We start from the raw sequence: 72,089 nt of genomic DNA on the forward strand, positions 1-72,089 counted from the left end.
GCTTGGAGTCCTAAGCGTGGGGCCCTCTGCCTGCCCTGCTGGCCACCAGGACCATCAGCCAGGGGAGAGAAAGGTCGCACCCTCAGAGGAACTTGGAGGTAGAGGTAGAGGCATCAGGCCGTCTGGAGCATGTCTAGATGAGGAGAGAGGGTTGAAAAACTAGATGGGAGAAGAAAGAAGGGTTAACAGTAAGTTGGACTTTATCCTGTAGGCTTTGAAAGCTTCTAACTGAAAAAAGAGTTGAAAGCAATGTTTGGTGACTATTGATCTAGCTTTGGAATGTTGAATAGACAGGGATGCCAGGGGAGGGCAGGAGGCTGTTGGAATAGTTACAGGGGGAAAGATAAAGACCCAGGTTAATGGGAGTAATGGGAGGGCTGTGGATACAGCTCAGTTGGTAGAGTGCTTGCCTCACATGCATTAAGGCCCTGGGTTCAATCCCTAGCACTACCAAAAAAAAGGAATAGAAGGGAAAGGTCATATTCTAAGGAAAGAAATCCATATTCTAAGGAAAGAAACAAGTGTTAGGGGCATCCTAGTGTTTAATACCTTCTGCTCAGTAGATCTTCTTGCTTTGACACTTTCTTTCTACACTTTGTAGCCCTCAGACTACCCAGTAAATACCTTTTGACTTTGGGCAGGTTATACTTCATCTTCCTGGGCCTCAAATTCCTCCACTGTAAACTGAGATTAAAGTGGTGATTATAAGGTTCTACCAAGCTCACATTGACTCAGTGAATCTTGTATTTCTGAGCTAGCCACCAGCACTGGCACTCATTAACTGGTTCATTGTATTTTTCCAGTGCCTCCTGTGTGCCAGGTAGCATATTAGACTGGGAACGTAAATAATTTAGTCTGATAGGTGTTTACTTCTAAAATTTTTGTCACTGACTCCTTCCCATTAGGACTTTAACAACCTTAAAATAACTTCTGTGGCAGGTAACTTACCTATAACTTGGATATCCTCAGGATCCTTCCTATTCTAACACATCATAATTCGTTAGCTATTAGGAAGAGAGAAATCACAGATGACACTGAATTTTGAAGCCCGGGTGAATGTTAGTAAATCCGTTTGACAAAAAAAAATGAAGTAGGAGAACCTGTTTAAGATCAAAGTTATGAGTTTTGTTGGGCATATGTGAATTTCAGAACTCTTTCTTTTCCACTTCACAAATAAAGACATTTTTGGTCCTCTTCCATTTGATGCTACAAGTGTAATATACATTGACATCTTCTCAGGATGTCCTTTTGTCCATTATTATGTTGGGTCCCTTCTCCTTGAAAACTGTTTCCTTAAGTTATCCTCTCCCATGTATCTTGAGTTCTCCCTCCTTACTGGATTTTCCCCTTCAGTACTTAAACATGCTCATGTCTATTTCAACATTAAAATTTTAAAGAAAGAAGCTTATAAGCCCTAGTTTTTACTTATTTCCTATGTTTCTGTTGCTGCAGCAAAGATTTTTGGAAGAGTATCTCCTCATCAGTCATTGCCACATCCCTGCCTATTTTTCAGCCCTCAACTGGTTATGATCAAGAGTCCCACTACTTCACTAATTACTGCCATTTCAAAGGTTACCAAATGATGTGACTGAACTCAAAGACATTTTCCAGTCCTTAAATTATTTGATCTTTCTACAGAATTTGAAATGGCTATCAGTTTTTCTCTGGTCTTTTATTATGTCTCCCAGTATATCAGTCCCTAGTGGTATTTTTTCCATCTCTTTTCCCTTTTTGAATTTTTCCTAAACCCATCTCCACAATCTATCTTCTGTCCTTGTTTCTTTTCTCCCTCTTTCTCACATTCCCTTGCTAGCCCACTCCACTCCTGAGTGAACTCCAGTGTTGTGCAATGAAAAGAGCTCAGGCCTTGAAAGACTTTGGTTCAAATCCCAACTTTAACATTTATTAGCTTTGTGAACTTTGAACTGGTTGTTTAACTTTTCTGGGCTTACTTCTTCATTTATGAAACATAATAGCTACCTCAGAAAGTTGTAGATACATGCACAAATACCTAGCCCTGTGTCCATTAAAAAGTAAACACTGGCAAATATTTACCCCTTTTCCCTTTCCTGACTTCATCTACTCCAACAACTTTAGCCAGTATTTTCTCTTGGGCTTCAAATCCTCTTTCTTAGCTTCCTATCAGATAATATCTCTTTTGAGTTTTATATATACAACACCTACCAGTAGAAATCTCTTGGTAAGTGCTAAAGAATCCTTCCCTTTGAGTATCCTAAAATCTATGTAATAAGAGAGTTTACCCACATAGTGCTTTAGGAATTTGGAAGAATACGTGTTAATTCAGCCTAAGAAGAATTAGAGAAAGCATTCTGGAAATACCAGGAGCTAAGTACTAAAGAATGAGTGAAGCATTGGTATCAAGAGTGAGAAAGGAATTTTGCAAAAATAAATAGTAAAAGCAGAAGCATACAAGTAATGAAATAGCATTTCTTAATTCCTAGAGAATTTAGAGAGGGATAAGCAACACTGGGATTTAAGCTAAAGATGGAGGAAAGAGCTGGAAAGTGTTATATTCATACGTAGGAATTTGGCTTTTATCGTGTATATGTTAGGAAACAACAAAAAGAGAAAATGACAATTTTTAGCTTTGCAAAAATTATGAAGAGTAATTTCTTAGGAGGAACACAGCAGTGAATAAATACCTGGAAAGATATTTAATGGAAAATACAAATTAAGGTCACGAGGAAATAGTATTTTATATCCACTTGATTGGTAGAAATTAAGAAATCTTAGTAATACTCTGGTTGTTAGAAAACTATATCATCAAATCCATAGAAGTTAAACATTCACCAGTCATTTCAATAATTCCTCCAATGCCAAAGTTAGTAAATAGCATAGAAATTTTAAATATATTCATGTTAACTCCAACTCTGAAGTCAAAAATTAACTAATACTATAATTATAATCTGACTATTGGGGTTGGGGGGAGATTTCTGACATTCATTCATGGATCTAATATCAGTTTCACATACGCTCAAATAACTAAAAAAATTACTGGGTACAGTAGCAAATGTCTATAATCCCAGTCACTCAGGACTCTGAGGCAGGAGGAGGGCAAGTTCAAAGCCAGCCTTAGTAAGTTAGCAAGCGCCTACCAACTTAATATCTCAAAATAAAAAATAAAAAGGGCTACCAGTATAGCTCAGTGGTTGAGTGCCCCTGAGTTCAATCCCTGGTACAGAAAACCATTGTAATATTATTGAGTTTCAAATTTGAACCCATCTATGATGAAGCTGGTGAGTTTTTCTAGTGAATGAGAGTTTCAAACTTGAACTTCATCAATGGTAAGATTGGTATATTTTTCTGGTAAATGAGCCTAGCCAGCCAAGTGATAACCACATTTTAAGCAAGTTTAATTTTTCTCAAACTTTTTTTTTTGCGGGGGGGAAGTATTATATATCATTGTGATATTCATAATTTAAAGATTTACAGAGATCATAAGATGTATCTTTCCCAATTCCTAGAAACCATCCATCTCACTTCATATATAGCTGACTCTACAAAAGACAGCCTTCAATTTTCATAATCAAGGAAGACTAGTAGAGGAAAGGGTCCAGGGAAAGGGAGGAGGAGAGAGAGGGGGAAATACTGGGGAATGTATTGAACCAAATTATATTGTGATATCATGTGCATGTACAAATATGTAACAACAGATCCCACTACTATGTATAATTATAATGCACAATAAAAATATGGAGAAAGGATGAAGATATATACCTCTCTTTTATGACATTTACATTCTTTGAGACTTTTATAGGATGTTTTCCCCTGGGGACTAAGTACTCTTGCTTCCATAGTAACAAATGTAAAATAAAAATTGTTTCAAGAAAAAACATTTTAACAGCCCATATTAAGCTTCAAGATTGGGGTAAAATCCTATTAAAAGATAAGATTTCAATTATCTTAATATAAGATTTATACATAGATAACTAATATATTTTATTCTAGTTAAGTAAATTTTAATATAAACAACCTCTGTGAAAATCCAAAATGTAGGCTTTGAAGTCACATAGCTAAGTAACTTATGAAAGTGAATACCATTGTACAATTGATCTCTTCGCATTAAAGAGGGTCAAAGAACATAGAAAGCCAAAAGAAGATGGCTAGATGAAACATAAGACAAGGAAAAGCTATAAATTTTTTATTTCTGTCATTGAAATGGGTTGAGAAGATCATGAGCTAAACATCATTCCTGCTGTTCCTCTATATTCATTGTCCAGACACCTTCACATCTTCTCTATGCCTTCCTGATATTCTAATCCTAGTTTGGTTCTCTTGCACTGGTATTTCTACATAGAGCACAAATTAGATGGTCTTTTTTTTTCCTTTGATATATGCAGAGAAATCCAAAGAAAATGATAGAATTAATTAAACTTATATTGAAATGTTTGGGGTATTTATAAAATATTGCTTCATATCCACATTAGCATAGGGACAAAAATGATCACATCAGGAAGATGAAGATTTCTGTTCTGTACTTCACTTTAACAGTTATACTGTAATCACAATATCCCCACATAGCTAAGATCTTATAAGAAAAGAGGACCAATACTTCAATACCTTCTTCAAATGTCTAACTGTTTATGTTTTGTTTCTAGTGAGACTCCACTGAGTGTATGCTACATCAGAATCACTCTTCTGGAGTGGGGAGGGGAGGCAGGGTAGAGGTCTAGAGAAAGTCTAAATACCTGTTTTCAATTATTTATATCCTTCTCTTCAAAGATTTATTTTCTTCTCTCTACCTTTCCTTTCTTCCTTTCCATATTAACTTTCATTTTCTGAGCCACTGTTTTTAAGTAAAGGATTTTATGCACTAAGAATGGAAGAATGAACTGACCTCTCTGAGTAGCAATACTGTTATAGTTACTTAGTCCTTGGTAAAGCACAAAACTTTAAATAATTAACATATTAACCAAATCATAGTCTTTAAAGTAGTTAATTCCACTTTTATATGCTAATCTTTCAGGCACTGGCTAAGGTTAAATTTAATATTGATTAGATAGATTATATATACAGAGAGAGATTGCTTTTATTACTATAAAAGGTAATAAAGTAATGCAACTTTCCTTCTCACATGAATATTTCTAAATGAACATTGGTCTTCAATGTAGAACTTTGTGAAGTTATAACCTTATTCCAATTATATTGTCATCATTCAAAACATTTTCAGAAATCATTTTGTAATTGTGAATCTTTGTCCTCTAATAGTGGAATTGTTTAGGGATCCTCATCAAAAGTAATTTTAAAGCCCTAGGGTAATCAAACTGTACTGAAAATGAAATATGGCTTAAGTACTAATTTTCTTGTATGGTGCATAAACTATCTCTGAAACAAATCCCAAAGAAAAGCACCAAGATTCTGTTGCACAATTGTTTGAATTTCTGTAGTCTACCATAATAATGGAATTTAGGAGAAAGACTCATTTGACTACATGTGGTACATTCATTTTAAAAATGTCTTAATACGTCACACCGACTGGAATATTAATGACAATTTAATTACGTAAATAAAGCAAAGAACAAGTTAAAATTTTTTGGCTTTTTGTATACTTGCTTTTTTGATATATAGATAACTTATTATAGTTTGTTCATTCATTCAACAACTATCATGTGCTGACCATGAGACAAGCATATACAAGATGCAATGGTTACAAGTTGGAGAACAGAAACTTTCTGCAAAGGAATTCATGCTTGAATGTAGAAGCTCATACTGTTAGGGAATCCAAATGCCAAGTGAAAATATACGTTTCCCAAAAGATAAACATGATTTAATGAAATGTTTTGCAATTATAATATTTTTTAAAGAAATGAGACTGGAAATTTAGTAAAATATTTGTTTTATGGCCAGACAATGTATGTCTGAAAAAATAAATATTTTAGTTATTTATCGAATCTAACAATTTACAACTTTAAGTATGATATCCATCAATGTGATGAATAGTCCAAAGTAGCTATCCAATCCTATTCTAAATTAACTTTCTCAAAGACAATAAATTTTGAACTTCTGAAGTCCATTTATTTCTTAAGTTCTGTCATTTTCTCCACAATAATCAAAATATAAAATGTAAAACATAAGAGACAATTTGTAATTGCAGTAAATTATATTTCTTAAACTTTTCTGTAAAAACTCTTCAAGGAATGAATAGGATCTTCTTATTTAAGATGGTTTGGTATTTTCAGGAGGATGACCAATTGTTTTATAGATGTTGTCATATTTATGGTAGGTAGTACTCATGAACAGGCAACCGACTGTCTGTTGGTCCACCTAGAAGGATCTGTGATATAAATTTGAAATATTTTATTATACAATGTTATATTTAGACCAGATTTATTATTGAATGCAACTAAACATGAATATGCTCACTGATAAGGAAATTTTAAAAATACAGATTTGTTTTATGAGTAACATTTAGAAATGTTGCTAATAATCTCAAATATGATATTTTCAGATCATTAAAACATTCCTTAATTCATGGGCAACAAAGTCCAAAAAATTAGGTTTTCTATAACTTTCATAACATTTTAGCATTTGTTTGCAGTGCCTTCTGGAAAAGATAGTGAAAAGGGGGAAATAATGGCAAAAGAAGGGAAGTTCATCTGATTGACATTTGCTTCACATTATTTCCACTGTTTTGCATTAAGTTAGTTACAAGCCACCCTTTCCTGAGATAGAATATAAATATCAAAATAGGTCTCATTGTTTGACAGAGAATTTTGCCACGAATACCTATTTCAAATTGACATTTTTTTAATAAAAGACCATCCCATTTATTCATTCATATATTTCAGACAATATTAAACATTTGTTTTATAGATTTGTTAAAAGTAGCAAAAAATTCATATCATTTAGTTCTCTGGCTCATTGAGTCAAAAAGACTATGATCCTGATTGCATGTTTTATGTATTTTTCTTTGTATTTATGTTTAAAGTTAGGCAAAGAAAGTTTTTTTTTTTATCCAGTTCTACATGCATTCTTTGAGAAAATGTTGTTATGTATTATTAGACAACTTTAAGATTCAAAAATTATTAAAAGTTTTAAAATGCTTATTACTGCAATATCTTTATAATTATATTACTCATTCCCCCATAAAAGAGAATTCAGGGTTAAGTGAAACTATGACTGAAAATTCTTGGATAACTTATTGGAATGAAATGTTATGCGTTATACATGCATATAACAAAGTCAAGCTTACTGTTCTTTGGCAATGTGTCTTCCAAAATTGATGAATTTTGCTTTTAAATACACACCTCAGGACAAGCACTGAAACAAAACCTAAACATCTATTTACTGCTGCCTGCACTTTGACCTTAGTTTATTGGTGGATCCTGGCACAATAGAAGAAATAGAAGGGGTTTTTTGTCCTAGGCAAAGGAAGACTTGAAGATTGATCATGTGCAACCTAGTTATCTTTACAAGTAGCCAATTTTCAAAAGGAAAATAAACAGGATTTTCAGGGTTTGAGGCCAGATTTACCTCATGGCCCCGTTATGTGTATTTATAATTTCCCCTATGATAGTTGATAAGAGAATGAGAACAAATGAAGAGAAATATGAATAAGTGGTTAGTTTCCAGGTAGCAACATAAATACTTAAAAATTGAAAATATTGTGGTTGCTGTTGCCTCCTCCTCCTCCCACCCCCTCCTCCTTCTCCTCCTCCTCCTCCTTCTTCTCCTTCTCCTTTTTCTTTTGTTTTTGTTTTCTGGTACTGGGGATTGAACCCAGAGGTGCTTTACAACTGAGCTACATTCTCAGCCCTTTTTTATTTTTTATTTTGAAACAAGGTCTCTATAAGTTGGTTACGACCTTGCTAAGTTGCTGAGGCTGGCCTTGAACTTGAAATACTACTGCTTCAACCTCCTGAACCACTGGGATTACAGGCATGGGCCACCATACCCAATGAAAATATAGTTTTGGTATAATGTGTAAGCAAGTGACACGCATGAGTCACAGAGAGGCTGACTTGGTAAAATCCTAATGAAGACAACATACAGAGGACAGGAATTTTCCAACCCATTCCTAGAATCCAAATAGCCAGGGCTCTAACAAAAACCCACTTTAACAGATCAGTTTGTTTTTCTTTTTTAAGTCTATTTACTATCTAGGGTTTGTACTTAATATTTCCTTTTCAAACTCTTTCTTTTAAACCTCTTTTTTTAATCAAAATGTAAGTTATTTACCTGATCCACTTTTAGTAACTTGGGTGAAATCATCCTCATCCTCATCACAGCTTTCACAGCTTAACTGTTGAAGGACTGTTTCTGACTGACTTTCAGATTGATTGACATCTTTCTGAAGCTTATCAAAGCTTCGAAGTGCAACAAGACGATGATGTATGGCTGCATACAGAAATCCTGTATCTTTGACACTAGCCTGCATTAGGAACATTAATAATACAAATCACATACTAATGTTAGCTACATTTGATAGATTTTTAATTTTCCCTACTAATACGGAGGAAATTGTATGGCATAAATAGAGAATATAAATAAATGCAAACAATTCTACAAATTAAGGAATAAAAAGCCAATTAGTTTTGAACCAAATTGCATCCTAAAGTAAATAATTTTATAATAGGTTCCAATTTGTACATTTTTTCTTTTTTATGTAATTTTTTAATTTATATATGACAGCAGAATGCATTATAATTCTTGTTACACATATAGAGCACAATTTTTCATATCTCTGGTTGTATACATAGTATATTCACACCAATTCATGTCTTCATACCTGTACTTTGGATAATAATGATCATCACATTCCACCATCATTAATTACCCCATGCCCACTCCCTCTCCAACCCTTCTGCCCTATCTAGAGTTTGTCTATTCCTCCCATGCTCCCTCTCTCTATCCCACTATGAATCAGCCTCCTTATATCCAAGAAAACATTTGGCATTTGATTTTTTGGGATTGGCTAACTTCACTTAACATTATATTCTCTAACTCCATCCATTTACCTGCAAATGCCGTGATTTTATTTCTGACTAATATGTCATTGTGTATATATGCCACATTTTTTTATCCATTCATCTACCAATTTATACATTTTAAAATGAGAAAGTAGGGGCCTGGCATATGGCTCAGTTGTAGAGCTCTTGCTTAGCATGCATAAGGCCCCAGGTTCAATTCCCAGCACTGCCCCCCCAAAATAGAAAAGTAAATTGAGAAAGTAAAATACTGTCATTTAAGATTTCTGTTTGAATTGAAGTCTGCTAAGGTCATTCTTCTTCCACTGTTTTAAGGGGGGGAAAAAAAGACTTTCATGTTTCTTTCCATCACTTTGCTTAGACATTTCTCCACACCACATAGCTTGACGAAAAAGCAAAGTTCATGAAAACAATCTATGATATTTACAGTAAACACATCAGCAGTTCTTGCTTTCCAGTACTTTTCTATGCTTCTTTTAATTTTTTAATCAATATTAAAATAATGCAACAATAACATTGTACAATATTAACTACTATTCTTTTTTATTTAATTTTTACAATAATATCAGAAGGTTCATTGTTTATTCCATTATATTAGCAAAAGCAGGTATTACAGATATTCAGTATCTACTTATTTCCTTTTTCTCCTTACAAATGAGGAATCTGTGGCTCAGAAAGGTAAAAGGACTTGTCTGAGTTACAGCTACTCAGCAGAATGCTGAAACTTGAATTCCAGGTTTTTATCATTCAAGTCACTGGGATTAATGGAATCATTTATGATACATAATAGAATCAAACTATTACATATACTAAATAATTTTTGGACAACATACAACTATTTAATAGTATAAAAACGCTCATTTACATTGATGAGTGAAAAATCACAAATGTGCTTTTCATAATCATTTTAGCTATTAATTTTTTTCAAGTGGTTTTATAAAGTCCTTAATCATTTCCTTTATTTTGCACATGAGTAAGTAAGGGTAAAGAAGTCTACATAACTTGCCTGGAAGTCTTACAATATACAGTATGGCACATATGTATATACACATAGTTGGATTTTTTTCAAATTTTGGAATACTTGCGTATACATAATAAAAGATATCTTTGGAATGGAATCCAAGTCTAAACATGAAATTTATGTTTCACCTACACCTTCACACATAGTAGGAGGCAGTTTTATTACAATATTTTTAATGTGTCTGTTTTGACTGGAACCCATCTCATGAGATCAGGTATGGAATTTTCTATATATGGCAATCTATGTGGCTCAATGTTTGGGGTATCAGGAACATTTGGATTTCAAATTTTCAAATCAGGTATACTCAACCAATGTAAATATAAACCAAAGTGTTACTAATAATCACCATCTCTGAAAACAAAAAATAAATTAAAAATAATCATCATCATCTCTGAGGTTGGAATTTTGAGTGATTTTTATTACATGTGGTTTGCTTATCTCTAATAAACATCCTACAATTTAAAAAGTCAGCGTGGGTTAGGTATTGAGCAGCAGAGTCTTATCAGTCTCAGTTTGGGGCACACTGCTTTTCTCAATCAAAACAAGGGAATCTGGCCTGGCAGAGTATAAAGTAGTATCTTCCTGAATGGCAAACAGGGTTCCAACATCATCTCATTCTAACATTTTAATACACAACATTACTTGCACCTGACAATACTCTTATTTATAGTTAAATTCAAAACCTTTGGGGTTTTTTGGCTTTGTTTTTAATCACTGGGCACAAACTTTTTGCTCTATTATTCTATGAAAGCCCATTTTCTTGTGTTGTTACCATCTGCCTAAATCCTTTGAGTATTCAGTATTCTCCAGTATTCTGGGTCTCAGCCCACCAGGGAAACCCAGCTTTTTTTCCCAAGAGGAGAGGGGCTTTCTTCTTGGCAACTTTCTTGTGTCTGGATCTTGTATTTGAGGTCAAGCATTCTTCCTGCCAGGAACAGCTAAACTGTGCTCCGATCCTGTTACCTTGGAGATTGACTCATGTTCAGAATTGGAATTTGCTGTTGGATTGGTTATTATAACTTGCTAACCCTGTATTTTTCCATTTCTTACTGGCTCCTTTCCAGTGATCCCAAAGCCTTTGTTATCTCAGCTTCCAGTATTAACATCAGGCTTCAGATTCTGCCAACCTCTTCCTGGGAGCCATTGCTGACAATATAGTCACTTTGGTAACTTATTAAAATACTTGGCACAATTTCAATAGTGGAAGAAAAGGTAGATTAGATGGCACATATGATACAAATGTCTTTTTTAAAAAAATATTTATTTTTTAGTTTTAGGTGGACACAATATCTTTATTTTACATTTATGTGGTGCTGAGGTTCAAACCCGGTGCCTCTTGCATGCTAGGCAAGCGCTCTACCACTGAGCCACAACCCCAGCCCCAATACAAATGTCTTTGACAGGTACTAAATGATTACTATAGACTTCAATGTTAATTTCTGAGCTCCACATAAAATTATATTAAACTATAAATAACTATCAAATGGCTGATTTCTTTGCCAATAGTACAGATTGTTATACCAGTGAAAAGCAAAAGAGGAATTGCAGAGATCTACTAATGTATTAGTAGGATAATCTTCCATCACTGAAATTAGTCACTTACCTGAATTAAAAATACTTTGATGCTATTGTCTTCTAAATTAGTAGCCGTTATTCGCAAATTTTTCCGATTGGCTCTTTGAACTTTCATCTGAGCCCAGAGTTTGCTGTTGAGGATCAGCCTCAGACTGCCTTGATTGCGCATAACTATAATAGGAAGTTGAATATATCAGATTACAGTTCTTGATTCCTTGGCCTTCCAGGAAACTCACCATTTTTTAAATATTGTAGTTTTTTGTCAGACTGTATTTTCACTAATAAGTTATAATTTGACTAGATTATAACTTGGTTTTCAAACCATTTTTGAGCTTTATTATGTTGAAGAGCTTTTTTTTAGCTTAAATGCTATAACTATATTTTAAAATAGTTAAAATTTTAAAGAATATTTGTCCAATAATTGTTTATAATGGAGAAAACTGAAACAAAAACTTTAAGCATACAAAAAGTGGAATTGGAAAAATTACAGTACAGCATTTCAAGAGCATATTATGAATCCATTAAGAATACTGCAGAAATATATAGTGATATGGAAAGATAATCATGGAGACCACTGAAAAAATGTCAGGTTCCAAAGTAGCATGAATCACAAATTTCACAAACTGTGTATATGTATATGTATCCAAAGAACAAGGTCCACAAGAATGGACTGTTCAGAGGTTTTCTCAGGAAGATAGGCCTTTAAGTGATTTCTTTTTCTTTTCGTGGATCCACATTTTTTGTTTTGTACAGTGAACATATATTACCTGCACAATAAAAAGAAAAATTGTTTGGGGGGTTTTGTTTCTTTCTTTGTTTTGTTTTGTTTTGTTTTGTTTTGTTTTTTGGTGGGCAATTGAATTAAACCAGAGTAGAGAACAACTAATACTGCCTTGGGAATATTATTTGGTTGAGTTACTTAGAAACCTGCTTGCCATGACAGGCACAATGGCACATACCTGTAACCCCAGTGGCTCAGGAGGCTGAGGCAGGAGGATCACAAATTCAAAGCCAGCCTCAGCAAAAGCGAGGTACTAAGCAACTCATTGAGACCCTTTCTCTAAATCAAATACAAAATAGGATTGGGGGTGTGCCTCAGTGGTCGAGTGTCCCTGAGTTCAATCCCTGTACGCCCCCCACCAAAAAAGAAAAAGAGAAATCCACTTGCCAGTCACTGAAAACACTGTTCCTATTCTTTTAATCTGAATTCTATTCCTTATCCATTTCTTGAACCCAATATTTGAAACTCAACAAATATACATGTCCCTGAACCTATCTCCTATCTGTATTCTCCTGCAAAGCTTTGGCCTCTCAAAACTGACTGGCAAACCTACTCACTATGCCTCTCTTCCTGTGCTCACTTTTAGTTTTGGCCTTCAAACAAAGCTCAGTGTGTCTTTTGGATGCCAAATATTATGAGTTGGCTCCGGAATGTCCCCCAAAGGCTCATAGGTTGAGGGCTTGGTCCCCAGTGCAACAGTGTTCAGAGGTGGGGCTCTTGGGAAGTGACTGGATCACAAGTGCTCTGGCCTTGTCGGTGGATTAATCTATTGATGGAGTAATAATTTAATGTCATTACTGGTAGATGATAGAAACCCTTGAAGGTGAGACCTAGTTGGAGGAAGTAAATCACTGAGGGCATGGGTATTTCTTATATCTGACCCCTTCCACTCTCTCTTCCTCCATCATGCCTTTCTGCCATGATGATACTGTCTCACCTCAGGCCCAAAGCAATGAAGTTGGTTGACCATGGACTAAAACCATGAGCCAAAAAAAACTCTTTCTTCCTTTGAGTTGTTTATCTCAGGTGTTTTGTCAGAACAATGAAAAGCTGACTAACACACCAAATCTCTTGGATCTTTCAGTTTGATGTTAGCTTCTGATCATTGCTCTGTTTGCAGGAGTCAATAACCACACACCTGTTTCCTTAGAAACTGACCCTCCAGCCCAACTCCCATGCCATGTTTGGGATTCCAAGAACAGATTATGCAACAGGTATTTTTTTTTTTTTGAAAACTTTTCACTTCACAAACTTATTTGCATCATATTCCTTCTAATAATAATATTACTATTTAGGTGTGTCCAGGCTCTGACATAGGTGCTTTATATGGAGTGTCTTGCTGTATTTTCACAATATCTCAAAAAGTCATGAAATATAGTTATCCCCATTTTAAATTGACTCAGCTAGGGCAAAGAGGTTAAGTAACTTGCCCAAGGTCACCAGCTAGTCGGTGGTGGAGCCAGAGCTGGAACCCAGGCAGTCTGACAGGAAGTCTGATTGATTGGTGTGTTTTATAACACATCTCTAGGAAGTCATGTGTACTTATGTCAGAAATTTTACCCTGAGAAATCATGGCTGGCTTTACAAAGTGATTCCTTACTTAGTCTTGACTGTAATGTTCCACAGTCACTGCTTGCTGTGTCATTCAGTCTCAAAGTTCCTCTGCCCCTTTCAATCCAGGATTGAGTTGTTTTGTTGAATATAAAAAGCTTGCAGTTGATCTAAATGACAATTTTTAAAAAATCAAATATATAATTTTTTTCAAAGTAAGTTATTTCCTATGCTTATAACACTTTTATATCTATTTGATCTTTTACCATAATAACCTTTGTTGATTACTTATACACCACCTTTTGAAATTTATCTGACTTTTAAAAACATGTAATTTTTAAATATAACTCCATAACAAAACCCCTTACAAAGTAAAAAAGAACCCCAACCCTTGTTCCCCATCTGACAATTTCCACCCCTGTAACTGGTAACCACTATGACATTTTGTTTATCCTTCCAGAAATATCTGTACATATATATGTGCCAATTCATATATCTGTTCTTCTCTTTCTTCTCTATAAATTGTAGACTACTATCCATACTTGCTGCTTTTCACTTCACATGTTTCTATATTTACTAATTTTTACATTAATCTTAATATTATTTGAGTTACAGAATGACATTTGAAAGGATTCATGGAGCTACTAGCATGCTTAAAAAATTTCAAAGTCAGCATGAGAACTTGGAGAAATATGATGTGATACCATAAAATGCTTACTATAATTTAGTGATTATCAGTGGGTCTTAAATACTCCTATGTATAAAAATCAGCTAGACAACCCTATTCAAAATATAGCATGTCAGGGCCTCACCCCTAGCAATTACTTCAATAAGAATGGAGTTAGTCTAATCCGAGGATTATGCTTTGAGACACACTTATTAGAATGAAAGTATCTGTAGGTCATGGAGGAAAGGAGAGACCTTGAGAGAAAAGCAGAAGGGGAAAGGCAAAGGGAAATTGCTGCCTCCTTAAAAAATGATGAAATTGTGGTACCCTGAATACCACTCAACACTCAAATATGACACTTTCATACATCTATAAAACTCTTGTACACAGTCTAACCTTCCTAAAAGGAAAAAAAAAAAAAAGTTTTTACCTTAAACTGAAATTGTCTTCTTATGACCATTTAAAAACCTTCAGTATAGGGGCTGGGGTTGTGGCTCAGGGGTATAGCACTCGCCTAGTATACGTGAGACACTGGGTTCAATCCTCAGCACCACATAAAAATAAAACAAAGGTATTGTGTCCACCTACAACTAAAAAATAAACGTTTTTTTTTTAAAAAAAAACCTTTCAGTGTAAGTAAGTAGAATTAATCAATCGTGTGATAATAGTGCTGATCATAAAAACAGGCATGAAAAGTATGGAGGGAAAGTCTGATGTTATTTTGAGACTGGATCCCTGGCTGTCTTCTTTCTAAGGATCTACCCATTTGGGTAACAACCCATTTTTTTCTGAAAATTATAATACAGATGTGGGAAGATAACAATATATTGGCTTGAGCTTTGGAAGCTTCTGACATTTATATTTGAACAATGTAGTCTTAATTAAAACTATATTTCTTTCAGCATTTTTTAAATTGCCCTGCTGAGAGTAACTTTATTCCATATATATAAGTGCCACCAGAAAGAGCAATACATGATATACAGACCTTTAACACATTATATTCTGCTTCCTCCCCTGTTATTATGTCGATTTTCTCCAGCAAGTATTTTCGAGATGGTTGGGAAGAGAAAGCAGCAGCAGATTCAATTAGGGATGCATTGTTAATAGAGTCTGTTCCTAAGGGAAAACATGAGGGGAAAACCACATAAAGGTCCCATTTCCTCTGTAGTGAAGGTTATTTGTTGGTCCTATTAATGCACATATCTCCTTATATTAAAAATAAAAAATCAAACTGCTTGAGTTTCTCCTTATTGACTCCCCCATAGCATTAAGTCAAACATTTTCTAAAGCTTATGTGTTTTAATCTTTACCAAAAAAATTAAATATTGGATTATTGTTTTTTAAATATATAGCTATTAAATAAGTGACATAGAAAACAGCAGACAAAGTAATTATATGTTGAATTCTTACTTGAATTTGGAGAGTTGATAGGGAATTTCAGAATGGATTTGAATGTGTTTTGGTTGGCATTTGAATCATTTTCAAGTTGAGGCTGGGTTCGTTTTTGAGTTCCCTAGGTAGTTAAAAAGATGCATTATTTAATGTTATCCCTACATATTTGCAATTTACAAGTATATTAGCAAGTATCTTCTTACAAAAGATGTTTTTGTTGTTCTATTTCCCACACAATCCCAGCTGCTGTGTTTTGGTTCTAGTATTCCTGTTGGAGGAACCGGGAGCTCTACGCTATTGTTTCAGGCCTTAGTTCTGATCCTCAAAAAAACATAATCCAGTCACCACCAGCCTCCTTCAGACTGGATCTAGCCTCAGGAACAATGGGGAAAGTTCTAGTGGAGCCAAAAAAGATAGCAACTCCCAGGAAATGCAACTATCCTCTATATTTCAAGGTATTTCAGCATTCCCAGAAATTCACTCTTTTTTTTTTTTAATATTTCTTTAGTTGCAGTTGGACACATATCTTCATTTATTTTTATGTGAGGATCGAACCCAGTACTTCACACATGTGAGGCGAGCGCTCTTCCACTGAGCTACAGCCCCAGCCCCAGAAATTTACTCTTATTAGGCACTTAATTAAAAAAAAAAAATAAAAAAGTTGTTCAGAGACTCCACTAGATGTCTTAAAAAACAACTTTATAGAAACAATCACAATATTTGGCACAGTCAAATTTGCATATCTGGGGCTCTGTATATATGATTTAATCAAAGCCTGCATGAAAAAAAAAAACAAAAAAAACACCATGCTACTATAACCATGTAAAGCCCCCTGTAGAACAGGAAAAGTTGGAACGATGGTACTTAAGAGCTCACATTCATGTCTTTTCTTTTATGAACTCAAGATTCTTTCACATGATTTAATTGGACATCAAGATAGTTCCTTAAAATTGGTAGAGACTGGCATAACTCTTTTCATTTTAAGAAAATGGAAACTCTGAGTATGAAAATTTAATGATTTTCTTTAAAAATCATGTGGTCAGCCAACAAGCCAGGAGTGCATCCTGGCCCCCAAATCACAAAACCACAGGCTTTTGAAACTAATTAGAGGAAACAGACAAGATACATTATCTCTGTAGGTCCCCTTATCCTTAGGATACTACTAAATGAAAGAGATATGAAGCTCAGGTCCTTTTATAAGACAAATTTCAAATTCCTATAAGAATGTGCACAAGTGTTTTCTCAAAAAAAAAAAAAAAAAAAAACCTCTGTGGTTCCAACGGTTGTTTGTATAGATACCTGTCTGTCTCCTCTTACCAGATCCTAAGTCCCTCTGGGATACATGACTCTTTTGGCTTTACATAACCACTTGGACACTTTTCAACCCTAGTTGTACATTAGAATCACTTGACACCTTGCCTCACCCACAGAGATGCTGACCTAACTGGTCTGGGGTGAGGCCCAGGTATAAGAAATCCTTTAAAAGCTCACCAGATGGTTCTAATATGTAGCCAAACTTGAGATTAACGCTTCATATACCTAGGAACTCAATCCATGACTGGTAAATTGAATTGAATGTTTAAGCTGATCCTGTGAAGATTAGAAGACATCTTAATTGTGTCTGACAGCTCACAGAAGCTGTAACTAATCTAGTGTCAAACTTAGAAATAAATAATACGGAACAAATGTGCCTAAATATATCTCATGGAACTTCACCCTGGAGCTTGGTAAATTCTGATTCAGATCCAAAGATGTGGGTCAGCAGCTCTAGGGCTGGTAGAGTTGACCTTCTTGGGAGTAACAGAAGGGTGTTTTTCAACTAAAAAGCTACGATACAACTATTAGACTTGAGGAGTAAACTGAGACAGGCCTAGAATAATCAAGGTCTTAAAAATGAAAGATCTATGAAAGTTCTAAAAATCTTGGAATAGACTGGCATTGTGAGTTTGCCCTTTTAGTAATCTGAGCCTTTACACAAATTTTAAAGTCTCTGCAACTTCCTTAGGATTTTTGATGAAACCAGTGACCCTAAGACAAGCTCACTTCCCTAGGTCTATTGCAAACTTGCTCCTGGTCTGGATGAAAGCGGGAAAAGGCATGAAGGTGTGAAGGGCCAGATGAAACCACAGGCACAGTTGCTCCACAGTCTCCACTTCATGTACAATTCCCTACTGCAGATTATGCTGTCTGAGAAATGAGCTCTGTGGAGAGCCAAGCAGCAGCTGCTGTATGCAGGGGGATGTTCAGTATTAAATAAGGATGAAAGTATTAATAGTCAGGGATTTTCACTTTGTAACATATTCCCCTAGGCAAGGAAAGACTGATATTCCTCATAAACCTATCAAAAATGTTGTAATAATGCTTTTTGATGTAAACGCTTGAAGAGTAGAGTTGTGATTAACTAATAAGAATATACTGTAAAGTGATTTTTAAATGCATCTTGTTATAAAAATGCTATTAAAAACTATATCATTACCAGTTAAGCTTATCTAGCTATTACAGATAATTCTGAGATTTCCTTGGGCACATTTGGTTTAATACAAGTCAAAGAACTGTTTAATATCTCACATCAGTAATAATGTTATAATTATGCAGTTCCCTTACTCTGTGGGTTCCTGTCTAGCATTCTAACTAGGACATGCTTCCCAAGAGAATCTTTTCAGTCAAAATAAGAAAATGTGCCTTTGAACCCGGGAGATAAAAAGTATGCTCCAATTTAATATTACTTTTAATTAATTTGTCTTCAGAAATTTGAAGTGACATCTCTCTCTATGGTAATAGAAATATATACCAAATTCTTACCAAAACTCTCTCCACCATGTTTTCTCCAAAGACAAACTCTAAACTGCAGCTTTTAAAAGAACATTTTCCATTTGGTTGACATCTAAGAAAAATAAATAAGTGTTTTCTCTTTTAAATATATGAATAAGAGCATTTAATACCTTAGCCAGCAAAATAATCCAATGGTTTAATAAATTTAAATAAAGCATTAATATTTCCCACTAACTTTTTTATCTGAAGTTAATGAGAAATTACAGAAACATTGAGGTATGTACTTTTATATGTGGTTTTTAAAATATACACCAGCTGTTACAGCATTGGTGCCCACCCATACAAACAATCTCGTGTTCTCCCTGCACTAGCTGAGAGATCAGCCAGGCGGGACCTTTTTGCTTCCCCTGCCCTGTCTCTCCAATCTCTAATCTGCATTCTTCTCTTCCCCAATGGCCAATGATGTTTTTAGCAGAGATCATCAGGGCAAAAGCAAAGCTGATCTATCCTGTCCATTACACTTGAGCATGCATTGTTTTAATTTTTTAACCTCCCAGATTTTTTTTTTCTTAAAGTTAAAAGTATTTTGCAGAAGCTGGGCAAGGTGATATACCCCTGTAATCCTGGGGATTTAGGAGGCTGAGGCAGGAGGATCACAAGTTCAAAGCCAGCCTCAGCAACTTGTCTCAAAATAAAAAAATAATAAAGGTCTGGGCATGTGGCTCAGTGGCTAAGTGCCCCGAGTTTAATCCTTAGTGCCAAAAATAAGAAAGTATTTTGCAGATGAGAAACTTGAAGACATGCAGCCCTCTCTTTGTAGGGAGATGTGTTCAGGGTTCTCTATTGCATCCCCAACCTACACAGCAGACAATTGCTAGGACACCTGGATGGAGCAAGTGAGTCAATGTGTCACAGCTGATTTTAATGTTCTCTCTGACCCTTTGTCACCAGTACTGTTAAGAAACAATAGCTTTCCATTTTGTAGGTTTATACCACTTCCCTTTTTGTCTACACAGCTTATGCCAATAAATAATAGATAATGCCAAAAATAGTTAAAAAGAGGGAAAAGGAATGCCAGAGAAAGAGGAAGACTAATCTAATAACCAGATAATTAATGCTTACTTAACTAAAATTTTAGTTATACCTTTTGAAACATTCTCACCCAACTCAAAGAGATAATTAAGACAATCCAGTACTAAGATGATATTTAGATATCAGAGACATTTTTAAAACATTTAAAACTTGTGTTCTTATAAAATTTCCTTTCAAATGGAAATCTTGGTAATTTTCCATACACTGTGAGAAAATTTTTTTCTCATAAATGGTTATAAGGATAAAAGAAAGGAAGAATAAAACACTTCTGTTTTGTCATTACAATTTAGGCATATCCTGAAATCCAAAATCCTCCAAGATCTGAAACTTTTTGAGCATCAATGTAACATCACAAGTAGAAAATTCTGGTGAACCACAGTGAAAAAAATTACTTAGAATATTATATTAAAATGAATAAAATTACTTAGAATATTATATAAAATTGCCTCCCAGCTGTGTGTTCAAGGTGCATATGAAACATAAATTTTATGTTTAGACGTGGATCTCCTCTCCAAGATATTTCAAATATTCCAGAATTTTAAAATATCGAAAATCTGAAGCAATCTTTATCTAGTTCCAAACATTTCAGATAAGGGATACTCAAATAAAATTAACTTACCCTACTGATGTTGAACCTGAAAATTGCTGGTTGGTAGAAAGCGGAACTGAAATTCTGGCACTTGGTAAATTTTCACTTGATAAATGGGGATTCCCCTCAGAAATCTGAAAGAAAAAAATCTCCATCATCAAGTTTATTAGAATTGCCTTACTATTTAACAAAGTGATAGCTATGTCAAATATGTTGGAAGCTTACTAGCTTACTATGTCTACCTATTCCCTGAGATATATATATATATATATACACACACACACATATATAAACACATATATGTATATATGTATATATGCCATATATAGTGTGTATGTATGTGTGTATATAAATATATATATATATATATAAAATCTCATTTACTCCTCACAGCAAGTGAATCTGTGTTCAGATGAGTAAACTGAGGTAAAGAATTTAAATAACTTGTCAACCCTCAATAGTTTCTCAGATGGCTGATGGAATAATTCTAATAGTCCAACTTCTTACTTTGTGTGTCCTTCCTCCTAAGTGTCTGTTTCTGCTGGAAGAAACAGCTAAAACTATGGGAGTGGAATATCTCCGAACCCATATCTGTATGACCTGAGCAAAAGGGGAATCTTCCTAGAGAAGCTTAGAGTAAGTGGCTCAGAAACTTTTAGTTTGAAAAGAGGAGAGAATTTTTATGTCTCCCAGCACCATCCCCACCCCACCCCCACCCCATTCGCACCAATTACACTGTATAGGAAGTTCCCTGCTCTTGCTATCCATGAAGATGGGTCTGGAGTGAACCCCTGATGTGACCTAAACTGACAAAGCCATACTACCTGTTGAACAGTTGGGGATGCAATAAATTCCCCCTTCCTTCTCTGATGACCAACTCTGGCCCCTTCCTACCTCACTACTTCTAGGATTCTCATATGGGCTCAATGCTCTGGAAGAAGACCTATGGGTTCCCACGCCCAGTATTGTTTTACCAGCTAGAGCAACCACAAGACTTGTTTCAGGGAATAACTCTCCAACCTAAGAGGATAAGTTTAACAAGGTTACCAAGCACTTTTTTACGGTCTATCCTGGTATTTTTCAAATTTTGCAGCTACTTCAACAACAAAACAAAACTCAGGCAGCCCCCGTTCTGGATGTGGGGGTCTCAAAACAACCATGGAGAAGGATGGGACGTTAAAGCCAATCCTGCCAGAGAAGGGAGTTCTCACCTTATGTTTCATCTTTTCTTTAATTTTGCCGGATTCCAAGGCATTTTGTCCCAATGTTTGTCCTATTTTTTCACAGCTTTGAGCTTGATGAGGTGGCTGTAAAGTAGCAGGTCTTAGAACATGTTCAGAATGCTTTACAGGACCTTAAAAGAATAGAGGTAAAGGGTCAACATATTTTTAGTGAAATTCTCCTTTTTTCCCATATTTTAATCTAACATAATGCTGTTTTCTAACATCATGATTAAATAAGGGACTAATAATAACTAATGAAAGTCAAAATAGCCAGTGAACTGCCTACTACTCACTCCACACCTAGCTTTTGCCCAAAAAGCATTCATTTTGACCATGGGACCTGGATTACCAAATATTTTTATCCTTCATATGTTGTCTCTCTGCCTTACCTCCATACATCTCAAAAAACATAACATATGTATGCAAATGAAAATAAAGATGGTAAAATGTAAAATTGTTGAGGTTTTTGAAATTGAAGCTACATACCTTGTTCCCCACTGTTCACGTCAGCATTCATTTGTACAAGACTTGATGTCATAAAAACATTGTTTTTCTTCACTGTAAGAAAAGATTAAAATAAATAAATTAATTAAGATTAAAATTAAGAAAATTTTAAAATCAGTGTCAGAAGAGGTCATATAAAATTGGGGGTTTAAAAGCCTGGTCTGAATTGACCAGTAGGTGTCGCTATTGGCACTAACTGGCAGTGCCTCTTACTACAGGATAAGTTTTGATTACCCCAAGAGATACAAATGAAAATTAGATAACTGACAGAAAAGGCAGTCTTATTTATAATCATAAATTTGACTACTGTGGAAATTTCTGCAGATTATAAAATCTGAATCAGTAATAAACACTGTGTGCATGAATATACAGCTTGTACAGAAGTTATAAACTGTTAGCAAACTCTCCCCTGAGACTGATGAAGATAAAGTGAGAGACCAAGATGACCATTATCCTTATTTTTCTCTAAGTGTGTTGGTAGAGTAAGGCTGGCAGTGGCTGCAAACTTAGAATTTCTGTACATGTCCAAGGGAGGAAATCTCCTAATTGCAAATTGCAAAAACAGCAACTGTAGGGCATTTAATTAATAGAGATGACAAAAGATTGCTTCTTCAAGGAATTATAACATAAATGTTGAGATAGAATTGCTTCTCTAATTCAAAGTTTAATGACTTTTTTGTGATCAACAGTGAAGAGGTCATATAAAATTGCACTATTTTTCTCATTTCCAATATCATCAATATTCTGCACAACATAAAATGGAATGTTGATTCCTGATATCTGTGCTGCCTTAGATGTTCTTTGTTTGCATGTGTGTCTGATTTTTTAAAATGTAGTAGCTATGTACTTAAGGGATAACTTAAAGCTAGCTCTCTACTTTATTCACAAATACACTAAGATAGAACACTTTGCCTCTGAAATCAGGCCCCCTATTTCTCTTTAAAGTCTGTAGCTTGTCAGCTGGGCTTAGAAGAGGTCTGTTAAGCTTGTGTCTCTTCTGTGTGAGAAAGACTATTGCTCAGTCCTGTTTGGAATTATTAAAGAAGAATACAGATTCACTCCTTTGAACATTCTGTAGTTCCAAGGAACCGAGGGATTAGTTTATAAAAAGGTGATTTTTTTTTTTTATTATTTCTTAGTGGCAAACTTGAAAAACTTGTTCAGTAGAAATAAAATCACACAAGAATGGACAGCATCATTTTTATGTGAAGAAAGTACCAATCATTTAAAAATATTTTTACTTAGTAAACTATTACAAATTTCAAGGAAAGAGAAGTAATGTTTTAATTACTGAAAAATCTGTAATGGAATCACAAATTAAATATTAGAATATGAACCTAAAGCATAATTGAATATTTTGAATTTCATATAAACTATGTAGATGGAGGATAATAAATAAAGGAAGTTGCTTTTATTTTATAGATCTGCCTTATATAAAATGATACTACCACAAACATAAAGTTCTAAAAAACATCAAGTTCAAACTTTCTACCACAAATAAACACATACACTGGCTGGATTTGTGGAGTTAGGATTCATAAAGTATACTTCTCTGCATACCTTGTGAAGGCCTCTATTTGATTTTGTTAGCGTTTTATGATAGTTGAGAAAGAAACCTCATCATTAATAAGAATGATCTTGAAAAACCAGAGTGTCAGGCTTGAGGTTCTAGAAGCTCTTTATTACCTGGGCCAGAAGGGGGGAAGGTTGGGAGGTCAGTGAAGGACGAAGATCTCAGGCGCTTCTGAGACAAGGTTGACACTAAAAGCAGATTGCAAACTTGAGTCAATAAGGAAAAGAGGGGCGTTTTTCCTTGTTTTGTTTTTTGATTTGGATTTTTGCTGTTTGGGAAACATTTTAGATTACCAATTCAGAAAATCTTCATATTTTATCAATAAAAAAAGAAAGCCTCTGGTGGGGATTATAAACTAATTTCCTTTCCCTTCAATAAATATTTATTGAGTGCTGACCATATGTAAGACACTATCAAGCATGAAGATGACCTCAGGGAACTCAAAGTGAGGAGACAGACCAACTGCATAACAAGGCCCAAAGCAATAAGACCAATTAGGAGGGGATCAGAGAAGTGCTTTGATGTAGAAGACAGACAGACTAAGTCAATGATTTACTTAGAATAAGTGTGATAAAGTTCTTTTTAAAGGATAGACATCCTTTTATTTAAATAAGTGGTTACTTTCATAAGGGCCATTATCCCTAATTGCAAAACTAATACATGCTCACTACAGAAATTTGGAAACACAGCAAAACACAAAGCCAGGGTGAAGATGGGGGACCAAATGACTTGCAATTCCGTTACCTAAGATAACCACTGCTAACACTATGTAGTTATGACCTTTTGGCATTTTTACCCACAAAGCAGAAAGAATTCTTAACACATGGATTGTGAGCCACTACACAATCCATGTTATAACTTGTTGTTTTCACATTAACAATACATTATAAACATTGCCCAATGGGTAGACTTTTAACATTACCCTTTTGGAAAATTTCTTGTTAATTTCACATTCAGAATAAACATAGCCATGAATAGTTGATAGTAAATTTTATACCTACCTCCCTGGGACGGAGAATCTGCAGTACACAGAGTAAAAGATGAAGACCGCACACGCTTTCTTGAAAAACGATTACATTCTGCAAGAAATTCAATGGGAAGGGTAACTGCTTGCAAGAATAAATTATCCTCAAACTCTGATATGGGAAGTTAAACAGAGTTTGATTAATATGTTTACTCCTAATGCCCAGTTTTAAATATTGGATTGATAGATTGGTGGTTATAGACCCAGAAGCAGTAGAAAACAACTAAAATGAGTGGTTTCCAGAGGAAGTTGTGTGCACATTCTGAGTCTCCACTGAAAAGGTTTTTGGTAGGCCAAGTTGAGGCAATGAAGATCATGGGCTTTTAGTTGCTCACATCAATGTTCTCAGGGACCTGCATGAATCTTACAAAACAAAGACCAATCTACAAGTATGTTTAAAAACAAGAAAGTATATTGTTTTATGCAGTCTGCCACATGCCAAAAGGCTTGTGCTTGCTTATTTTCCTTATTAATTTTGAAATACAGAATATGAATCATTACCAGGTTCTGCTGCTTCAAAGGGGGTGTCTTCCGCAGGTCTCTGAAAGGACATAAAGCTGCCAGTGAGAGCCGAGTATTTGCTGTTTTAGCATCAGATTTCTTGCCATTTTATAAGAATGCTCAGGATCCAGGGTTATTGAATCCACCACCCCACCACCTACCACACACACACACACACCAGACAAAGCAACTCACCTTTATTCACCAGGCTTGTAATCAGGAAAAAACCCACAAGCCTAGTACAGTGGTTTCAGATCTCAATGTCTACAGAATCCCTTGTGGGAATGTGTTTAAAATGCATATTTTTGAGGCACCCACTCTCAAGACTCTGAAATGGTTGATACTGGATAGGAATCCGCTTTTTTCATAAAGGATTAGAGGTTGAACTTTTCTTTATTTTGTCTTGTGGGTAGTGCAGCAAATGCCTTGCATAGTAAGAATGAATACCAAGACAATAAAAACAAGCTAAAGTGAGATTGCTGCTAATCTTTTGTTTGTCTTTGAATTGGAATGATTTCAGTGTAATGCTCAAAAAGCAGATGGAGGTTGGGGATGTGGCTCTAGCGGTAGCGCGCTCGCCTGGCCCGGGTTCGATCCTCAGCACCACATACCAACGGAGATGTTGTGTCCACCAAATACTAAAAAATAAATATTCAAATTCTCTCTCTCTCTCCCTCTCTCTCACTCTCTCTTTAAAAAAAAAAAAAAAAAAAAAGCAGATGGAGTCCATAAGGACCCTTTTAAACAAATATCGCAGTTCAGAATTTATTTTATACCCAGTTTTAGACCAGGTCAGTGAGGACCCATGTCGAGCCTTAGTCCTCCGAATCTCTTTCAGTTCCTCCACTTTTCAAATCACTCCAGATAAACATTATTTTAGCAAAAGCAACATCTTATCCACAGCTTCCAGACAAGGTGCCCTGTTTCAGCTAAACTAATACCTATAAATCCTATAAATCCCAGTTATATGAATATTCTGGAAGCACTATTCTGCTACTGGGGAACATAGGATAAACCTGTGCAGCAACAATGTCGTAAGTTAATTGCTAGATTCTAGAAATACAATTTTCTTTGTCAAAGTAAAATAGAAGAAAACAAAGTAAAAACAAAAGTGTCTGATCTTACCTTGAAAGTTCTTTCTCCCTTTTCAAAGACAAACATTGGTTCAGCAATGACAGATTTTTCTGTCAAAGAAAAGGAATGGGCAAGAAATCAAAGCATGCAATGACATTTTATTCGCCACTTAAAAAAGATTTGGAGGAAAAAAAACAAAGTACATGTATAAAGGCATGGATTGGTGTGAACATACTTTATATACAGAGATACGAAAAATTGTGCTCTATATGTGTAATAAGAATTGTAATGCATTCCATCGATATTGTGTATTTATTAAAAATAAAATAAAATCAATAAAAGATTAAAAAAAGATTTGGAGAATTTTTAAAATTTTGTATTTTCCTTGCCTTTGGGCAAATTCAAACTATTTTACTGTACACTTCATATTTATAAATAATTTAATAGTTAATTACAGAAATAATACTTAGGGAAAATGAAGGCTGTATGTTTCCATAAGTAAAGACATAAAACCATTAAAGAACATGATTTAAATGTTTAAGGAAAACAGCATAGAATTGCCTGTGTTTAGAACTTCATTAGGACAAAGAATAAAACGTTTCAACAGGTGAAAAATCTCTTCTGAGAAGAGTTCTTCTGCTTTTTCTTTTAAATTTGAGACAGGGTCTGGCTAAGTCTACTAGAGTTGGATCTTCAGGTGTAAATGATATAGCTATTCTGCATTCCATTCTTAAAACGATCCAAAAATAATTCTTATTTCTTTTACTAGAGTCGTCATATAGTAAACTATACTTTCAGTATTTAAATTAAGGATTGGTCTTCCACTGTGTTATAAAGTACATAAAGTTTGTCTTCAACCCTGCCAGTCTTATTAATCTTTTGTATTTTCCCATCCTTTAGGTAAGACAATAGAAATTCTTTCATTCTAGGGTATAAATGCATGATAACAGCTTTAAATATCAGCACTCTGGAATTCTTAGGAAACATTATCTGGGGTTAAAGCTCAGGCTCTGGAGTTAGTCACATTTCTGAATGTAAGTTAGATTGTTAATTGGCTATATACTTTGGGGAAATTGAGTCTGTTCCTGGCAACTTGGGAGGGTTCTAGGAGTATCTGCCCCAAGAGTTTATGTGAAGATTAAGTTTCTAGATATAATTACATTGAATTTTTAAAAAAGTCTTAAAGAAAGAATATTAAATATTTGGCTTACCACCAACCTCCATTGTAAAACACACACCTGACGTTGCTAACTGATGACATCACATTCTTAATGAGTCCAAAGATGACCTCAGAACTTTTCTCAGTATGATAGCCATTACCTATATATTGCCTTGACATATATAAAGCAGGCTCTGAGAAATTTCAAGAAGCTACTAGACCAATTATATCTTTAAATGCAAAAAGAGCTCCTACTCCCTAAATCTTATCCTATAAGAGAGCATCATAAACTCTGACAGACCACCCTTTGTGAATCTCCTGGGGCCACGTGAACTTGGGTACATTTTTTCCAATGACATAAATAAAGTGCTCAGGTTTTTTCTCCCCTTGTGGTACCAGGTGCTTTACCACATCCCCATTTATTTTTGCTTTTTAAATTTGGAATAGGGTCTTGCCAAATTGCTGAAAGTCTCAGCTAAAATGTTAAGACTGGCTACGAAATTACAATCTTCCTCCTCAGCCATCCAAGTCAATGGGATTACAGGTGTGTGCCATCATGCCCAGCAGGTTCCTAATGCAAATGCTTCCCATACTATCAGACCTCAGAACCCCAGCAAAAAATGCTCAATAACATCTGGGCATTCTCATAGGAAACTACAATTTAATCCATCGTTCTTTCTCATAACAAGCTCCTTATCCAGCAAATACATTTGATTTAAACAAGAGGTTCTTAGTGACTTTGAAAAGTTATTGTGTGTTTTATTTGTGTGTGTGTGTGTGTGTGTGTGTGTGTGTGTGTGAATGTGCAATATAAATTAGAATAAAAAAGTTGGGCTCTTATGAATTGGGTTTGGGACAGTCATCCTTTAAATAGCATGACTTGGCCTCAGTCTAGAAAAATAACATGCTGACTTTCCCTTCATTAAACACATGGCTAAAAATATGCAAAAGTAATCTTCAATAGCAGCTCGTAGTTTGGATGATATATGGTAATATAAGAAGGCCACCAAAAAATATTTATTGAGCATATTTTTTTGTTTTTTGTTTTTGTTTTCCCTAGTCTCGGTTATTGAACCCAGGGGTGCTTTACTACTAAGCTACATCCCTGTTTCTTTATATTTTTTAATTTGAAACAGGGTCTTTCTAAACTGCTAAATGTGCCTGCACTGATACATGATCTGATTGACAGTGTATTAATTTCACTGCAGCCACCTTCTCTCCTTGACACTGCCCAGCACACTGATTACAAAACAGATGATCTCCACTCTTCCTCTTCCGCTTTGATTCTCTCCCCTTCTCCAGAGTAATTCACATGGCTCCAAGGACAGTGTTCAAAGTAAGCATTTATTAAGTCATTGGGAACATAGCAGACTTCTTACCTGTACCAGTAGCAGAATTTAAAAATACAAACATGGCTCTTAAAATCATGTTTTATTTGGCCTTTTTTTCTTTCTAATAAGGTCATTAGAGCCATTTATTTAGTAAATAGGCATTGAGGAGTGAATATGTACAAACATTTTCAAGGTATTTTGAATGAAGCAGTAGAATAGAGATGCTGCCCCTGCCTCACACATCTCAAGCAGTGGAAACAGAACTAAGCCATGGCACGGCACTTTAAATTCCACTGGGATAAAGCCTATAAAAGAGAGGTACCAGGTTCCCAGTGAGTGACCAACAGCATAGCTGTCTGTTTGGGGATTCATGATCGGGTTCCCAGGAGAGGTGCTCTAAAGGCAAGCGTTGTAGGGAGAGTAAGTACAGCTAGCCGGAAAGAGGCCAGCAGAGGGGCCGTCCAAGCAGAGGGAGAAGCAAGAAGAACGTCTCTAAGGATGGATAGAACTTGGCAAACCCCAGTAATGACAGGAACCTGTGTGGCTGATACCCACAGAGGAGAGAGGACAAATGCTACAACATGGGGCTGGAGATGAGGTGGGAGCTTTGTCAGGACTTGAAGTTCTGCCGTGGAGGTTTTCTTGTTTGTTTTTTGTTTTTAAGAAGGATGGGAAGCCGGTAAGACAGAAGTTGCTCTGTTGTTGATGTTGGTCTTCTTCTTCGATCATTCTGCTTACTGTGTGGAAAATGGATAAGAGGGGATGGGGCTGAGGGAAAGGAAATAAGCAATCTGATTATAAGGCCGCTCCACGTTCCAGAGGGGAGCTGGTGTAGTGGTGCTTTATTTCTTTGTTTAAAATCTTGCATCTGTAATTTTTTTAAAGGGAAAAGAAATGGCCAACTTCAGTCTACAAAAGCCTCGGTGTACTGTTTATCAATCCCAAAGAAAGAACTTTGAGGACCCAACAGAAAAGGCTTGGGTATTTTATTAGTCACACACTCCTCGGTGGCAGAAGGGGGACAACGTGGAGGGCCACAGCATGCCTTCAAGCAGGGAGAAGGCCAGGATAGGTGGTTTCCCTCCGCCATTTCCCTGTTATCTTTGGAGTTATCTTTGGAGTCCTTCTTATCCCATCAGGAAGAACAAGACTCCCTAGGTGCTGACTTGTCTTTATTCCAACAGGAATAACTAAAAGTTTAAAATACAGTCTTATTATAAGAATTAATAAAAGGATGGAAAGAAATACTTCAACACCTGAGGAGTAATTTTTTTGTTTTGACTGTTTTAAGGTTCATGTAGCATTCAGTGAATCCCTATATTCGTTGTTGTTTTCTGAATGCTTTATTAAGAGAAGATATTCACTTGACCCACAAAAAAAATCACCTTGAGTACCTGGTAAAAGAAATCACATAAAGTGCTGTCTGTATGACTCAATCTTGGTTTACATGCTCCATAATGGAGGTACCTTGTGGGTCAAGTGCTTTCAGTCATCTTATTTAACATAATAATTTAAATCATTTTGTGGATTCAATCTGTTTTCTGCAACTTATAGATAAGAAGACTAAGTCTTCGTTAAGTGACTTTTTCAAAGTCATACCACTGGAAATGGCAAATCCTTTAATTAAACCCAGTCCTGCCTCCTCCAAAACTATTGGTCTTAAATTCAACATGTCGTACTGACTATGTTAGTCAGATTTCTGTTACTATAACAAAATACCTGAGATAATTAACTTATAAAGAGAAAAGGTTTATTTTGGCTTATGGTTTGGGAGGTTCTAGACCATGATTGATTGGCCTGTTGTTTTGGGCCTGTGGTGAGGCAGTAGACTATAGTGGAAAAGCATGGTGGAGCAAAGCCAGTCACCTCATTGCCAGGGAGCAAAAGAGAAAAAGGAGGGAGCTTGAGTACCACAGCTTCTCTTCAAGGGCCTGCTTCCAATCACTTAAAGACCTCCCTCTGTGCTCTACTTCTTAAAGATTCCACCCTCTCTCAATAGCACCTCCTGAGGGAAAAATCTTCTAACACATGGCCTTTGGGGCATATTCAAGATCAAAACTACAGCATTGACATCCATCATATCCAACACAGCTCTACCAGAACAAGTCGATTTCTAAATGTATAATATGCATCATGACAAGGAAAAATAAGTATAAAATAGTAGCATATATACTTTTTCAACTTTGTCAGAGTTGATTGACACACACATATACTTGCATTTCCTCCAGAAATCAGAACTCATACAATAATAAAGTGCTTTTGGGAATGGGGACACTACAAAGACAAGGAAACACAATTAATAACAACCAGACTTTGGAAGCTGGAAGGTGGAAGGCTAGGAATTACTGATTTAGCAATCTAGAAAAGCTGAACCGCAAGCTCAGGACAGCTTTGGGCATGCCAGAGAGCAACCCGGTTTACCCCGACAAAAACACCAAAGCTCAGGAACCGGTACCACTCAGGGCTCTGGGAAGAAGGGTGAAGTGTGGCTGAACATAGGAAGATGTTTTGTCTATTCAGCAGCAAAGCAGCTGTCCCTCTCCTAACCTAGAAAAAGATGGGAAGGTTATTCCCTAGAAAAGAAAACATCAGCCTCAGATACAAATTAAAGTGGTGGTTCTATAATGAAAAGGGTACGATTAGGTGAAAGTTTACCTGCTATATTAGTTCCCTGATGTTGCTATAAACACATTTTCCCAAGTTTAGTGGTTGAAAACAATACAATTAAATATGTTACAGTTCTGGAGGTCAGACATCTAAAACGAGCTGGCAGGGCTGGGGGCTCACCTCCCACCTGTGCCAGCTTCTAACGCTGTCCCTAGAAGTGTGGCCCACATTGCTCCAACCTCTGCTTCTGCCTTGACCTCCTTCACTCTGACTCTGGGCTTCCTTCTTTGTTTTTCAACAACCCTTATCCTTGCCCTGGGCCCACCCAGATAATCTAAAAGAATCTTCCCATCTCAAGATATTTAACTTAATCACATCCATAAGCTTTTGTTTGCCATGGAAGGGCACATTTTCACAGGTTTGGGGGTTTAGCATGTGGATGCATAAAGGAGACATCATTCTGTCCGTGATGTATGCAGAATGTGCAGCCCCGATTCTTCTCAGCTCACAGAATGCTGGCAGCCAGGTCTATTTCCTCCAAGCAGGGAACTGGAAGATTTCCTAAAGCTATTGGCAAAAAGGTTCCCCAAGGAATGGTCCAGCCAGATATTGAGTCCCCGTTTCAGGTACACACAGCTGCCAGACAGCTTTTTAGTGCCCCTCTCTTAAATACAAGCAGGTTGTCAAGAACCCACCAGACATAGGACACGGGATTAAAGAAGCAAACAGGATAAGAGTAAATTGAATGAAAAAGACTACGTAGAATTTTACACATGTAAATACAGATATATCATGAGTACTCTCACAAATATTTAATAGCCATGACGTAAACACAGAGCTCTATTTTTTAAAAAAGAGAGTAAGAGTAAGCCCTTAGAAATTATATTTAACAATAGAATAGTAAAGTCTACAAAAGAATCAATATTGATCAAAACAATTAATAGAAGATCTAAAAAATAAAGTTAAATAAATATCACAAAAAGCAGAGCAAATGAATGGAAATAGAAAATAGAAGAAGGATATGAGAAAACCCAGATAGTCAGCTCAAGAGTCACTTAAACACCTGCCTAATAGGAGCTGTAGGAAGAAGAATATAGAAAACAGAGGGAATGAAATCATCAACAAGTAGATCATTAAAATTCCCCCAGTTGAAGGACATAAGTTTCTAGATTGTAAGAGCCCATTCAGTGATGAGGACGTGAAAAGGAACCACATCAATGCATATTATGAAATCCTAGAACACCGTGGACAATGAAAAGGTCCTAATGGCATCCAGAAGGGAATAAAATAGGTCACGTATACATGGGCCAGGAATCAGAATGGCTTTAAGGTTTCTCGACAACACTGAGAATAGAAATCAAAGGGACAATGTTTTCAGCACTCTGAGGGGAAATGATTTCCACCCTAAAATTATATACTAATATTAACTGTTAACTGTGATGATGTGATAAAAACATTTCCAGACTTCAAGGTCTCCACATATGTCTGTCACACCTACCCATTGTCAGGATCCTTCTGGAGAAGGTGCTCTACTGAAAGAGCTGGCAGACTGAGGATCCCAGAAACAGGAGACATCACTGAAGGGAGATGAAGGCAGTCTCCCTAGTGACCGTGAGGAAATGTCCCAGAATGACAGCAGTATACCAAACATAGGCAACCAGGCCAGAATAGGGGAGACTTCAAGATAGAAACCTTTAAGAAGAAGGGATAAAACTAATTGCATACCTCAAGTGATTGAATATTTTGGAAGGATATTTAGGAAACTGGAGGAAAATTTGGGGATTGACTGCTGATATGTAAATGAAGGACTAAGAAAACAACAAAAAATATGATACAACTATAAACTCCAGAGAAAACAAAAAGTTGGGCAAGAAAGGAAAAGTAATTGTAATACATTACGAGACTCAGTTACAATAGCGTCCACATAGTCACAACAGTGTCAATATGAAATACTGACCTGATAAAACTAAGAGCAATTTTGAGAAGATGGGGAAGTTGAAAGTATGCACGTGTGTGGTAGCAGTGGTGGTTATCGCAGGGTCTAGTCAAATCTATAAAAGGGGGTCAAATTTCTTTATAGTAATGAATCAAGAATGCCTAGACATAAGGTAAACAGCACTATATGTATGATATTTGGAGATGCAGAGATGAATATCTAAAGAAATTGCTATGAGGGTTGAATGCTCTTGAGTCTGGGGATCAAGAAAAGTGAAAGTAAGGGGCTGGGATTGTGGTTCACCGGTAGAGCAGAGCGCTGGCCTAGCACAGGTGGGACCCGCGTTCAATTCTCAGCACCACATAAAAATAAAGGCATTGTGTTGTGTCCATCTACACCTAAAATATAAATAAATATTTTTAAAAAAAGAAAAGTGAAAGTAAAGAAAAAAACAAGAAGATTGCTATTTTAAAAAAAAGTCGTATAGAACCATTTTTGTTTCTTAAACCACACATATATGCACAATTTTGAAAACTAAAATCAAAATTTGAAAATAATTCCTTTTTTATCATAATGTCAGATGTCCACAATTAGAGGACAAATCTCATGCTCTCTGCCAAGGATAGACCTCTTACTGAGTTATACTATCTAGCAAGCATCTATCACCTTATTTCTTGGGTTTTACTTTTCTTTGCATTAAAATACATGGAAATAAAGGTGTGAGCAAGATGGAATCACTGAATTCAGAAAGCAATTGCTACTGGCTGAGAATAATTGTAGATCTGCTCTTTATAATGCCATCTAAACCCTGGGAAAGCATGTTGTGTTCTGGCTTTCATCTTTACTCAAAACATTCAATCAAGTCACTACATCAGAATTTAGCTGAATATTATGCATATATGTAATAGTTTTGTTTTTCTGGACTCCCAGGTGTCATCCCAGTCAGTGCCCTTAATAAATATGAACTCATTTTTTCCCCTCTTTTAATACGTACCACAATCCCCCCTGCCAAATTTCAGGTGGGTAGTAAGATGTTGTTCCTACCCTTTATTTCTATCTTTTGATTGACACTAAGTCTCTGACAAAACTACTTCAACTAGGAAAGTAATTGGAGGATTTTGTTTATAAATTATTTCAGAAGAGGGGGTTTGCAAAGACCTAGTGAGCTAAAAGAAGATCCCCAAACCTGAAGAAGACATTAAGAGTGGAGTACCTGTGACCCAGAGTCCCAGTGGACAGGGAGACACTTTGAGAACTCCCCAAACTGTCTGCTACACAGCTTCTCCCACTCTGAGAATGGCCGACATTATATTGCTGCTTGATAGTTTAGGGAAGATGGAAACCAAGGTATCCACCCTGGATAGAACCGTGGTATTCAAGCCAGCGCTCAAAAAAGGTTGTGGAAAAAGTCTTGGTAGAAAAAGGATGGCAGTACTTCCTACCTAATGGGCCACTTGTAATTTCTACCAAGACTGGAAATGATCCACTTGGACTATATCCCTGGTAGCTCTGCACATTCCTTTCCCTTTCTTCCTGGACCTTTCCACGTGTCTCTGCCACATCCTCTTCTCTAATTTCTTCTTGGGTGCTGTCACGCTCTGTTCCCCAATACTTTTTTCTAGGTCCATATCTTCTTCAACCTCTGTCGCGTGCATCTGGCTTTCTGGATGGTCAAAGCAAAGCTTTGAGGAGACTTTAAGTAAGATAGTCCTAGAGCTGTGTTTTAATCAAACTACTCCAGTCTTAGCTTTTTAATTTCTCTTTCTGAATGTATTTTCCATTGCTTTAATCTTCATTAAAATTAAAGATTAAAGCAATGGAAGCATGTGAGAGCAGCTTTCTCTTCAATCCTTTTTGGAGCAAAGCAGACTATTTCTCTATTTGTCATCTATGTATGAATATATATCTATATACATACACATATATACATATATTATATATATCGCGCTACCTCCCACATATGCACTTATCTCTCTACATATCCAGATGTGGCATCTCTATACATAATACACATCCAGAAGCATAAAGCAGTATGTCAGGCTACAGGGTGCACAGAAGACACTCAGTAAACTTGGATGCCTTTCCCTTGTGCCCTCTAGTCCTGTGTTGTGTGCGCTCACCCAGCTCTGGTGGAAATACCTCATTGTTCCCCAAGTCTTTCTTTTACTTTTCATTCACTACCTTATTCTTACCCCTAGTTTCCTCTTCATTTCTCCCTTTTGTTCCCCTACCTTTCTTACTTTTTTTATTTTTTAATATTAGGAAATTTCTTAACTCAGGCAGTGGCCCATAAGTAGTCTTAGAAAGCCTTGCTTCTCAAAGTGTGGTCCGGACAGACAGCAGCACTGATGGGGAATTTGTTAGAGATGCAGAATCTCAGGCTCCGCCCCAGACCTTCTGAGTCAGCATATGCACTCTACAAATTCCCTGGGTGAGTTAGGGACGTATTAATATTTTTGAAGGAGTTCTCAAATACATACCCAGGTTTCTGTCAAGTGAGATCAAATCCAGAAAGACAGTAGTGGAGACTACTGCGGTTATTTACTAAACCCTAAACCTGCAGGATGTTCTGAGTAATCTGGCAGAAATAGAAACTGACTCTAGTGTTCCCAAATAGAAAATAATTTGTATACAAACCATATACTATGACTATTATGATTTAATGTAAGATAAATAAATCCCTTCAATAAGGATATTAAAATATTGATATTGATATTGAAATTAGCCATTCAGATTTTCCACTTGAAGTCATGAATGATTTCCTCTCAGATGCAAAAGTTTGTTTTCTGTTGTAATAATATGCCTGAAATCTGGCTTTTTTAATGAAAAAAAAAAAATAGAAAATGCCACTGTGTAAGATTATTAAATGCTAATTACAATGTTTTTGCAAAGCAAAAATTTAACCTGGAAGCATAAATTACATCAAAAGAATTTGTCATAGTTCTAAGATTCTTCAACAAGAATTTGAAACTTCTGAACTCTTAAATGTGGAAAATGGCATTATCTGTAGGGGGAAAAAAATGGACAAATCATAGCAGTTGCTCTCAATCTTTGTATGGAACCCAGGGAAGAAAAAAACAGAGGGTTTGCATCACAATCATGATCTCTTTTTTTTTTTTTTTAAAGAACAAACAAAAGCCCAAAGCTATATTAAAATCTGCTAAAGGTGTTTGGACAAAGGACAAAGTGTAGCCCCAGGAGAAAAAGGGACCTGTGCCAATTCACAAAAGAATCACAAGCACAAGGTATTCTCTACTTATTTCTAGCCATATATGGAGAGCCCTGTAAAAATGCAAAAGGATTGTAATAAACAACAAATTACCCATAAAACTATTTAAAAAAAAAATATGTCTTTACAGAGGTGGTGTTGGGACCACAGGGTGACAATCTTAATTGTGATGGGACTCTCTGGGTTCTATTTTATGAGATATTTTGTACTGACTTGAAGGTAAAATAATCAGGATCCCAGGGGGCAGTTTACACAGCAAGTTTCCAGGTAGACTCAAAGCACTAGCTCTGTTTAAGACCCCATATGAATGGACCTCCTGCAATGACCACAGCTGGCTCCCTCTGCTGAAACTCAGACCAATTTCATATACTGTCAATAACAGCTGTTTGTAAAAAAAAAAAAAAAAAAAAAAAAAAGCCACAGACATATAGGAAATAAAAGGGGGAAGCCCTTATTTCTTTTCATCAAATTCTGAAGTTTTAAAAAATGCTTTAAGTATTTATTGGAAGTGAAGTTATAAACTGCCAACTTTAAGAAATCGGCCATTTCTTAGTTTGGATTCATTTATGAGAAGCACACACTAGAGGAAAAAAGAATCAGCATGAGAATAAAATGAGGAAAGTAGCTACTCTTCTTGTCAATCCCAAGTTGATGAAGAAAGCATTCATTTTAGAATGGGAATCATCTCACAAGAGGAAGTTAGAAAGGACAGAAGGAACTCTCAGTCCCACTGATACAACCGTCACTGGCCAGACCTTTGTCTCGTCCATCCCATTTCCCCAACTCATCTTCTGCTGATAATCATCAAGGGATCCATTCATGGTAAGTTCCAAAGACTCAACTTTTTCCTAACTGATTTGTGCATTGGTCTAGATCTAGACACAGACCAATTTTGAAAAACCAAGGCACAGGGTTAAGAAAATCTCTAATGTGCTCAAGAACAAGAAACCTCAGAGGCCATGTTAAACACATGCTGCTTTGCCTTTCTGGAAATAGAACCGACTCCTGAAAGTTCTATTGAATGACTTCTCACCCCCATCTTGACTCCAAACTGCATTGCCTCATTTATAATCCAGTCAGACGTGGTAGAAGGCTGTAGCCTGGTTCTTAAATTTCATTTTCATTGTAGAACCTTGAGGTGTGCAGCAGTAACAATTCAATTGAAGAAAAATTATTCTCATTTCTTAAAGTCATTTCCTTCACTAATGTCTTTATAGAGGTTTACAGGTTCTTAAATCCAAATAATTATATCATTCCATACAGAATATCTGGCAGAAATACCCCGTCAAATACCATAATGTCTGAAGAAATTGGCTTTATAATTTTTGAGAATATTCTGTAATTGATCCCCAAAGACATAGTCATTGTGTGACTGTATTGAGAGTGATCAGGACTATAATGATTTCATGAGACCTTCTTTGTATTTCAGCAGAGCATTTTCAATGATATTACAACATGCTCCATTACATTTCGAAGTTGTTTCAGTGTCAAAACATTACTTTTGAATTATTTCTTTTTCTCCCTTTTAAAAGACAGTAGCTAGCATATGAGATGCTTATGAAGGTTATGACTATTCTTTGCACTTTTGCCTCTTGAAATATTAGTATAATCTTAACAAGTGCTTAAAAATATTAAATCTTGCTGATCTCCCAGGATGTTTCTTTTATGGACTGGCATAATAGGACAACTTATAATTAGCATCATATTTTACCTATTATGAAACATTTAGATATATTAATATTTGGTGAATAAATGAATGACTACTAGGAGCCAGAAAATATAGTTTTAAAAACTTAGGTTTTGGGAAAAAAATGGCCCTGGGAAAAAAATGGACCTGGATTCAAGTCCCCCTCCCCTTAATTTGCTGCATGAGTGAGGCCAGGTTTCCTCGTCTGTGAAATGGGGAGCATAAGGCCTACCTCCCAGAGTTATTCTAATGATTAAGCCAGGTCACTCATGTCAAATGCTTAGCACAGAGCCTGGCTGTAAGAAATGCTTAGTAAGCTGCAGCTCTTATTACATGATATGATCCTCCAGAGGTAAGTTATTAAACCCTTTTACTCAAAAGGGAACTAAAACTCTGAAATGACAATATATGCCCCAAGTCACATGAATGGTACTTAGGGATCTGACACCAAAACACCTCATGAGAGATGACTCCAACTCTCATGGCTTTTCCTTTAGGTTAGCTTCCCTCAGGGCTTCCACTGTGAGTTCATTGTGAGCTCAGCTTCTTCTGTTCTAAAGGGTGACATGGTGAGGGTATGATGTCTCTCTCCTGCTCCCATGGTTCTGTGCAGAGCTGGTGGAGCTGTGGTCCCATACTATATGGGTCTTCCTACCCTTTCATATGGCCATCTGTAAACATGCAAGATGCTTCTCTTATTCTTGCCACTATTTGTTCATAATCTGACTCCAATGAGGTTTGTTCAGGAATGTCTTTAGGCAAATGGCATGGTGATTCTAGCAATTTGAAATCTCCATATCAATATTTATTTTTAGCCACTGGCAAAAATGACAAAAAAATATATTACCCTTGACAGAGCACATCCATTTCTCTATAATTTCAGGTGTTATTTTGTCTGTAAATAACCCTATTATTTGTTTTTGTGATAAGGGTACTTATTATCTTTATTTGAATTTGTTTTATCAAGCAAAATTTGGGACTTCTGAATTGTTAATGCCAGGAAGATCTCTACATCACTTCCTCATTTAGGTCCAAGGGCTAACAAAGGTGCAGAATGGGCGTGGTCAACCAGTACCATTTGGAAATGCATATTTCATTTGACAGTACTTGTAATCACATTCTCCTCAGAATATATTGCAGTGTGAAAATGCTCCCATATGTTAGAAGTGGGTCTCTCCATTTTGCTGAGGGATGGGAGAATAGAAATAAACCCTAGGTTCCCAGGGATGTTGAAAATATATATATATAAGCAGACACAGATGCATGTTCAGAATGGTATATTCTTAAAGTTGATTTTATATAGTTCCCTAGTAGTGTTTACTGTGAAAGCTGAAGAGGTGATTTTGACACAAAATATCATATTAATAAGAATTAAATCACTATTTAATATCTTTGTGTATTGAATGTAGATAAATTTAAACTCTTCTTCAGTGGAGAAACACTCTATTTTTAAATCTCTCCATGGATTCCCAAAACACAGACCAGATGGAAAAGGGATTGCAACGTCTTCCAATTCCAGAGCCCTTTTCCTGAAACATTTCTCCTTGTCTTGAACTTTGAGCAAGGAAGGAAAAAGGTTTTTTGCTTGCCCATTTTCATAGGAATAAATGGATGTTGTTCCACTGAGAACTAGTCTTTGAAGTCCTAGTCAGAAAAAAAGAAGCCAAGCTTCCAGCCAAGCCCTGGTATCCAGAAGGCCTGTGTCCCTTCTCCTCTAGGAACCTGCAGAGGCCCTGAGGGCTCCACTCAGCTGCTACCAGGCCTCAGGGACAGGAACAGGCAGAATGTGATGGCTGCCGCAGATATCTTATCACATTGTACTAGAACAAGTTTGGAGAAGTAAAGGCCAGATAGTAATTTATATACGTGAAATAAACATTTTGCTTGTCATGCTAAAGAAAATTACAAAAGAAATATTTTTCACTCTTAAAATTTATGTGATTTTTTAAAATTCTCAGGAAAACTGAAAACAATCTTTTAATTCTATAAATTTCTTCCTTTGAGCTTTCATGATTATGAAGAATTAAGACAAACCAAGATTACAAGATTAGAGAAATATTTGAATTAAGTGATGACTTTTAAAAGTTGTCTAAATAGTGATAAAATAATATAAAACATTTGCCACTATAACTGCTTGTAAGTATGCAAAGTAGCATTATGTAAATTCACATGCTTGTGCAACTATCCCCAGGGTCTTCAAAAAATTTTCATCACCCCAAACTGAACTCTGCACCATGAAACAATAAGTCCCCCTTCCACTCTCCCCTCAGCCCTTGGGAACCATGATTCTGTTTTCTAACTGAATCTGACTCTTCTGGGTACCTCACACAAGTGTATCAGAATTCCGTTAATTTAAAAAGCTGAATAATGAATAATATTCCATTGTTTCAGCATTTCTCCATTTTCCTCCTCCTCCTCCTTTATTTGCTTTTATTTGACCCCCATATTTATGACACCCTTTTCCTCACATGTAGTTCATATCTTTTCCTCCCTCATTTCTTCTTCTTTTCCTTCTCCCTTACATATTCATGATTTTCTCTACATAATTTAATAATTATTAAAAATCAAGAAACTACTCTCTTATGTGTATTTTTTAAATAAGATAAAGTTATCTCTTCCTAATTTTTCTATCCATTTTAGATGCTTATAATGGCCATCATATCATAAAATTCTTAGAAGAAAATAAAAGTAGAGTCCGGGCTCTGCATTAACCGCTGACTTTGAGTACTAATTTCTCTTTTGGTTTCATATTTGTGATACGTAAAATCAGTTGAACTAAGTGATCTTTGAAGCTCTTAACATTCAGTAATTTACAAATGTCAATCACTTGGATGAACTATTTAGGAAAAACAGTATTGATTCATTTAGTAAAATTTAATTGCCTACCATGAGCAAGGACAAAAACAGTATTTGGAGCTTAACACTGAAACTATAAAAGAAGTTTGGTACGTTATATATTTTAGATTTGTTTTCTTTATTGTTATGTTTTTTCTTCATATTTGAATTTGTAGCTAGGATTGTTTTCTAAAAAATTCTTTCAAACCTTCTGTGCTTCATCCTACTATCAAAGCAATCAATTCTACTACTTAATTTTAGCTTATAAAGTTTTCAGGGAAAAAAATGGTGAAAACACTAAAACTTTAATCCTTATTTGAGAATGAACCTCCTTATAATAAAAGTCAGTCTTGTTAAATAAACAGAACTTCATAATCGGTAGCACTGGTATGTGTCTTACCCATACTCTACTTATAAAAATAAATATACATGCACGCACAAATTTTTATCTGCAACTTCATTCCTCTGCAGTCAATTAAAGTCTAACACAGTCACCCCAAGACCTTTTAAAATGGTCCACTTCCAACATTTTCAGACTTTCTCTTCACTTTACATTACTCTCTCTCTCTCTAAATGGCAATATCCCTCCTTATGAATTTTATAACAGTGAGAAAAGATTTAATGCCAATTGCTTAAACAGGTCATTACACCAACACCTTCAGATTATCACGGGGTTAAAAGTCTCCGTGTCATCCTGTGACCTTTTGTTTGTTTACTGCCAGCCACAGTGAGCAAGGAGTCTGATCATTGAATACAAGGAATGCAGATTCTAACTGAATACAGACATTTACTGCTTTAAATCCTGACTTTTCAATATTTTGCCAGATTTGCCCACAGACTTCATTAAAACGCAACTCAGGTGTGAAACTTACCTTGCTTAAATGTTGATTAAAATTTCAAGTCAAGTTAATGATTTAACATAACAATCATGCCAGCACTTGAAATAGAGTTCTCAGCTTAAATTAAAAAAGTGAATTTTAATATGACTACTTATGATCCTTTTTTAATTAGAAGTTTTGGATCCTGTTTGTTTATTTTGTCAAAAACCCAACTATCTCTCTAAGGCCATATCAACTCAATTCCAAAGATGGTACATTGCTGCCTTGCATGCTTCATGCAGTGTGAGAAATACAGCCTGTGCAGTTACTTAGCGTTAAGCAAAAACACTAACCTAGTCAGCAAGCTACTTGCTTTGGACTGATAGGTTAGAATTGATACATCTGCGCATTCTCACCTGTTTCTTTTAGAGTCAAATATACCCTTCTGAGGATGGTTGGATGTGTTTCATAATATATATATATATATTATATTTTATAATATATTCTATATTATGTTATATATATAGAACATAATATATATATATATATATATATATATATATATATATATATATCCCATTCTACTCACAGTCAAAGCCAAGTTATACACACACACACACACACACACACACACACACACACATACACATATATATTACATAGAATTTATTTGATGATTCAATAGCATCCTGTTTTGAACAACCAAACCACAAAATGAGTTCAAGGGCCAGTTACCAGTCAGTTCCTTTATACTTGCTTAGCTGAGGGTTTGTGCCAACATAACAGGCAGTAAGCTGGGACTGAAGTATGGGCTCTGGAGTAAGGGCTTTTGGATTAAGAGGTTGGCCCAAGACCCCAGCTCTGAGGTCCTGGGACTTTTTGAAGAAATGAGCAAATATATGAAAAGTGCTTAAAATAGTGTCTGGCTTATAACAAACAATCCATAAACTTGATTTTTTTATGAGTAAAGTATGAACACTGTGGTATGGCTAGGACAGAAACCCATTTTTCTGTTCTCAAAGCTTGGACAACATAAGTTCTTCCATTCATTCTGACATTGTCTCTCCATATCACAGAATCTTAATTTTTTAAAAAAAATATTTTTAGTTGTAGATGGACGCAATATCTTTATTTGTTTGTTTGTTTGTTTGTTTATTTATTTATTTTTTGTGGTGCTGAGGATTGAACCCAGTGCCTCACACATGTTAGGTAAGTGCTCTACCACTGAGCCACAACCCCACTCAGAATCTTAATTTTGAAAGGAATTTTATAGGTCCTCTACTGGAAGTTGCGGTCTACAGTGTCTGGGACGTGCTCAGTACATAGCCCTTCACAACAAAGAATAGCAAAATGTGTTTAAAGTTGTGCTAATGCCAGCTCTTGAGCCCACACGTGGCAGCACACTGGTGTATGCTGTATATGTGCCCAGATGTTGGCCCTTTGTCCCCTGGGGTCAGCCTCCTGACTTTACCTTAATGTGCTATATACCGTCTAATTATTTTTTTTAAATATGCCTTACTGTAAAAAATGTGAGAAAATCCTGCTTCTTGTTATGACAGTTGAATTGACTTTAGAAGGCTCCAACAAAGACAGTATGATCTATATGCTGAGTTAAATTTCACTACTTTTGGTGGTATCTGTTGACTCACTGGGGTATTTATACCCCAATAGTAGATGCCAGCACCAGGAAACCCACATCTCAGAGGCTTTTCATTACTAGCTCCTCATTTTTCTATCTCAGTCAATATCAAAGACTGTAAGAATGAGCATAATGAACATGAGAAATTTTCACCGGTGCAATCAATGGTATTCAAGACCTTCAGATGGCCTAAAATATCTTAGTAATATTGCCTTGTCTTACATAAACTAGACAGAAGAATCTGGCAAGGCCTGTAGCCCATACTCTTAAACCCAACGCCCAGGGGCTTATCCTGCAGGTTCAGTGTCCATTTGTGGACAGAGGAATTCCTGGTTACTGACTGACTACACAGAATACTGCCTGTGGGATGCTGTTTTGTCTCAGCAAAACTTTTAGGCAAGATGTAATCAGATTACTTAAAAAAACAGAGTTCGGCACATCATATGAACAATTTTATGCTTGTTTATTAATAGATCATTTGGTCAATATCTATCTAAAAGGATTTCATCTAAGACTTGATTAATTTTAACATGATAATGAATTGTGGAGGAATAACTTACCCTATCTTTAACTTTTTGGTGGCTGCTACCTCCCAAAAGGTTGTGAATGAACAAATTAGCTGAAGTTGATATGAAACATCTCCCACTCCACTCACAGTCAAAGCCAAAGAGTTTCCCATAGTGGGCAAAACATTATTTCAATGCCTTTTCCTTCCTCTCCCCTTGATTGTTCAACTAAATTCCTGATGCTCACTTAATCTAACTCAGTCACTCTGGTCTCATTGTCCCTCCAATAAAAGGAGTTTTTAAAAGTGTGATCTCCGCATCAGCATATCTGTGAACTTACTGGAAATGAAAAATTAACTTCCTCTCCTTCCCCAACCCTGAATTTCTGAATAGAAAGTTGGTATGAAACCTGGGAACTGTGTTTCAATAAGCTCTGCAGGGACTCTCCATGTAATGCTTAAGTTATTATATAGGAGTCCCTCTTACCTACTGTTATGGTTTGGATATGAGGTATTTGCCAGAAAGCTCCTATGTTAATGTAAGAATGTTTGGAGGTGAAATGATTGGATAATAAGAGCCACAACCTAAATAATCCATCCTTATTTGAATAACTAGGTAATATCTCTAGGCAGATGGGGCATGGCTAAAGGAGGTGGGTCACTGGGGACATGCTTTGGAAGGGTTTTTATTCTCTGAGGCCCCTTCTCTTATCTCTCTCTGATTCCTAGGTTCCATGAAAAGAAGAGCACTCTCCACCCTTCTCCCATGATGCTTGCTTCACCTCAGGACCAGAGCAATGGAGTTGGCTGACCATGGATTGAACCTCTGAAACCATGAGCCAAAAAAAATTTTTCCTCCACTAAGTTGTTCTTGTCAGGTATATTTGTCTCAGTGATGCAAAACTGACCCATACAGAAATTGGTAACAGGAATGGGGTCTAACCTGACTAACTTGACTATGTGGTTCAGAAACTTGTGAAATTGTTTACAGGATAAATTTGGGATAGTATGGAGATGCAAAGTGGAAAAGCTTTAGAATGTAATGAGAGCTTCATAAGCAATCCTGATGGGAACTCAGAGGACCAGAATATCTGTAGGAATGTGGACTGTGCTTATGAGATTTCAGAGGGAAATGAAAACTTTATTGGGAAGTGAACTAGAGGCCACCCATGTTAGATGCTGTAGATGCCATATATGGAGTTCTAGGACCAACTGGGTCTCAGTTCTATTTTGGCTCCAATCCTTATTCTAATGCCCCTCCCTATTCCTTCCTTTTGGAATGGGAATGTTTACTCTGTGCCAATGCATATTTGATATGTGTAATTTGCTTTAGATTTTTACAGGCGCAAAATACTTGTCTACATTTTATCATGTCCTGAGACTTTGTGAGAAGCTGAATTTAAAGGTGATGGACTAATTCAACTGGCAGAGAAAATCTCAAAGCAGAACAGCATTCAAGCAGTGGCTTGGATATTGCTGGAAGCTTATAGCCAAGTTTACTGTGAGAATCAGGTGCAGAAATCAGAGCTTAAGGATTTAAAAAATTTGGAGTTTGGCCAGAAAAGTGATTATAGAACTGAGGCCCAAGGAAGACTGGTCATTGAAGAAATTATAGCCACTAAAGAGATGCTAAGTACTTTATACAGAGAAAATAGGAAAAATGGCTTGAAGGAATCTCAGGAATTTACAAGACCACACCCACTGTAGGCTCAAGAGTGTAGAACTGAAAAATTCCTTGAGAAGAGATCACAGGGCTGCCCTTCTTGCTTATAGAGGGCCTAGGAAGTCCTTTCACCATGATCAGCCACTCAGGCACTCCCAGGCCACTGAGGCCATGATTCCAGAGGGCTCAGCTATTACATGAGCTGGCAGCAAACTTGGTATCATTCACATGTTGCTGGTTCTGTAGAAATTCAGGATGTTGGAGTTAAGAGGACATTAAGGTTTCCATGAGATTTCAAAGGAAGCCCATGAGACCAGATGAAGAGTAGCAGGGTTGGAGTCCCTGCAGGTTACCCTGGAGAGGGTAGTGCATGAAGCTGTGAATGTGGAGCTGAAGGGGAATAGAGAATCCAGGAATCAAGAGATGCTAGTAACACAGACAGTCTGCCAAGAAAAGCAACAGTTTTTCTCAACAGTAGGTTGAGGAAAGAGTCAGGCTAAAAAAGAACCCATGTGTACTGCAACCATCAAGGAAAAAGGGGCAGGACCATCTAAGCCCTTTGGAAATAATATCTTACAGCCAAGTGTCCTAGATGCTCTATATAGTGTTCTAGGACCAACTGAGTCTCAGTCCCACTTTGGCTCCAACCCTTATTTCAATGCGCCTCCCTATGCCTTCCTTTTGGAATGGGAATGTTTACTCTGTGCCAATGTATATTGGATATGTGTAATTTGCTTTAGATTTTTACAGGGGCTCACAGCCAAGAGTTTGCCTTGAGTCTCAGAAGAGACTTTAGACTTAGACTTTTGGGAAATGATATAACTGTTAAGGCAATGAGACTCTCGGAGATGAACAAAAAGCATTTTTGTATTTTGAGATGGACATGAACTTTTAGGAGCCAGAAGGAGAATGTTATGGTTTGGATATGAAATGTCCTCCAAACATTCCTGTACTCCAAATATGGCCTGAAGTAACAAAGGACAGTTTGGAGGAGAAATGATAGTACTACGAGAGTTCTAACCTAATCAATCCATCCTAGTTTGAATAGGTGACTAAGGTGGTAACTAGTATACAGGTGGGGTGTGGCTAGAGGAGATGAATCACTGGGGGAGTTACTTGGAAAGGTCTTTTTTCCTAGTGACCCCTTCCTCTCTCTCTTTCTGCTTCCTGACTGTCATGAATGGAGAAGCACTCTTCTACCACAACCTTCTGCCATTATGTTTTAATTCACTTGAGCCTACAGCAATGGAGTTGGCCACTATGGACTGGGATGCCCAAAACAGTGAGCACCTCCAAAACTTGTCCTCCTCTAAGTTGCTCTTATCAGGTAGTTTGATCAAAGCAATGCAAGGCTGACTAAAGCATCTATGATTTAACTTTTCAATTTGTCACCATGGCCGACCTCCATCCAAAAATATTAAATGGAAAATTTTAGAAATAAACAATTCAAATTTCTAAATAACATTGATTACAGTATATTTTAATTATTCTATTTTACTATTTGTTATTGTTGTTAATCTCTTACTATATATAATTTATAAATTAAATTTACCATAGGTATGTTTATATTGCCATTCTTTGGTATCTGTTGGAAATCAGTTCCAGGACCCCTGGTGGATACCAAAATCCACAGATGCTCAATGCCCTTATATTATTAAGTGGTGTTGTATTTACACATAATGTAGGCACATCCTCCTGTATGATTTAAATAATTTATAGATTACTTATAATACCTAATAAAATATAAATGTTATGTAAATAGATATTATATGATATCCTTTAGGGAATAATGACTGGAAAAGGTTGTAATGTTCAGTACAGATGTAAACCCCTCAACCCCACCCCAATGTTTTCAATCCAAGTTTGATTGAATCCTCAGATACAGAAATTAAGGGTAAGCTGGATTGACTGTATAGGAATAAGCATAGCATATTTAGGGTTCGTTACCATCAGCAGTTTTAAGGCATCCACTGGGGTCTTGGAATGCATTTCCTGCAGAAAAGGGTGGACAGCTGTGGTAAAAATGCACTAACACAAGTGAATCAAGAACAAAGTTGAAACACATGTATGCTGAGACTGACTTCTAAACCTCATTCTGTGCACTTATTTTTACTGGACTGGACTGCTCTTTCCCCAGATTTGGTCAACTCTCACCCTCAATTTCTATAGCTCTTCTTCGTCTTTACTCAAGTTTCTTCTTCTTAATGAGGTGTTCCCTGAGCATGCAGTTTAGATGGGACCCCAACTATGACACTCTCCATTCTTCCTGCTTTATTTTTCTCCATATTCACTATCTCCTTTATTACCATTTACACTGCATATATTTCTTATTTATAGTCTTTATTGTCTGCCATCTGACTGTCAGAAAGAAGCTCCACATGGACAGGGAGTTTTGACGACTTTGCTCACTAGAACCTAGAATAGTGCCTGATACATGGCAAGCACTCAGTAAATATTTGTTGAATAGAATGAAGTAAGAATGAACATAAGTTTAAGCAAAAGGAAGAGAAAAAAGTTGGGTAAGAAAGATTTTATGAAATAGTCCATTTTGCTGTTTATTAAAAAATAAGTTATGAGTCAGTCATGACTAAAATAATAAAACACTGAATTCTGAAATGTAAGAAAAATCATTGGTTCTAAAGGATGTTGAGTAATAAAAAGACAGATGCCTAAAATAAAGACATACTGAGGTCTAACCCTGGATATATATATATATATATATATATATATATACACACACACACTATATTATGTATATATATTAATATATACTAATATATTATTACATTATATATAATATATATTAAATATATATCTATATATACATATGTGTGTGTGTGTATCTGGGTTTGATCCCTAGCACCCTCCATTATATCATTATATATATACATATATGTGTATATATATGTATGTGTGTGTGTATGTGTATATATATATATATATATCTCCAGGGTTAGACCTCAGTATGTCTTTATTTTATATATATATAAAATGGAGGTGCTAGGGATCAAACCCAAGTCCTCACACATGTTAAGCACATGCTGTACCACTGAGCAATATATCAGCCCTAGCTTTTAGACAATTGTTTTTAAAATCATGCTTAAATATATATTCTGTGTTAATCTTATCAGTTTGGTAATTTTAGGTTGCTATGTTATTAATAGAGAAGTTCTAAGGTTCAGGGACCAATGAAGCAGTATATTACCACTAATTATTAAGCGTGTCTGTGGTAATGACTAACATTTCATCTTGAAGGCTTGATATTTCCTGAATGACGTTCTTGGGAAAGTTACTAAAATCCATTGAGACATTCTTCACTAATTCAGTGCAGTTGCCAATAAAGATCTCCAGAAAGCTTTAGAATATGAGGTCTCCCAGGCAATCTCACGTTTTAAAAAATGAGGTATAAATTACATGCAATGAAATGCACAGGTGGATTTTCACAAAGTATGTATTCATGTAATAAAAACCTCTCTGTCAAGATATAGAACATTTCCATTATCCCACTGAGTTCCTTAGTATCCTGTTCCAGTTCTTCCTCCAACTCTGGGCAATCAGCATTCTGATTTCTATCACTGATCTAGTTTTGCCTGTTCTATACTTTCATATAAATAGAATAATACATAATGTACTCTTTTGGTTTTGACTTCTTTTCACTCAGTGTAACATTGAGTCTGGCTACTCCACATCTTTCTCCAATCATCATATTATCAGTATGTTAAGTTCTACCATTTCTGGTGGATGTGAATTGATACTCGATGGTAGTTGTATTTTGCATTTCTTTGAAGACTAATTTTGTCGAGTATCTTTTAATGGACTTATTGACCATTTGTATACCTTCTTATTGAAGTATCTACATTTGCCAATTTTTTTAAAAATATTTTTTTTAGTTGTAGGTGGATACAATATCTTTATTTATTTATTTATTTATATATGGTGCCAGGAATCAAACCCAGTGCCTCATGCATGCTAGGCAAATGCTTTACCACTGAGCCCACAATCCCGGCCTCATTTGCCCATTTTAAATCAACTTGTTTTTATTGAGATGTAAGAGTTCTTAACATATTCTGGTTACAAGTCTTTTTCCTAATATTTGACACAAATATTTCCTCCCAGTCTTTTCTTAGTGATATCTTTTGAAGAGCAAATATTTTTAATATTGATAGTACAATTGATTCATTTTTATGGTTAGCTTTTTGTGCCTGTACCAAAAGCTGCCTATTCTGATGGCAAAGATATTTTCCTATGTTTTCTTCTAGAAACTTTATATATTTATTTTTGTGTTATATTTCATCTCAAATTAGTTTTGTGAGAGTTTAGTATTGAGGTACATTTTTTGTAATATTTGTTTATTTGACTGAGTATTATAATAGAAAAGATTGCCTTTTCTCTCTCTGAGATATATTGATACCTTAGTCAAAAACCATGAATGAATTCTCCTATTTTGACTAAGGTATCAAAAATCATGAATGAATTAACCATGTACGATCATCTGTAAATAGGTCAATTTGTAGACTCCCTGCTCTGTTCCATAGACAATTTTTCCATCCTTACACTAACATTATACACTCTTGATTATTACAGCTTGAAATATAGATGTTTAAGTTATCAACTTTGATCTTTATTTCAAGGTTGATTAATTATTCTAATTTATTTACATTTCCTTATAAAACTTAAGCCCTCTTGCCATTTTTTTAAGGAAGTCTGTTGAAATTTTTGTTATGGTGGCCTTGATGCTAAGGATCAATTTGGTCTTCCAATTCATGAATTTGAAGTATATCTTTTCTGTAATCTAATCATCTTTAGCATCTGTCTGCAATGTTTGTTTCAAGTTTTTTTTTCCTTTGCACACATTTTGTTGTCTTAACCAATAAGCATTTCCTTTTATTTTTCTTACTATAAATAACACTTCAAATTTTTCCATTTCTTTGCTAGTATATAGAAATATAATTGTTTTTGTATATTGACAAGGTAATACATTTACTAGTTCTAGTATCTTTTTAAAATAGATTCCTTATGATTCTTCAATATTGACTATCAATTATATGTCAATAAAGACAGTTTTTCTTCTCTTTCCAATATGTCAGGTTTTTTTTCTTAACTTAGTACACTGGCTAGGATCTCCAGTATGATGTTGAATATAAGTGGTAATAGTGGACATTCTTATTGTCTTTAGAAGTGTTCAATTTTTATTATCAAGGGATGTTAGCTCTTGCCTTTTTGTAAACATTTTTTATCAGGTTGAGGAAATTCATTTCTATTACAAATTCTTTTGGTTTGTGTATCAACTAGTGTTGAATTTTGTTTATGGTTTCTCTGTATGTTTCCGCATTACAGATTCTACAGATATTAAAGGGTTACTATTATTATTTAAGGAGTAATAGCAATAATTTTACTCCTTTGATATCTATAGGATCTGTAATGAGACCCTTTATAACACTCTTGATATTGGTAACATACTTTGTATCTTTTTTAATTAAGATAATTTATTATTTTTGTTAATATTTTCAAAGAAATAGCTTTGGGAACCAGACTGATGAACAGACTATGCTTGTTTTCAGGAATAGGAGAATGAAATACTTTGGTTTGCGTTTGTTAAATTCAGTTTCAAAACTGTAATTAGGATGGCCTTAGGAAACATTAACATTTTTTTTAAGTCTGGTAAAAATACATGTATATAAAATTTATCATCCTGATCATTTTTAAGTGTACAATTTAGTAGCATTAACTATATTCCCATGGTTGTACAACCTTTCTGCAGAACTCTTTTCACCTTGAAAAACTGAAGTCTGTAACATTAAATCCTCACATATGTACCATATGTTAAGGAAGCTTATTATGGAAAGAATTTCTCTACTGTGTACGAGTTTGAATATGATCAAGTCTAATAGTTTAGAGATATGATTACTCCTTTTTCTAATTGTTCTATATTTGTCTCTACCAATTACTCCATAAATGCCAATAATGACTTTGTAGATAGACCAAAACTCATTGGCACCTCATTGAGGCTCCCTTTTAGTGACAGAAAAACGGAAATATAATCCCAGTCCATTTTAATTATGTGTCACCCCAAAGATGTCAGGTTGTATACTCAGCAACACTAGTTTAGGATCACAGAAGTGAAATCTAATACAAATCTACTTTGAAAAGTAAAACAGTTTTTCTTGTTACTTTTAATATAAAATGCATTAATTTTATAATAACTATTAGATTCCTATTTCATGCCTATATATTTATTCCTCAGTGCTTACATTTTCTACATCTTTGAAATTAAATGAATTCATGAATATCCATAGAAAACACTTAAGGAAATTATGCACTCACAACAATCTAAGTATAGTTTGTGTTTTGTGGTTTAGATTCCAAGCAAATTTGATGACATAGAACATGGGCACTACTTACACTTTAAATTCATGTTTACATAGTTCTAAGCTAGGTGTCGTGCCTTGCAAACTCCTCAAAAGCAGTGACTAAAACATGAAGAATGATAATAAATACAGCAAAGCTAGAGGTTTATGGAATCAAATGAAATTTTATTCTACCCAAAGAGTTCAAAGAGAATTATTACCTCATTTCTTATTACTGAATACCTCAGCAAACACATACTAGAAAATACCTTGAAGTATACAAAATCAACATGCAAAAATCAATAGCTTTCCTATATAGCACTAATGAATTCAGTGAAAAATAAATCAGGAAAACAATTCTATTATCATAGCTTCAAAAAAAAAAAAACTAAAATAAACCTAACTGAGGAGGTGAACAACTTCTACAATGAAAATGATGGAACACTAAAGAAATAAATTGAAGAAAACACTAGAAGATGGAAAGACTTCCCATATTTATCTATAGGTAGAATTAATATTCTTCACAGAAATAAAAAAAAGTACTAAAATTTATTTGGAAGAATAAAAGACCTAGAATAGTCAAAGTAATTCTAAGCCAAAAAAGAAAAAGAAATGCTGGAGGCATCACAATATCCAACTTTAAATTATACTACAGAGTTATAGGAACAGCTTTATGGTTTATGTGATACTGGCCAAACCAGACACATAAACCAATGGAGCAGAAAAGAAGACACAGAGACAAACCCATAAAGATACAGTCATCTGATCTTTGACAAAGGTGCAAAAAACACTCTTGAAAAAGAGTCTTCTAAAGAGTCTTCTAAAAAGAGTCTTCTAAACAAATGGTATAAACAAAAATTTAGACAAATTCATTCATAGAAAATGAAACTAGATCATCCTGCACAAAAGTCAATTCAAAATGGATCAATGATCCAGATATTGCCAGGCATGGTGGGGCACGTCTGTAATCCCAGCGACTCCAAAGGCTGAGGCAGGAGGATCTGGAGTTCAAAGCCAGCCTCAGCAACATTGAGGCATTAACCAACTTAGTGAGATCCTGTCTCTAAATAAAATACAAAATAGGGCCAGGGATGTGGCTTAGTGGTTGACTGCCCCTGAGTTCAATCCCTAGTACCAGGGAAAAAAAAAAAAAGATCCAGAATTAGCAAGTGCTGTAAGAACATGTAGGATCAATACTTCAACATATAGGCAGGCCTAGGCAATGCTTTTCTCAATAGGACTTCTAAAGTTCAGGAAATAATACCAAGAATTAATAAATGCTTCTGCACAGAAAAAGAAAAAAAAATGTCAAGAGAAAGCCTATAGAATGGGGGAAGACTTTTGCTTACTACTTTTCTGTCAGAAGATTAACATCCAGGGTATGTAAAGCATTAAAAAATTTACATAAAAAGAAATAACCCAATCAATAAATGGGCAATGAGCTAAACAGATATTTCTCAAAAGAAAAAAAAACAAAGGACCAATAAATATATGAAGAAATGTTCAGTATCTTCAGCAATTATGGAAATGAAGATCAAAGCTACATTGACATTTCATCTCACCTCAGTCAGAATGGCAACACTCAAGAATACAAACAAGGGCTGGAGCTGCGGATCAATGGTAGCACATTTGCCTGGCATGTGTGAGGCACTGGGTTCAATTCTCAGCACTGAATATAAAACCTAAAGGTCTATCAACAACTAAAAAAAAAATTCAAAAAAGAATAAAAACAATCCTAAATGCTGGAGAAGATATGGAGAAAAAAGATCACTTTTACTTTGTTGGTGGCATTGTAAATTAATGCAACCACTACAGAAATCAGTATGGAGATTCCTCAAGACTAGAAATAGAACCACCATGTGACCCAGCCATACTACTTTTTTGTATTTATCCAAAAGAATTAAAATCAACATACTATAGTAATACATGCATACTCATGTTTATAGAAGCACAATTAATAATAGCCAAACAATGGAACCAGCCTAGGTGACTATTAATGGATGAATGGATAAAGAATATGTGCCATGTATACACAACAGAGTTGTATTCAACCGTAAAGAATGAAATTTTCTCATTTGCAGGAAAATTGATGGAACTCGAGAGCATCATGTTGAGTGAAATAAGACAAACTCAAAAAGCCAAGGGTTATGTTATCTCTGACATATGGAAGCTAGGGTGCAGGGGAGAGAAGTGTGTGTGTTGGGGGATGCAGGGAGATCTCAGGAAAATAGAAGGGAGACCAGTAGAGTAAAGGGACCAAGGGGAGGGAGGAAGAGAGAGAAAGGGGAGGCACGGGGGAATGAAAGTGACCAAATTATATTGTTATGTTATGTGCATGTACAAATATGTAGCCATGAATTCCATTATTATGTATAATTATTATATACTAATAAAAATATTTATTTATTTATTTATTTTTACAATATTTATATAGTAATAAAAGAGAAAACAACCTGGACAGGAATCATGTTTGCATTCCCAGTGTCTCATAGAGCATCTGGTACATAGTAGGTATTCATTAGAATCATGTTGAATAAATAAATGGTTGATGACATTAATCTTTATTTCTTGTCTTCCAAATTTGTGATTTTTAGGAAACTGCCTTAAACAAAGCTTGTTCAGATCAAAGCACATGCATAAAATCACAGCAAAGTGTGATATGATGAATAATACATTTGGTCCTGATCCCCACTCCCAGCACAGTTCTTCAGAAACTCTGAATTTTCAGAGTGATAGGTGTGTCTTTGTTATGCTAATGAGCAAACCCACAGGGACCTTTAGATTTTTATAAGAGAAGGCCCTGCCACATCAAGAAGACCAAACATATACCATTAGAGGTTGGAACTTTCAGCCTCAGCCCCACAACCTCCTGGATGGGGAAAAGGATTGGGATTGAGTTCAATCACATGGTGAATGATTTAATCAATCATGCCTACAAAATGAGACCCAGATAAAAACTTTAGACCCTGTGCTCAGTGGAGCTCTCTGGTAGGTGAACACATCAATGCGCTGGGAGCGTGGCGAGCCCTGACTCCAGGGAGACAGAACCTTCTGTGCTCATGATCCTTCCAGATCTTGTGCTACACATCTCTTCATCTGGCTGTTCATCTGTATCCTTTGTCATAAATGCTAACCATTAAGTACAGAACATTCCTGAATTCTGTGAATCATTCTAGAGAATTATCAAATCTGAGGGGCTTGTGGGAAGCCTTTTTGTGTTTGCCCTGGCAGAAGTGCAGGTGGCTTGGGACACCTGAAGTTTGTGGCTGGTGTCATGTCTAAAATGGGGCAGTGTTTTGAGACTGAGACCTTAAATTGCAGGGGGTCTTGCCTAATTCTGGATAGTGTCAAATTAAGCTGAATTATAGGACACTCAGAGAATTGGTGTCAGAGAATTGGTATCAGAGCAAAGAAAATCAGGAGGAATTCCAAGGCAGCTTGAGTACCTGCTGGAGTTTCTCTGATATAAAACAAACAAACAAACAAAAAAACACATTGTAAACTTAGGATCATCGATTTTATGAAATAGCTGTGTATAGCAGAATGAACATTGTAACCAAATCTTAATAACTGCCAAATCTTGGAAAACTCATTTGATCTTGAAGATTCCTAGTATCTGCATCCTTAAAAGTGAGGCTAATGATACCTCTCTGGAATGGTTGATTTTATGTGTCCACTCGTCTGGGCCACATTATCTAGATAGTTGATCTACATTTTGGATGTTTCAGTGAAGGTGTTTTGGGATAAGATTTATATTTAAATTGGTAAACTTTGAGTCAAGCAGATTGCCCTCCACAGTGTGAATGGGCCTCATGTATCAGCTGAAGGCCTGAATAGAACTAGAAGACTGACCTTCCAGAGTAATGAAGAATATGCTTCAATTGTAGCATTGTCTAACGGTAATATTGGCTCTGCCTGGATCTCCAGCCTGTTAGCCCATACTGCAGCGTGTGGATTTGCCACCTCCGTAATTGCGTCAGTCAATCCCATAAAATAAATTCTTCCCCTGCCACACACACTCACCATTAGTTCTGTTTCTCTAGAGAACTGTGACACACGTTTCATCTGGTTGTTGCAAGAATTAAATGAGACAATGTGTTTGAAACCACTTTTAAAAAATAAAGCACTGTAAAGCATGAGGGTAGTTGCCTGCCTAGTACATGACCTGTGTAAAGAGCTTTGCTGAGGTTTGTAGACATACGTATTAATAGTCAAAGGAGGTCACAGGATCAACATCCTAGGTAAATGGGTTTGGAATATTACAGAAGAAGCTACAAGACAGCAACCAGTAGGAAAGGCACTTCCTAGATTTCTATTCTGGACAAATACAGCATCTGTCGCCATGAAATGTCAACATATTGAAGACAGGAAAATCTTGGCTTAGCGGACCTAGTTCCATTTACACAACCGGTAATAGGCACAATTCTTTGCACATAGTTGTTATCACATAATTGCTGGAGAATAAATGACTTTTATTTATGTGACCAATCAAAAAGTACACTTTTGTGAATAGGTGGAAATTGTCAAATACCTTGGAATTAACACAGGCACTTTGACATACAGCATGGAGGGTTAGAAAACACGTATGTATGAAAGCTCATCAGAAGAGTTAACTGTCATTTGATCATAGTCTGTGTGCTAAATAAGGGGGCTGGAACATTTAACTAGGAGAAGCCAAAGCCAGGACCCTAGGGTGCTTCCTTGATCAAACCTACAGCCAGACCTCCTTCTCAAACAAAACGGCTTTGCTTCCATGGACCTTTGCTGACCTCTGCATAATAGCAAGGTGTAAATATAACTTGGAGAAAATATCAGGGTCACTGCACTGAATGACTACTTTTAAACTCCAGGACAGGAATAAATGTAAACTTTAAATTCCAGTCATTGGAAAGCTATTTAACAGCAGAGCAAACACTACCCAGCGTCACTTGACAACTCAGATTTCCAGATGACTTTTTGTGTAGCAGTCAATGCTTCACAACTTCATGAATTGTGGTTTATGTGGGCAGATATTTTTGAGGCTCAGCCGTAGAAGAACACGGTTGCTTTCAAAACATTCTAAGCAAAAAGTTTCAGTCTTAAAAGAAAACCAGACTTCTAGTCTTGTTGGTATTTTTGGAATTGTGTCTTCATAATGATATTTCCAGGCTTCTCTGGATATGGGAGTAAAAGGAGAACCTACCAAGACAGACTGCCTTAAATTAAAACAACAGTACAGATATTAGTTTCCACTTACAAAATTGGGAAAGAATTTGTAAAACACTGCCCAGTATTACTGAAAGCATATTCCTTCACTGCTTATTGGAAAACTATTTGACAAAAAATAAGTTCATTAATTAAAATTAAGAAAAAAGAAAAGTTTAAAGAAAGCTCAATACTTTGAAGATACAATTCTACCTCTAAGACTTTCACCCAAGAAAATAATCCTATATCAAAACAAAGATCTAGTCACTCATTCCGGTTCAATGCTGTGTTAATTATAATAGTGAAGAATTAGAAATAAATGCAATGTCTAACAGTAGGGAATCACCTAAGGGAATTTTGCTTCATCCATATGAAGGAATAGTATGCAACCATTAAAAATAAGGTTGAAGAAGAAAATCTTTAAACCTACTCTCAGATAAAACTATCCTGGAGCCAATTGAGCCTGGTGCAGGCAATTGGGAATTTGGTCATCATATGTTATTAAAAGAAAAAGCAGTCTACAAAGCACTGTGTACAAAATGTCTATTTTTATTTTTTAAAAATAAGCAATATAGATTTATACATGTGCGTAAAAGAAAAAAGCTAGAAGAATAGACATTAAAATGTTGAGAATAACATATCTTCAGGTGGTGGGGTAACAGGGGATTTTTTTTTTTTTTAACCAGATGCTTTATGCTCCCTTCAACAAATCTTATAAAATAAAAATTCAATCAGCAATTGCCAGGGGTGGGGCAGTTTTAAACATTTTGAACAAAATGAATAGCAAATAAACAAACAAAAAGCCTGTGATAAAGTAGGGTTATCTACTAATAGAAGAAGAAAGACTTTTTACAGAGCTATGCCTAAACCCCAGTGCACTCCAGGACTTCACACTCTAAGGCACTTTGTTCAAAATAATTTGATTTAGGCTTAATGGTCTAGCGTGACCTAAAAACTTCACATTATCTTCATTTAACATGAAGTATTTCCTACCCACACTGTGCAAAGCCTCGCATAGTATGACGAAGTCACTCTGCACAGCTCCAGCATTCATTCACAGAGGTGGCTGGACACTGTCACATAAATGTTAGCACACAGACACCACCTTGGAAGGGGGAGGTTTTGGCCATCAATCACCATTCTTTATCTCACCAAAATCTAAAACTGTATCTAGAGGAAAATAAAGGAAGAGCTCCTAGCCCGGATCCACGTGTAAACAGATCCATCACAGCTACTGAGGAGAAGTTAGAAATGTCTGGTACATCCTTCACCTCTGGGAGACAATGATGTCACCCTTGGGAGCACCCAGCCCTTCCACAAGTGTCCCTGTTGTCTCTGATAGAGTGGATTGGAAGAATCATCTTGTCTATTCATGTCAATCCTCTGCCACTAACTAGTGCAGCTGGGTGGGCAATGGATTTGAAATTTTAAAAAGACTGTTGGTGAAAATGGCTGAGAGGTGGGGTAGTTTAGTTCTGAATAAGTGCCCATCAAGTGAAACATAACACTTTTTCCGGTTCATTTCCAGCTATTCCTGCACCATAAAAAGGAAAGAATCGACAATATTTATGTATTCATATATAGTTTTTACATATGAATCAGAGATCCAGAAAAAGTTAGTCTTAAACAAAGTTCACAAGTGTCCCACTTTGTCCACTGTGTGCACTGTGATGACACAGGGGGACAGTTCCAAGCTAACTTTAAACCTACTCTCAGATAAAACCATCCTGGAGCCAATTGAGCCTTTTGTTTTGAATTAAAAAAAAAAAAAAAAAAAAAAAAACTAGCAGACTTTTTACAAACTAACAGTGAATAGAAGTTTAAGCACATAAGTTTCCAAGGAACATGCGATCTCATGGTCTCCCGGTTCATGATGATACTTTGAAACTCAATAGAGAATCTAAGTTAACCCATTATTATGCCTCATCATTATACCTTCTCTGAGAGTTGAAAGATGCAAGATTGTACATCATTTTACAAGACTGTACAGATACTGCATCAGCCCACCATTCTTCTGGAAATGAAAATTGACAGAAAGTCACAGAGCATAGAACTCATTAGCCAGATAGACTCACCTTGCTGTCGCTGATCCTCCTGCAGGTGACAGGTGCTCGGACTGGTGAACAGGTGGCTGCTGCCCTTCCTTTGTGTGGTAGACATGGTACCAGCAGTCTGGCTGTGGCTGGAGAATTGCTAGGGCATTTCCTTCCCCCAGCCCGTCACCTACACTGGTCCCCAGAAGGCACCCGGAACCACAGGTACACACAGATCCTGGCTTGTGTGTAAAACATTTACTCTGCTAATAAACTTCCAAGTTTTTCCAAGTCATGACTCCTGAAATAAATATTTACCAATGTTACTTCTCCTACATAAAATGGTGCCAATTCACTTGGCTAAAAATGAGACTTAGTCCCTTCACTTCAAAGCAAAAGGAAACTTTCTTCTCTTGTAGTCTAAAATCCTGCAAAGTCACTATTTCTAAAAGATTACAGTTTTGGTAAGTTTGGTAATTCTTGTCTGCTGATGTGAAATCCAATTTCTTCGGTATTTACAGATGACTGCTAGAGTAAAGTAAAAAGTGGTGCGGGGTTAAATCAAGTGATTCCTATGCCTGTGCCTAGTCTGAGTTGCCCTCAGTGACAGCTGGACTTGTACAGTTCTTAAAAGAGACTGGAAGGAGGAGGAGCCAAGAGACTAGGCTGATTAGCATAGAGAGGCAGGCCAGAAGTGGCCTGCTTTGAATAATAGTGACCAGAGCAGGGATTCTAACGATGTCCTGCTGTTACAGTAATTAAATCTCTGACTTCCAGTCCTTTGTTTGTAATTAAAACACAAGCTGAAAATGGGGGTTTATCTTGCATGGATATTCTTTTCTACATGTGAAATCTAAAAGGTACAACTGGAACTGGTAATGAGCTCATGGAAATATACTGCTGGAACTTTCGATTTCTGTAAACACCTCCTAGTCTTCAGGAGAGGGCAGACTCCCTGCCAACGCAACTATTTGGAGTTCTGGAAGAAAAATAAACACACAAAACACGATTTTTCCAGAAACTTATCTTTGTTTGCCCCTTAGACTCTCTATTGCTATTTCTAGGTCATAAGACAAGTGTTTTCTTGTGCTTGCTATTTTATTACTGTTGCAAACATAAACCCAAACACCTTTAATTGAACTGAAGTTGTAATGAATGCTGGTAGATCCTGGCCATTAGGATTCACAGGTCTTTGTGAAGCCAGCAAGGAGGTAATAGGCAGTAATAATGACAGAGCTGTTTAGCCTCAAAGTCTGTACCCTGCAGCTTCCCGTGTATATTTGGAAATCGGTGCTAAACTTGACACTCTCTGAGAAGGTTATGTCCAAGCCAGATCTGGGTAGGTGCCCTCATTTTACTTTGAGTTGATTAACAATTCCCCAAGGATACTTTATGAAATGTGTGATTGTTTTATTATGGTGCCTATGATTTATCAAAATGCTTTTATTGTTTTAAGAACCTATCCACTGCAGTTTTAAATCCATCACAGTGTAACAAATTATAGAAGTGTGTTGTTACTTGGAAAGAATCCCGTTATTAGAGACCCAGAGTTTCCACTTTAAATGACTGGTATTCATCTTGTCCTGCACAAAAAGTCATGGTGGAAGCTGAGGGTATTTTCTTCCTGAATAACATAAACCAATCAATTTTTTGTTGATTGTTTTGGACGTCACTAATAAGCATATTATTATATAGGTAAAGAGCCCACAGAACTATAAGCCAGTCCTTGAGAGAAAAGGATTGTTAAAAAAATGTTTGCTAGTGAAAAATTGTTAAAACATATAAACAGAATAGCATAATAAGCCCTGTGTACCCATTACTGGGACTCAATAATTGCCAACTCACAATCCTGTCTCAAATCTGTGCGTTTTCCTCTCCCTCTTCACTGTACTGCAGGACTAGAAGCAACCAGACATCACCGAATTCATAAATATTTCAGTATGTATTTTTAAGACAAGAAGACTTTAAAAGACATAATCATGACTGGGATTGTGGCTTAGAGATAGAGCGCTCGCCTAGCATGCGTGAGGCACTAGGTTCAATCCTCAGCACCACATAAAAATAATAAAAAAAAAAAAGATATTGTGTCCACCTATAAATAAAAACTAAATATTAAAAAACATAATCACAATAAGACTGTCATAGTTGAACATGGTTCTTCAATGTAATTAAATATCCAGGCAGTGTTCTTATTTCTTTAGTGTCTAAGAGATTTACTTTCATAGGTTTTTTTTTTTCTTTCCCCTTCCTCTTCAAATTGGGACTCATAAATCCATCCACACAATATATTTGATTTGATTTTTTTTTTTTTTTAAAGCCTTTCCAATCTAGTTTCCTCTTTGAAAGAATGTTACTTGGGAACTACTTTCTACATACCCGAATTCGTGTCTGATTTTTCAAGGAAGAACCCTTTGGTGCCTCCATTTAACAACAAAAAAAATTTTTTCAGTTGTAAATGGATACAATACCTTTGCTTTATTTACTTATTTTTCATGGTGCTGAGAATGGAACCCAGTGCCTCACATGAGCTAGGCAAGTGCTCTGCCACTGAATCACAACCCCAGCTTGCTGCCTCCATTTTTCTTATTCATTCATGTATGTAAAGCTGGGGGAAGAAGGGAGAGGGGAAGGAACAGTCAACTGACTTAGGCTAAAACACCCATCTCCCCTGCAATCCTGCTCTCAATAGTGCACTGTGTGCCTATGTGTTGCAGGAGTGTGTAAAGTGACATTCAGTGTATCAGTCACAGCGGAGTGGGTGGTTACTCGCTTCCTCCCTCTTCCTGTAATTACCTCCAGAAACACCACCAAGTTAGATCACAATGGGCCTACTGTGCGTTACTTTTTCACCTGTAAAGAAGTCAGAATGTGGGGCTGGGGTTGTGGTTCACCAGTAGGATGCTCACCTAGCATGTGCAAGGCTCTGGGTTTGATCCTCAGCACCACATAAAAATAAATAAATAAAATAGAAGGTATTGTGTTCAAGTACAACTAAAAAATAAATACTAAAAAAAAAATTTAAAAAAGAAGTCAGAGTGCAGAAGTCTGGTTGGATCAAGAAACATGTCAATAACCATCAATATTTTTTAACTCATAATTTGACTAAAACTTAATTAGAATCCTACAAAGCAAACCTTGTTCCCACATCAACACTCTGTGACCAGCCCCTTTCCAAAGGACACCACTACTTTCCTTAATCTGTGTTCTTCCTTCTTTGCCATATCCTATCTGTTCAACCTGTGTCTTTGTATTCCCAAAAGTGTACAGGGACATGAAATGTCACAGATAATCAATCTTAGCAGCTAGCACTTTGAGGGTAGAACTTGAAAATGCTATTTTATGATTAGAATTTATATCAGACATCATAATATTTGGCTTAATAATCTAAATAGTAATGAGTTCATAGGATGGTTCTGACTGTCAGTTGAATCATATTTACAAAAGGAGAACATATGCATTTGACTCTAGTACATAAGTAAGTTTGCTTGCTTAGTAACCTGCCTGTTTTGAACGTATTCATGATATATAGTCTATAAGCACATCTATTCTTTGAAAACCTTTGGACTGTTTTGAATAACAGGTGCTATTTTAATAAGAAGCAGTAGAATTGCATCTTTCACTTTTATGCTCAAAGAATAAAATAAAAGACATACAACAGAATGTAGATTAGAATACCGGAGCCCTTGGGCTGAGCCTTAATATGATTCCCAAAGTGCAATTAACATTACTAAATGATTATTGTAGTTGAAGTCTGATGATTTATTGTCAAGATGGCATTTTCTGTTGAATTCAAGTAACAGATCCCTTGATCCTTTGTATCAAACAATAATAGGTAGTGTTTGTTTTTTTTTCTCCCCCCAAAATCACTCTTCCTTAATACATCAACCAAAGACATCGTGGATGAGAATGTTGGATTTCAGGATCTCACAATGGCTTTGTGTAACATTTGCATCCTAATGCGCCCATAAAGGTAGACTTCTGTGCTGCAGTAGTCACGTTACTGTAAATTATTGTATGTTATTAGCTCATAGAGTTTCCCAGGTAATACAATTGACTCAATTCCCATTATCGTCATCTGTAATTGCTACCATTGGTCTTTAATCCATTGAATATCAACATTTGTGTTTCAGTTATCAGAAACATTGCCCCTTTCAGTAAATAATGCAGTTGCAATTCAAACTAATTTTGACCCTTCTGCTGAGGAGTCTTGGATTCTGTTGCCACAGGGCTCCCCCTGGAGGTCAGCAAAGTCCAGGGTCAGTTAGTAAGGGAGCTATTTTTTGAGGAGGTAGGAAAGTTACCCAATTATCCTCCTATGGTTGAAACCTGTTGCTCTATGGTGGTATTTACTCTTCCACAGCTTTACATTTTTTCTACCTTTATTGAAGCCTTTTAGCCAGAGTTTAAACAAAATAACACCTAAGTTCAGAAAAATGCCCTTTTACTTTGTTTGTTTTAGTGGCAAGGAAACCCAGAGTATGATGGTTCTGATTCCAAAATATCCACCATCTGGGAAGGATCAAATAATCCTGGCTCTGAATAGCATCTAGAAGTGTTTGAAATGCACAGTAACCAGGACCCGTGAGTTTGAGGCAGAACAGAACTCTCTGGAGGTAAATATGCACTAACTGGGGTCTTTTTAAAATTAAAGCAAATGAACTTGCACAAAGTCAAACTTGCTACTTCATTTGAATTTACATTTATAAGAATAAAACAATAACCAACCTGTGTTACTCCTTCCCTTTCTCATACCCTGAATCCTTAGTTGGGTCTTTGTTCCTACCATTTCTCTTCTCCCTTCCTTCTCTATGTCTTCTTTCACTCATATTCATTTTTTGTAACTCGATGGAGTATAATATAACTTTAATGTACTGAAAATAAAATAACTCCATATCTAGTGTTTGCTTCAAAATAATATTGGAAAGGGAGAGATGAAGGTATAGGAGAAATAAGATGGACCATACAGCGGTAAATACACGTAAGTAATGAGTATAGTGGGTTTTATTATACTCTCATATCTACTTTTTAAATTTTTGAAATTTCTATAATAAATTTATAATAAAGAATTTAAAATTTAATTACTCTTGATGAATCTGATTGAAAGGGTATGACAATATGCTAGATTATTTTTAGAGTGTGGAGAGAAACTCTTCAAATTTCCTTTTTAAAATATAGCTTTTTACTCCCTGTGTTTTTCATACAAAGATAGAAAGTGTCATGAATCAAAATGCATTACTATGGCGATATGTGAGTATGATTTATAAGCAACAATAACAACAAAAACCCATCCAGGATACTTCTCAAACATTTGTTGCTGGCAGAGTATATGGCCATCAAGTTCAGAGACATCCATCGCCAAATCTTACATGAAGATGTCACACTCATTTGAAGAGAACAAAGCAGTAGTTTCACCTCTCAATTGCATGAATATTTTTTTACACATTATGTTTCTAATTTTATTACTATTTTGTCAATTCTATTTCTAAAATGTAATTAGATTGTGTCTTAGTCAGTTTGGGCTTCTATAACAAGCTGCTATATACTATGTTTTTTAAACAACAACAACAACAAATTTTTTTCAGAGTGCTAGACACTGGAAGTTTGAGATCAGGGTACCAGCATGGTCAAGTTCTGATTAAGGGCCCACTTCTAGGTGGCAGACTACTGTGTTCTCATCATATCCTCACATAGTGAAAAGAGGTATCTCTGAGTTCCTTGTTATGAGGACACTAATCCCATCCATGGGGATCCACCCTTGTGACCTCCCAAAGGCCCTACCTCCTAATACCATCACATTGTGAGGGTTTCAACAAAAATTCAGATCAGAAGAGGTTGCATTTTCAATGATGGAAGAATTTTTAATCCAAATTTAGTTTCGTGGTGGAGCATTAAAGAAAGATACCTATAATCTCTGTAGTGCCACTTGTTACTTTGGAGGCTGACCACAACTCTCAATAAATATTGGCTACTTCAGTACTTTTTGCCTCCCAGCCCAGAGATATATAAATATGTACACACACACACACACACACACACACACACACACACCCCACTCATCTCCCTGGCATTCACTATTGGCATGGGAGAATGCGTTGCTGCTGCTTAGACAATGATCTTCAGCTTTAACTAACAAGAGCATCTAGTGAGCTGCAGGTGGGAAATCCTGGGACTGTGGAGGCTCTCTGAATAGTGGCAGCAATACCAGCCATTGAAGCTACTCCTAGCTCAGTGTGGACCCAGAGTGACTGAGCTTAAAGAAGTGGAAGGGTCAGAAGATAGCCATCCTCTCATGGTCTCAGGGATCCAGCTGGAGAAACCATAGTGGTGGAGGATAAATTCAAGGAAAAAAGTCAGCTTTTCACTTCTGCACCTTTAAGTTCCCTTTTAAATAATGGAAGCGTAAAGTCTCCCAGGAACTCTGAAACCTAAAACTGTATTATTAGCAAAATTAGATAACACTACCAGTATGTTTTTCTGCTGCCCTATTCTGTATATTACAAATATCAGCAACATCATCAAACAAGTACTTTTTCATTGTCAGCATTTTTAAAAAAAAGTAAATGTGTGTAGAATTGAATCTTAAATAGAAACTTTAAAAAGACTATAGTGACTTCTTGTAGCTTTATGTTACCTGAGCATCTATTTTGAATATAAATTTAACCTTTTTATATCAGAAGCAGGGCCCAGTTGACACAATTTGCAACTCCATACCAATCCCTTATCCCCTGGTTCCTCAATGTGGTCAATCAATCCATCTGCTCTCTGGTAACCACTTCTCTATAGAACACCTAGACACAACCTACTTGACTGGCCCTATGGATACCCCCGCCACACCTCCCATGCGGACTGTGCAGGTATGTCACTTAACCAGTAATCATCTTTCAGTCCCAGAATGACCTCCTGGGACTCATATCTGCTTACTTTAAACTCATCAACTAGAACTCCCCATGGGAAATCTGGGTAATGCCCTGAACTCCAATAAAGGTGTTGGGCCATCAGTCTCAAGAAAATCTCAAAGAAATCAGAGAAAAAAAAAAACAAGGTATGTGAACAAGGTGAAGCATGAAAGGTCAGTCTAAGAAGGTCCACCTGCTTCTTCACTGGCCAGCTGGGACATTGGGCAATTTGCATGATACTAATATGCAAATTTGCTACTTGATACACACTGCTCTAAGCTCCTCCATATAAGTTCCCTGCAAGGCCTCATAGGTCACCTGTGTCATGCTAAAGAAGAGAGAGAAAATGGGACCCCTTCTATTCATCTTCAGACACATGCATGTTCATATTCATTACAAATATCTATCAGATGTTACTTTCCAAGTCTTATTCATTCTGAAGCAGACATTGTGGAGTATCTGCCCAACACCTATTTCCTCATACATGTTTTTTTTAAAAAATATATCTATTTATATTTACATTGGAATATTTTTTAGCCACATGGAAAATTTTTGGTTGACACTTAAAAAAAAAATTTATGGCTTTGAAGAAGCCGCTACATAGCTTCTGGTTCCCATTATTTCTGAGGAAAAAAAAAAAAAAAAGTCTGCTTTATTGTTGCACCTTTGAAGGCAATCTGTCATTTTTTTCTGGCATCTTTTAAGATTTTCTCTTTCTCTTTGGTTTTCAGCAGTTTAATGAAAATGTAAATAAGTATGATTTTCTTCATCTCATTCTGCTTAAGGTTCACAGCACTTATGAACCAATGATTGATATCTTTCATCAATTTGGAAAACACTACTTCAAATATTTTCTTATGTCTTATTTATTTTCTTTCTACACAAACTATACTGAAAATTTTATTTAAAACAATGTCTTGTATGTCTTGTACACTTATTTCTGTATTTCTGTTCTCTTCTCTCTGTGCTTCAATCTGGATATATTCATCTGGCCCTGTTCCAATTTACTAATCCTTTATTCAGCCCTGTACAATCTGCTGTTATGCCTATCATTAAGTTCTTACTTTCCATTACTATTTTTTTTGGTTTAAAGATTTTCATATTTTCATGATTACAATCTCCCATGAATTTTTTTTCAGAATTTGACTTCTGAAATTCTGTATCACATTTTCTAATTATTGAACATATTAATTATAATTACCTTAATTACTATTTCTAGTGCTAGCAATATAGTCCTTAGGGGGTTGGTTCCAGGACCCCTTGGTATCCTTGAAGGGTTGGTTCTAGGACCTCTCTAGGATACCCAAATCCACAGATGCTCAAGTGTCTTATGTAAAATGGCAAAATTTTTCACATGACCTGTGCACTTTCTAATCTCCATATTGCTTACAATACCAAATACAATGTAAATGCTAGGCAAATTGCTTAGGGAATAATGACAAGAAAACAATCTACATATTCAGTACAGATGCAATTTTTTAAAAAATATTTCCATTCTGTAGTTGGTTCAATCTGCAGATGTAGACCCACAAACACGAGGGTTGGAGGACCAACTGTACACTCAAAATATAGTTCTAGTCTAGAAGAAGGTATAGTTAACTATCCTGGAGAAAGTGGAGCCAGCAAATATTTCATAGAGAAGATGTTTGATCTAAGTATTGAAGATTATGCTCCAAATTGGGAAATTTTTGTTCCTTCCATCATAAAGGTAGCAAAATAGAAGAAATCTATCTGTATTTTTTTTTGAAAAGTCATTTAGGGCAGGTAGATTAGGTCATCTTAAATAAATGGTTTGCATCTTGAATCAAGAGAAAGCATGAAATAGAACTAAACTAAAAGATAAAGATGGACTTAATGTTATTAAAATGAGGTCAAGATCTTGAATTGGAAAAGCTCTGAGATCAGACAAGGTCTACCGGAAGCTGGTCTTTATCCCTTTCTAGCTGAATGACCTTGGGCAACTTAACATCTGTGAGGTTCTATTCCAGAATCACATAAAACGAGCACAGTATTATATAGTTATTATATAATCTGCATCAGGTGAGGTAACCAAACCTAGTTCAATGCTAAGCACAGGTCATTTAGATGGTTTGATATGAGCTTATTTCCATCTGTAACAAGAACTGACTTCAAATTATATATAAATACTTATATTTAGAACAAATACACATATATTCATAGATATATGCATATATTTATTTGCTCCCTGTGGATCCAGGGAAGACCCATGTTGCAAGTGGAGATATAAGCCCAGGGTAAGAGGACAGCCTGGGTGGTAATTATTGAGGAGTTGCTTTTGGTATTGTGCCAGCTCAGACATATTCTGAAATATCAGCCATCTGTTATGAGACTTTGTTTATGATAAATCTATTCTTCATATGGTAAATATTCCTGGGAAAATTGATAAAACCAAGTTTCTGGTCCACTTAATTTGAGGTCCTAGGATTATAGGGGCCTCAGAAAGAGGACATGAAGATTCTCTGAGAATAGGGAATTTGTCCAGTTAAACTTTAGGACTCCAGTGTGAAGCACAGAGACTGAAACATCATAGGGGATGAATGAGTTTCAGTGGAAGAAGGATCCATGAAATTATATTCAAGACAATGTCTGAGCCAAACTTCTGGAGTTTACAACAGCAAGATTCAGAACACCTTGTACAATTTTTCTTTGATGACACATTTCAAAAATCTGCATTAACATGAAACAAGAAAGAAATGGGCTTTATTCTTCTGGACTTTTCACATTTCCATTTTCTTTCAGTCAAAAGAAACCTTGTCAGAAAGCTCTGTGATCGTCCATTACAGTTATACATAATATTGGGGTTCATTTTTGACATAATCACACAAGCATGGAATATAATTTGATCCAATTCAGTCCCCAGTACTTCCTCATTCCTTCCCTTCTCCCTTGTCCGGATCCTTTTCCTCTACTCTGTTTATCTTCCTTCTATTTATTTATATATTTTTAAAAAATTAATGCTCTACAGATACACCTAAAGGTGAAGTTCACTGTGGCATACTCATATATATACCTGGGATGGTTGAGTCAACTTCATTGCATCATTCCTCCCGTTTCCTATCCCTCCTCCCTCCCCCTCAATCCCTTTCCTCTACTCCACTGATCTCTCTTCTATGTTCATGGGATTCCCATCCACTCCACCTTTATTCCCCCTTATTTTGGTTTAGTTTCTGCACATGAGAGAAAAAAATTCAACCTTTGACTTCTTGAGTCTTGCTTATTTCACTTAGGATTATGTTCTCCAGTTTCATCCATTTACCAGAAAATGCCATAATCTCATTCTTTATGACTGAGTAAAATTCCATTTTTATCTCTACCACATTTTCTTTGTCCATTCATCTGTTAATGGGCCTCTGGGCTGGTTCCATAACTTGGCTATTGTGAGTTGCACTGCTAAACATTGATGTGGCTGTATCACTATAGTATGCCGATTTTAGTTCTTTTTGATAAATATTAAGGAGTGGGATAGCTGGGTCATATGGTTCCAGTCTTAGTTTTTTGAGGAATTTCCACACTGCTTTCTCACCAAGAATGTAGGAGATTTTGTTGCATCCTTGCCAATATTTATTATTATTTTTTATTCTTGATAAATGACATTTTCTCTGTAGTGAGATGAGATCTCAATGTAGTTTTTATTTGCATTTCTCTGATTGCTAGGAATGTTGAATAATTTTTCATGTATCTGTTGGCCATTTGTATCTCTTCTTCTGAACAGTGTCTGTTTAGGTCTTTTGCCCATTTATCAATTGGGTTATTTATTTATTTGGTGTTCAGTTTTTTGAGTTCTTTACATATTTTGGATATTAATTTCTTGTCTGAAGAGCAGGTGACAAAGACTTTCTTCTATTCTGTAGGCTCTCTCTTCATGCTCTTACTTGTTTTCTTTGCTGTATAGAAACTTCTAAATTTGATGTTACCCCACATATTGATTCTTGGTTTTATTTCTTGCACTTTGGAGTCTTATTTAGGAAGTTGGTGCCTATACCAATGAGTTAAATTGTTGATATTATGTTTTCTTCTAGCAGTTTGAAAATTCCTTGTCTAATTCTTGGGTCTACCATACACTTTGAGTTGACTTTTGTGCAGGGTGAGAGATAGGGATCTAGTTTCATTTTTCTACATATGGATATCCAGTTTTCCCAGCACCATTTGTTAAAAAGGCCAACTTTTTTCCAATGTTTTTGGCACCTTTGTCAAGTATCTGATTTCTATGTGGATTTGTTCCTATGTCTTCTATTCTATTCCATTGATCTCTGTCTGTTTTGATGCAAATACCAGGCTGCTTTTTGTGTAATGTTAGATTATTTATTTGGTGTCTTTGTATTTTTTTTTTTTTTAATATAGAAACTTTCCTCTTAGGACTGCCTTCTTACTGTCCCAGAGACTTTGGTATACTTTATCTCTCTTATTAGTGTCTAAGACTTTTTATTTCTCTAATGATTTATTCTGTGATTCATTTCTCATTCAAAGTGTATTATTTAATCTCCAGGTGTTAAAATGGTTTTGATTTTTCATCTTGTCATAGGTTTCTAATTTCACTCTATTATGATATGATGAGATAAAAGTCTCTCTCTCTCTCTCTCTCTCTCTCTCTCTCTCTCTATATATATATATATATATATATATATATAATATACTGGTTTGTTTTGTACTCTACAATACAATCTATTTTAGACAAAGTTCCATGTGCTGCTGAGAAGGAAGTGAATTCAGTTGTCAATAGATGAAATATTTTGTACATTTAATTAGTACATTTAATTAGTAGTATTTATTAGTTGTGAAAGTTTTTACTTAGTTTATGTCTGTATGACCTATCTAATGGTGAGAGAGGTGTGTTGAAATTATCTAATATTATTGTATTGTGACCTTCTTTGCCTCTTCTGATCAATTCTGGCTTGAAGTATACTTTTCTGATGTAAGAGTAGCCATTCCTGTTTGCCTTGCGTTTCCATTTCCATGGTATATCTTTTTCCATTCTTACTCGCCTGTAGGGTGAGTCTCTTGTGAGCAACATATGGTTAGGGTCTTTTTTTCTAATCTAATCTGGCAATCTCAGTCTCTCAGTTGGAGACTTTAGACCATTTACATTCAGTGTTATTATAGAGAGATAACTTCTATTTCCTGCCAATTTGATTTATTTCTAATGCTTAATTCAGAGTCAATTCTCCTTATTGCTATTCTAGTAGTGCAACTCATCCTTATGGTAATTTTCATTTCTTCTGCATGAAATATTTCATTGAGTTTGTTTTATAGTGCAGGTTTAGTGGTCATGAATTCTTTTAGTTTCTGCTTATCATGGAAGTTTTTTAAATTTAACATTCAATTCTAAAGGAGAACTTTGCTAAATAAGTAATCTTGGTTGACACTCATTTTTCTTTTAGGGCTTGGCATGTATTATTCCAATCCCTCCTTGCTTTTAGGGTTTGGGTTGAGAAACCAGTTGAAATTCAGTTGGCTTACTTTTAAATGTAACCTGCTGTTTTCTCTTGAGGTTTTAAAAATTCTATCTTTATTCTATTTGGTATTTTAATTATAATGTGTCTTGGGGAGGATATTTTTTGTTTTTGTTTATTTGGGTTCTATATGCATCTTGGTTTTGAATTTCTATCTAGTTCCCAAGGTTTGGAAAATTTCCTAATATTATTTCATTGAAGACTTTGTGCATTCCTTTAGATTGTATTTCAGAGCCTTTATCTATGCCCATGATTCTTAGATTTAATTTCTCAATGTTATCCCAAATTTCCTGAATAATCTGGTCATTGTCTTTTAACATCTTTATCTTGATTTTATTTTCAAGATTATACACTCTGTCTTCAAGCCCTGAGAATCTGCCTTCAAAGTGATCTAATCTAATTGTGATGTTGTCCATTGAATTTTTAATGTGATTTATTAAATCTTTCATTTCCAGGATTTTT

General features: G+C 35.8%; 1 protein-coding gene across 1 annotated transcript; it reads right to left on the reverse strand.

Annotated features, from left to right (window-relative positions):
* Positions 1–6,007: 6,007 nt before the first annotated feature.
* On the reverse strand, positions 6,008–59,848 carry Ranbp3l (RAN binding protein 3 like). Its single transcript, XM_076856196.2, has 15 exons — positions 59,303–59,848; positions 26,339–26,397; positions 25,214–25,253; positions 24,690–24,767; positions 23,802–23,876; positions 22,098–22,169; positions 21,600–21,742; positions 20,419–20,522; positions 18,738–18,819; positions 15,954–16,056; positions 15,529–15,659; positions 13,926–14,046; positions 11,573–11,715; positions 8,200–8,392; positions 6,008–6,295 (listed from the first exon to the last, which is right to left on the reverse strand). Exons 1-15 carry the CDS (start codon positions 59,385–59,387, stop codon positions 6,252–6,254), a joined length of 1,473 nt encoding a protein of 490 aa, XP_076712311.2. The 5' UTR covers positions 59,388–59,848; the 3' UTR covers positions 6,008–6,251.
* Positions 59,849–72,089: the final 12,241 nt, after the last annotated feature.

The sequence above is a fragment of the Callospermophilus lateralis genome, chromosome 5 (assembly GCF_048772815.1).
Source record: "Callospermophilus lateralis isolate mCalLat2 chromosome 5, mCalLat2.hap1, whole genome shotgun sequence".
In the NCBI taxonomy this organism is placed as follows: domain Eukaryota; kingdom Metazoa; phylum Chordata; class Mammalia; order Rodentia; family Sciuridae; genus Callospermophilus; species Callospermophilus lateralis.

Excerpts from the sequence above, each read along its gene's own strand:
- Ranbp3l (XM_076856196.2), bottom strand. The coding sequence starts at position 59,387 with ATGTCTACCACACAAAGGAAGGGCAGCAGCCACCTGTTCACCAGTCCG. Across the intron at positions 22,170-23,801 it reads CTTCCCCCCTTCTGGCCCAG|TGAAGAAAAACAATGTTTTT; the intron begins GTAATAAAGAGC and ends CTTTTCTTACAG. Across the intron at positions 11,716-13,925 it reads AACATTACAGTCAAGACTAA|TTATGCGCAATCAAGGCAGT; the intron begins GTAAGGAATCAC and ends TTCCTATTATAG.